This window comes from Heteronotia binoei, chromosome 1, assembly GCF_032191835.1.
Source record: "Heteronotia binoei isolate CCM8104 ecotype False Entrance Well chromosome 1, APGP_CSIRO_Hbin_v1, whole genome shotgun sequence".
Lineage (NCBI taxonomy): Eukaryota > Metazoa > Chordata > Lepidosauria > Squamata > Gekkonidae > Heteronotia > Heteronotia binoei.
Window position 1 is genome coordinate 80715863 of NC_083223.1, and position 72089 is coordinate 80787951.

Consider the following 72089-nt stretch of genomic DNA (forward strand, 5'->3'; position numbering starts at 1 on the left):
CTGTTTAATATACTCCCCAATGCGAAATATTGCTGCCATTGGCATATTTGTTGCTTTTTATTTGTTGCTTTTGAAGTTTCTCCTCTTCCAAACAAAAAAGGCCTTTAAAAATGTTTGGCAATCTTTGCCATGCAAGGTTTATTCAAGGTGTTAGGCTGGGCTCTTCCCCAACCATAGCAATAGTTAGCGTAGTTGGCTAGCATGTTTTAAGGTTTGTTATGTATTTAAATAATTTTTTTACCATTTTTAAAAAAGAACATTTGCTAAAAATATGGTGGTTTTGCTTCACGCTGTACTTCCTATCCTTTTTATTATCTAATACTATTTCCACCTTGTTTTTCTTAGCAAATCAGCACACTGATGTGATGGATAGAAGGGGAGAAGACTCTCTGGCATTATGTTGATGTCCCTTCCCTCTCCAGGGTCCACCGCCAAATCTCTAGGAGTTTCCCAACCTGGAGTTGGCAACCCTAGTTATAAAGGATCATCATCCACTTCTTGTTCTTTCAAAGTGCCACCTTCAGTAGTTACACCCTTCTAAGTTTATTGCTGTCAACCGGCTTAAAACAGTAATTCCGTTTAGGGGTAACTCAGATTCTTACTTATTTGAGAAATGATGAAAAGTTGGCAAAAACCAAGGGTCAGGACCTTGGGATTGTGTGGGAAATGGAATAGAAACTTCCTCATGACTCAGGCTCCATGCGCTGGGCAAGGCCGTCCTGCCCATTAGACAAATTAGGCCTAATTTCCCTCCACTGCCACCACCGCAGTTGCTGTTTGTCCACTGGCTTGCTGGCTTGCAGCAGCAGGCAGGCCACCTTCTGCACACCACTACCCCCCCACAGCCCAAGGGTGTGCTCAGAGGAACAATGCCAGCCTCATCCTTACCCACTTAGACAGGGCATCTCAGTATAGCCTTATCTCTTCTGAGAGCGCATGACGAGGCTTTGCTCCTCCTCCCTCAGGGAGGGGGAGTGAAGCCTCATCCTGCACTCTCTTATGAGAGAAGGCTGTACTGAAATGCATGCCCACATTGAAGCGGGTAAGGATGAGGTTGGCATCACTCCTTTGAGCACGACAGGGGAAGGGGCATAGTGTGGTGCTGCATTACAGCACAGCAGAAGAGAAGGGGGAGAGGGCAGGAGTGTATGTGCTTAGGGCCCCCCAGGCTTAGACTGATGCTCTTTGATCTGTGGACGGTGGAGTGGCACCACCACAGCGGCCACACGCCCTAGGGCTGGCCCTGGTGCTGGGAAAGGGAATCGGAGGGAAACATTATTTTTGCAATTGAACTATGGGCAAAAATGACATTCCTATGCATTCCCTACTGTGTCACATTAAACTTACTATGCCACTGCCAAGGGCCTCCAGAAACAGAAAAAAATCAGAGGCCCTTCACATGCCCTTCACATGTGGCAGAAATCTGTGCAGTGTAAATTACAGCTTGGTGGTGGCAAACTGATCAGAAGAGTGTTGGGTAACATATACTCCAGCTCAGGTTATCAACAACTCTCTCTCTTTCTCTCAAAAATCTGGCCTTAAATAATCTGGAAGGCTAAACATAGAGCAGTTTTACTGTGGGACAGGATATAAATTCATAAATGTGTGAACCACCATGCTAGTAAAAAAAAACCCCAAGTGTAAATTTACTAGTTACTGCCTGACAAGCCTATGACTTTGGGTTAAAAATTTGTGGGTCTAATCCTGAGTAAGTCATCTGAGAATTATAGATATTGTCTAATAAAATATGTTTTAAATATCATGCTGATATAGCAGACAATTTATTCTTTAGGAGCCTTCACACATCCAGATCTGAAGGCTGCCAATTTACATCTGTGTACAGGATTAATATTATTAAAAGTTTCATATTGCCTAAATATCTTTTTCTATTCCAGGCTGTTCCAGTTAACATTCCTAAGAATGAGTTGGTGAAATAGAAATCGATCAATCAATTCTTTTGGGCTTACAAACCTCACAGAATTAATTTCATGACATTGAGACACTCATCTAATGAAGGGGGTCTGGAACTCCCTGACTTATCTTTATATTATGAGGATTCCAATCTGGTTAATGTTAGGCTCCTGTGGGGCAATTCTGTGCACTGGTCATCCATAGAGGAACAATACACTGACATATTAACAATATCAGAATATTGATGGAACACTCCATGGCACAGGTTCATACCTGAACATGTAAATGAGTTTTTACATACTACAGTTAAAATTTGGGACAAATTCAGGGTGCATTTGGCTCCAAGCTTGACTTGGCTACACTCCTTAATCAGAGTTGGTTCCCCCTGGGACAGGAGCAGTTTGCATTCCAACTCTGGTGACAAGCAGGTATTACTCATCTGACTTGCTACATAACAATATAATCCCCATTAAATCAGATCTTGAATCTTTGCTTGGAGACACCATCTCGTGGTTTAGATTCTTTCAGTTAGGTCACATGGTTAGGTATATCAAAGGACACATTTACAAGACTACTTACCCCATTTGAATTCTTACTTAAATATCATAGTGCTGAGATAAAAGGTCTCATCTCGAAACTTTACAAAATTCAAACCACAGACTGGCCAGAAATCTGGAGCTCAGCAGGCCTTGTTTCCAAAATAGTTAGTATCTGATTTAACCTTCAAAATATTACAAAGGTGGCATTTACCTCCAGCAAGACTCCACTGCATATATCCTATTGTTAGCAAGGTGTATTGGAAGAACTGCAGCCAAATTGGTGATTTCATGCATTGCTGATGGCACTGTTCTGTTATTCATAACTTTTGGTTACAAATCATAGATCGAATCCATTCGATTACTGGATGCAAACTACCATTGTTACCATTTGCAGTAATCAAACTACCATTTGATTACTGGATGCAAACTACCATTGTCTTATTCCATTTGCTGTCTTCACCCTGTTATGCCACACAAAAGGTCCTAATTGTGAATCTGCTTGCCATTGCTAGAATTGTTATAGCAGCTAAATGGAGGGATAAGACGGCTCTTACCCCACAAATGTGTCATAATAAACTTTGGGACCATTTGATTAATGCTAGAATTACAAGTCACTCTATTATGCCACATCTGGAGAGTTATAAAAAAATCCTTCCAATTCATTTGGTTTCTTGTTGTACAATATCTTGTAAAGAATGAGATTACGGCTGATTCCGCATTCACCTTGCTCTGTGGCAGGCTTACTGTGCAGAGCAAGCTGGCGATTTCGCACCAGTTGCTCCGTGCCACCATTTTTCGCGGGGCAAATCCATGATTTGCCACACTGCATTGTAAACCTGTATTTTCAGGTTGACACTGCGGCATGGCAAATTGCAGGTTTGCCCCGTGCAAAATGGCAGCGCAGAGCACCAGCTTGTTCCGCACCAGCTTGTTCCGCGCAGAAACGGAAGCCTGCCACGGAGTAAGATGAGTGCAGAATCAGCCTATTTCAAGTAATTCCTATTTTCACAACTTATTATATTTTTAATTATTAAACATGATCTGGCATTGTTTAAAGATGACAATTATCCTTACTGGTATGTGAAGATAGATATTATTATGTATTTTGTGTTATTCTGCTTTGTACTCTTATATTATAAATGTTGATCTATCTAACTTTTGTATTCCTGTATTTGAGAAGAAAATAATAATAAAAAGAGCTGAAGACTGCCAACTGGTGTAGGCTGAATGAGTACATACTAGGGATGGGCATGAACCAGGAAAATTGTGGTTGATTTGATTGCAAGAACCACAAACTTACATGAACTTTTTCCATTTTCCAAACTGATTTGTAGTTAGTTTGATTTGGGAGGTGATACAACAATCCCCTCAAGAGTTAGAGATGCCAAACTCACAAAAAAGTCTTCAGTAGGATCTCCTTCATCTGCCCTCCAAGTTTGGCAAAAATTGGATTTGGGATGTCCAAGTTATAGCTCCCCAAAGCAAGTGCCCACAGGAAAGCTCAGCTCTAGCTTCTGGTTCAGTCCCTGAAATCACAGTAAGGAACACCTACCCAGCTGGGAAAGGTGTTTAAAAAATTGTCCCACTGTATGCGGGGGGAGGAGTCCCACAAAGCCTCCCCTACAGGCTGTCTTTGTAGAAGAAGCCCAGCAGGAACTCATTTGCATATTAGGCCACACTCCCCTGCTGCCAAGCCACCCGGAACTGCGTTCCTGTGCGTTCCAGCTCAAAAAAAGCCCCGCTCCCCTACATCAGTCATACAGCAAACTATTCTTCTGCTCTCACAACAATTAACTTTTTCCTCTTCATGCTGCAAAGTGAAAGCAGCTGAGTCAAGGTATATAAACTGCTCTGGTATGTAATCTGCTCCCATAGAGCAAAATGAGACCTCCGTGGTTGGCTCCCAGAGCTGCCTATCAAGCTATGGACAATTGCTTTCAGTGTTTTTAGGGCTCTCCACAAGTCCACCTCCAGCATTGCCTAGGATTTGATTGAATTGGCATCTGGCTGTCTGGAGAATGAATTGCAAAAACTAACTATCTGAACTTTCATGGAGGAAAGGTGGTTCATTTTTGGGTTTGGGAATGATGCTACGAAATGAAATGGTTTGAAACAAACCATGAACCAGCTCAGTTTGTGCTCCAGCCACAGTTCATTTTTCAGTTTGTTCCCATACTTAGTACATACCATAATTGAGTTTTGCAGTTCTTAAGAAGAGGTTTGATGAATTGGAATGAGGATCCATGTAGTCTAGCATTCTCTAGATAGCAAGATGTCTCTGGGGAGTTACAAACAGACTATTATGGCAACTGTTCTCCTAATTTTCCTGTTCCCATAATTTGCTGCTCAGAGATATATATGGTTTCTGAACAAGGAGAGTGATTTAGTTATTAAATCTAATAGCCAGTGATAGGCAAACATTCTTCTGCCTCAATGACAATTTGATAGCAAAATTGTGAGCAGCATTCCTTAACAGGCCAAAAAAAGAGTTTACTGTTTGAACATGTTTGTGCATTCTATTTCAAATGGTTTGGGCATGCACATTCTTATACTTGTTTCCCATGGCTCTGCCCTCACTCATTCACCATCCACCCAAATCACCTAACAGAAAAAGAAGTAGTATAAAACTGTTCTATTGGTGGTGAGTGAGGGCAGCTGGGGTGGAACTGTATGGTTTTGTTTCCCTGGTATTCCAGCCTATCTATTTTACCTTCCTGATTTCCAAGCCAAGCTTATTTGTGTGGCAAATGGGATGGCAAATACTTTATATGCTCTTGTACTATTGCCTGAGAACTGATTTTGGTCTAGTAAGTCTGAGCATATGCCAAGATGATGAATGCCAACAAATGCACAGGTGTTAAAACAGCATATATATTTGAAATGCAGATGAAAAATAATTAATTCCCCCAGAAAACTCCAAGGCATGTGAGGTCAGAAAAGATGTGTGCAAGTTGGGGTTAATTTAGTCATTCTGGACAGATGTTGCTGCTACTGGCATTTAAATAAAACCTTCCCATCCAGGTAGTATTCACACCCAACCCTGTTTAGCTCCCATGCTCTGACAATCTCAGCTAGTCAGGGCTAGTCAGGGTCCTGTGCTGCCAACTGTGCAGGTGCAAAACCATTCGAAATACAACTTGTTTTAATTTATGAACAAATGGGATCATGTGAGGAACTGGTTGAAGAGAAGACAGGCATTGCCAACAAGGTAAGTTCTGTTTTCAAGCATTTGCAGAATTGAATTGTCACTAATAATGAGTATTTTGGAAGGTCAACAACAGTCACTCTGCCAGAGCAAGATGAGTTTGTGTTCCTCCAGAAAACTCCAGGGTATGTGAGGTCAGAAGACAGGTGTAAACCAGGGTTAAGTTAATCATTCTGTTCTGAACTTGCGTTACTGCTACTTTGTCTTAAATAAACTCTTTGTTCACTTGAGCTATTCTGATGGCTTTGCAAATGAACAGCTGCACTATTGTCCCTGAAACAGAGGAAAAGGGAGCCAGTCTAATTTAGCTTATTGGTGTTAGCTGCTGATGAGCAGCCTCCTTGGTGCTAACATTGGACTCTGAATGGGAGTGGTCTGTTCCATGAGATTATGTGACATTGGAGCTGTCAGTTCTGAGGCATTAATTGACATCATGTATCAGGTTAAGTTAATAATCTCCAGCCTGGTTCTGCCTGAGCAGACCTGCATACCTGCAGACGGAGATCAGTGATGAAAAGGTAGCCTTTGGGGCAGGATGGTTAAAAACAGCACAGCTAATGGCTTCGTGCTCCTGCCTTGGGATGGGAAGACTTAGAATCTGTTAACGATTCCACGTGGCATTGCAGAAATCACACTCACCTGGAGGCTGGAGGTGTCAGCCAATCTGACCCCCTCAAGGATGCCTGCAGCAATCAGAGCAGCTCCAGATGGCAGAGCAACAGATATGGCAAACCATGTGGAAAGGCTATTACCAGATGGGGAGAAAAACAATAAGGATGTACAGCTACCTGCTTGTTTCAACAAGATGACTCGAGAGTCTAGGAAGAATTTCTCACATACCAAACAAGTTGGCAACTACCTTGTGGGCAGAATGATCAACAAGGGCTCCTTTGCCAAAGTGATGGAGGGGCTACATATCCCCACAGGGGAGAAGGTAAATTGATAATGGTTATAACGGAGTAAGTAAAATGGTCATAGTTCTGGATCTCATAGCAATATGGGCAGGGGAAATTCAGAATCTTTCCCCTTCTACAAATCTAGATTGAGGATGTTGAATCAGTATTTTGCTAAAAAACCTGTAATTGAGCAAAAGGAGGTACGATAGCCATTCATTTGCCTGCTGAAGTGTTCTGAAATACAGACCTCTGTAAATGTTGTTAATTTTACTGTACACAGTGCATGTGCACTGTATATAATAACTGGGATTCGCCTAACCTTTATTACTCACTCCCCAAAGTCCCCACCCCCAAGATTCTAATTATGCTAATTCAGTTATGCTATAAATGCACCAAACCTTTCAAGGGGTTTTGAATTTTTCTCTTTGGGAAAGCATTACTGAATACATTGACTATTTTCTATTGGAGAACCTGCATAAAAAGACATAAAGAAACAAGAATTTGAGGGGGCATTTGGCTAATGTCCAGAGAAGCAGATATTCCACTATGTTGTATTCTAAGAGCATTTTGCCAGGACAAACTATGTAACTAAGCTAAATTAAGCCCAGTATTGTAAATGAAGTGAGCTCAAAGAATTTCTAATGCCACCTGAATTGGCAATTATGCTTTACTGAATACTGGCTAGTGGAAAGTGGGGGGAAGCTATCCTAGTGTCATCCTTGCAAAAGTTTATGAAATGGGTCTGTGCTGCTAAAATTGATGCCCTAACTATAAAAGATATATTTATAACATTTCTATGATTTAGGTAGCCATTAAAGTTATTGACAAGAAAAAAGCCAAGCAGGATTCCTATGTTTTAAAAAATATGAAGAGGGAGCCTCGGATACATCAGATGATTAAACATCCTAATATTGTTCAGCTCTATGAAACCTTGGAGACAGAGAACTCCTATTACATGGTGATGGAACTGTGTCTTGGGGGAGACCTCATGGACAGAATATGTGAGAAAAAGAGACTGGAAGAGAGGGAAGTTAAGAAATATACCAGGCAGATCATGTCTGCAGTTGAACACTTGCATCGTCATGGGATTGTCCACAGGTACAAAATATGTATTCTCTTTAAAATAGAAGGAATATAACGAAATCTTATATGAAGCAATTTTTAAAAATCCAATCATTTTTAAAAAACTGTATGTGCATGACACATCAAAACCAGTGAGACTTGTAAAATGTTTACCTAATGCATCTACTTGAGTTGAATCAGTGAAATCTTTTCCCACACATGTGGCAATTACCATTAGACTGAGATGGACCTTGGGGGTGTGGGGTTGATTAAAGCCCAGCATAGTGTCAATGATTTAGCATATGACAGTATCCTTATTGCTGGGGAAGAGTGTCCATTTGGACTTTCTATTTCAAGCAGGTACAAGTCTTAGGCAAGCCCAGTTCATGTATGCATGCAGGCATTCACACACACACACAAGCACAAACACACGCACATACACATGTGGCAAACAGGCAGAATTAGTGTTAAACAATTGTGGTTTATAAGTATAAAAGTTGGAGGGCAGAGTTTACCTGTGTGGTTTATTAAACAGGCATTTATTAGGAAAAGTAGCATAATTATAACAAGTAGTTTCCATGTGAAAGCAGAGCGTTCCCTCTTTCTGCAGGATGTGTGCGAGGGGAGTATGAAGTCATCCAGAAAGCTAAGTGGAGTGGAAAATGTCCCCGAGTTCAGCAATTTAATGTTCCCACACTATAGGTTGGATGGCAACTATTCCTGTTCCTATTCATTTGTGAAATGATTGGATGCACTCAAAAGTACCAATGGTGCAGGCAGTCAAGTTTCTTTCCAGGGTCTGTTGACAGCAGTTATTAAGCCTGCTTCTTTCTGCCTATTCCCATTTTGGGTTTTGTTTCTTGGTGTCACTAAGATTATGGGCTTTTCCATGCAGGGTTTTTGCTGCAGCTCAGCTTCTTTAACTGCACTGGCTTTTCTTCTCCTTTACACATGATCTGAAAAAAAAGGGGTGGGGGGAAACTTGGGGAGAAAACTGAGGAAGCAAGGATTTGCAAATGATAGTTTGTGAAGGGGGGGGGGGGCAAGCTGATGCAGTTAAGTAACTGAACTGTGGTAAAAAAAAAAACCCAACAACCCCGTATGGAAAAGACCTGTGACTGAATCACAAGAGCGTGGAACAGAATATAAGGGTCTGCTTTTATACAGACAGTTAAAGAACTTCCCTCTCCATTGGTACCTCTGAGTGCATTTTAAAGATAGATTGTCCTGTGACAGTGCAATTACATTGGCATATTTTCCCCTATAATCTATAGCATGCTTACTGATGTAGGATCCCACATCAGGAACAAAGATGTTCAGAGCACTCTGGCTGTATAGCATACAAATCAGAAACATGAGCGAATAGAGTGGAGCTATTACAGTCTAAATTTGTATCTAACTATCCAGTACTGGTCCAGATGTGGAAACATTTAATAAGGAAGTACTCCAGGCAGCAACGATTAGTATTCTTGGGACACACTGGCACGTGCTATAAAGACTTAATGACATTTAAGTCTTCAGAAAGACACTAGGAAGAAAAATTTGGTGGGCTCATTGGACTGCAGTGGGAGGAGGAATTGGGAAGTTCATGGATGGTTGGATGCACGCTATTGTTTTCAGTCATGTGTTCCATCTGCTAAAAGAAGAAAGGACTATTTCTTTAGGATTTCATTATTCCAAGCACAAGAATGTGAGTCACAGCAGACTGGAGGGAGCTGATCTGAACATGCTAATGAAGTAGCAGTCTGGACCTCAATTTAGGGTACAGTACTGACATTTCATTGACGCACTACTTACCATTGGGTTGCTAGTTGTGCTTCCGGTAATGCCTACACAAAGAGGGGTGAAATTCTAGCAGGAGCTCCTTTGCATATTAGGCCACACACCCCTGATGTAGCCAGTCCTCCAAGAGCTTACAAAAAAGAGCCTTGTAAGCTCTTGGAGGATTGGCTACATCAGTGGGGTGTAGCCTAATATGCAAAAGAGCTCCTGCTAGAATTCCATCCCTGCCACAACACTGATATATAAGCAGATCACTACAAATACACCATAACACTCCAATATTTCATCCTGCTAAGGAAGGTTATCCTTATCTGGGACTTCCAAGTTCCAACCACTAGCTGAAATGTTCTAAGTGTTAACACATAAAGTATGAACAATTAAAACATAACACACTAGTGGGCATATTTTCTCATTCACTGGAACTTTTTTTCAGTTCATATATGATGGGATTATCTTCTTTTGGAAAACGCAGGTCCACAATTTAGGAATGTTCTTGTAGTGTTGCTACTAGCTAGTCAGGTGGTGACCATCATCATTTCATTTCATTTATTCAATTTATACACCGCCCTACCCCAAAAATGGGCTTAGGGCAGCTGACATCATAAAACCAGCAAGATAAAACAGTAATACAATAAATAAAGCCAACAATTAATAGCAAAAAACCCCCCATGCCTCATGTCAGAATATATATATATATATATATATATATATATATATATATATATATATATATATATATATATATGTAACCCCAGAAACTCCAATATCAAAAAATACCAAAAGACAGCAAAGCACTGGGAAGGGGCTATAGACAGGGGAAGCAAAAATAATTTAGACATCCATCACCTCAGCCAAAAGTATGGCAGAACAGCTCCATTTTATAAACCCTACAGAACTGTAATACATTCTGCAGGGCCCTGATCTGAAGTGGGAGCATGTCCCATCAGATCAGGGAAGGGCCAAAAAAGCCCTTGCCCTTGTTGATGAGGTTAAGTAGATGTCCTGTGGGTCAGGGACCACCAGAAGATGTTGGTCAGAAGAATGAAGAGCTCTTCCGGGCTGATATGAGGAGAGGTGGTCTTGCAGGTATGATGGTCCCAGGTCATGCAGGGCTTTAAAGGTCAAAAGCATAACCTTGAACCAGTATTCAATTGGCAGCCAGTACAGTTGGCCCATACAGTTGCCACTGTCAGCAGGAATGCTGCTGCATTCTGCACTAGCTGAAATTTCTGGATCAGGCTCAAGACTAGCCCTGCATAGACAGGGCCAGATTAAACCCCGTGGAGGCCCCTAGGCCATCAAAATCTTGGGGGGCCCCTTGCAGATTATCTCAGAGTTGGAGCATCATTTTGAAAGCATGTTCTAATTGTGCCCTAATTGTACTTTTCCTGTCCTCAGTATGCTCTTGCCCAAACTTGCTCTGCTTCAATCTATTTCGGGAACAGCACAGTCCAAGAGTCATATTACACCAACTGTTTGGGAAAGTACACTTTTCAAAAGTTCCTTCCCTCAATGTCACCATTTTTCTGCTATTAGTCTCTTCAGGCCACCATTTTCCCTGCTATTTCATCAGATGACTTTGAGGCCTTTTTAAAACAAAAGTAATCCAGTGACAAAGCATGCAGGGGAAATGGTAACCATGAGGAAAGTGCACAGAAAACTCTAATGTGGAAGCTGCACTGGCAATGTGCATGTTTCTGCATTTGCAGTAGCAATAACAGAATAATGAAGAAACCCAAAAGAAATTCACCTCATGCAGACATTCAGAGATACAGTTGTTCTTACATTTAAATGATGGTCATTTTAAACAATGCTGTTTTCAATGGTGCTGGTTTTTAATTGTGTTGATAAGAGGAGAAACTAAGGACTGATTTTTTTGCTGTTGGTTTTGTTTTTATTGTAATCATGAGATTTTTGTTAATTTGCCTGAGAGTCTGTTTTTGGAATAGAAGAGTGGAATATAACTTTTAATGAATTAATAATTAATTAAATATTCTAGCTGGGCATTGAGCCTGAAGAAGAGTATTAGTAATTCTAAAAGTTTGTGATGTTTTGGTTGGCCATAGTAATTTACTGATGAATTGGATATTTTCCCCTATCAAGAATCTACAATTTTCAATTCCATCTGCTCTGGAAAGGTGAAAGTGGGGGAAAAGATACATAGAATGTATTTAGCCTGTATAACTTGTGGCCCAGCAAACTGAATGCAATCCATCAGCCACGCATAGTAAGCTAGCAGTTGTTTGATAACTCTGTTCTTCTGGTAGCTCAGGCAAACAGTAGGGTTGTCAGACCCCTCCGAATGAAAGCGGGGGTTCCCCACCACCAGGCTTCATCGTCCTGACACTGATTACCTGGCTGGTGGGGGGGGGGGCTTACCAAGAAACAGTGAAGCCCAACTGATGTTGCTTCCAATATAACTCAGAAGTGACAATCACTTCAGTAACATCAGGGTGATGCTCAGGTTTTGGGGCAAGAATTCTGTGGGAAAAGCCATATTTACCATAGAATTTTTGCCCAAATAACAGAACATTGCCCCAATGTCACTGAATGATGATGTTACTCCCAAGTTACATCAGAAGTGATGTAGATTTGTTGCTGCAATGCCAGTTGGACCTTCCTTCAACTCCTGGTAAGGCCCCTCATCACCCACCAGTTGCCAAAAGGGACCTGGCAACCCTAGCAAGCAGTGAAATCAGGAACTTTAATGAGTTTTGCTTACAAGGAAGACAGACTATGCCACATCACAATTTGTCGAAATCTGTCATACTTTTTATGAAACAAGACATCTTCCAAAGCTTATTCATTTTTATGTTTATCTGCTTCTAATAGTGCCCATTAAGACAGATACCAAAACGCTGTAACTAGGAACTTCAGTGCAAATCTTCATGCTGATTTTCTGTCTTGTTTGTTTAGAGATCTGAAGATCGAAAATTTTCTTCTAGATGAAAACAATAGCATCAAAATTGTTGGTAAGTGAATGCCATATGTAAAGTGGCACTGTGCTCTAAAGTGGGGGGGGGGGTCAACCTACATTTTATTGTTTGAGGGTAACGACATATGATAACCAATGGCCAAAAAAAAAAAAGTAAGTAGCTGGGGTTTATTTAATTCATTCATAGCCTGTCATTCTCCCCATTGGGGGCCCAAAGTGGCTTATATCATTCTCCTCTTCTCCATTTTATCCTCACTGCAACCTTGTGAGGTAGGTCAGGTTGAGAGAGTGTGACTGGTCAAGGTCACCCAGCAAGCTTCCATAGCATGATTGGGGATCTGAACCCAGTTCTCCCTGATACTAGTCAAACACTCTTAACCACTGTTGTGGTTGTGTGGTTAATCTTCAATATTGCTTCCCTACTTTATCTTGTTGTTTTTATGAAGTTTACTTAGTATGTGATAAAAATGTGTCTTGTTCTACACTGGGAAAATCAAAGGAAAGGAAAGAGAAGCCACCCCTCTCTCACACGCATACTATACACTCTAGAAATGATCCCAGATAAACAGATTAATTTCCTGGATTTCATTTTGGAAAATGAAACAGTAATCCTAATTCCAGATTTAGATTATATCAAGTGATGACATCATTGCTGTGCACCATAAAGGGACAGTCAAAGACCCTGCTATGGTTTTCACACCGTGAATGACACCCTTTCAACACTTTCCTACTTATGTTACTCATCTCCTGTTATTCCCAAGATGATTTCCTACCATGCACTTTTCCTGCATGTTTGATTTAATTGCATGAACTAGGCTCAAAGCCAAAAAAATATGTTTTTATTAATAAAAACCCTTTAGACAGAACCTGTCTGAATTTATAGAAACTCCATATGTGTTATGTTAGCCTTTATGTTTCACAAATGTTGGACATGCTGGGAAAATGAAACCAACAGCTAAATTTTGTTTTTTTAAAAATCCCATTCTACTTATTCTTTGCTTCCTTCTCTTCTGTTTCATGTGCACACTTAAAAAAAAGGTTGATTTTTATAACACAATACTTCCCCTCACCCCCCCCCCACATCTTTTGAACATTAAAATGCTGACATTGAATCATTTTTCAAGTGTCGTCACTATTATGATCTGAGAAGGCCAACAGCAAGAGGAGTGAGAGGGTTAGCACCTCCAGACCATTGTTCTGTGCTCCAAGACTAATGTAGCAGTTACTTGGGTGTCATGCTCTCACAGCCTACTCCTGAATCATAGTGGCCCTTAGTAAAAGGGCCACTTTTACTACCCTGAAGTCAGTGAGGTAATGCTATTAAATTAGAGTGTTGGTGTGGCTTTTTAATTGTGTTTCAGTAAAAGCTGTTATCAGGTGAGCACAACAAAGTTTATCTAATGGGTAAAACCCAAAGCTTTTTGAGAACAGAGAATAATTCATAAACCATTGATAGAACTGCCAACCTCCAGGTGCAACCAGGTGCAACCTAGAGGTCTCCCAGAAGTACAACTGATCTCTTGACTACAAAAAGGTGGACTCTGTGGCATTATACCCCACTGAGAGCCCTCCTGTCCCCAGGCTCCACCCCCAAATCTCCAGGAATTTCCCAACCTGGAGTTGGCAACCCTAAGGCCTAAAACCTGAGACCTGGCAATTTTATATATGAATCACTCCTTACCTGCAGATATACAGCACATTCAAAATGATAATTTCATCTATATATATAGTAGCAATCTGTGGCCCCCATCTGTGAATACTTAACTCTGAGGATCAGGACCACACCAATGCTAAACATATTTTTCTGGCTCAGAGTGACTCTCAGGTACCATTATTGTCACCACAGGTGGGTGGTGGAGCCTGGAGTTGTGATGGAGGGGAGAGATGGGATCCCCCCCAGTGAGTCACTTTCACTCATACATATGTATTCCTAAGAACATAAGAGAAGCCATGTTGGATCAGGCCAACGGCCCATCCAGTCCAACATTCTGTGTCACACAGTGGCAAAAAAATTTTTATATATACACACACACTGTGGCTAATAGCCACTGATGGACCTGTGCTCCATATTTTTATCTAAACCCCTCTTGAAGGTGGCTATACTTGTGGCTGCCACCACCTCCTGTGGCAGTGAATTCCACATGTTAATCACCCTTTGGGTGAAGAAGTACTTCCTTTTATCCGTTTTAACCTGTCTGCTCAGCAATTTCATCGAATGCCCATGAGTTCTTGTATTGTGAGAAAGGGAGAAAAGTACTTCTTTCTCTACTTTCTCCATCCTGACAACCATTCCATTTAGAATGTTGTTTACTGCAGTTAACTGTATAACAGTGATGTGTTTCTAGTCCTCTTTATTTAAATGGTAACAACAAGGTCATCCCAAATAGAAATGCAAATGTTTAACTTTACTTTTTTTTATATACAGATTTTGGATTAAGCAACATAATGAAATGTGATGGCCTTTCTCAAGAACTATTAAGTACACAATGTGGTAGTCCAGCCTATGCAGCCCCAGAACTCCTGGCTCATAAAAAATATGGGCCAAAAGTAGATGTCTGGTCTATGTAAGTACATAGTGAATAGCCACAATGGCACCTTTAAGGTGTATTATCCTTTCTTGCATTTATGTTCCTCTGTTAAGTAAACCTGTGAGATAAATTACGTCCATTCTCATTTTATGACGTAGCTCAGATCTAAGAAAAAAAATACTTAGGAAACTTTCTTGGCTTGTCAGCTTGCCCTTCTTTTTGTAGCTCCATTATCTCAAAGGTAGTCCTGAAAACTGGGAGACATTCCAGTGACCTTCAATACAATGCAAAGATAAACTATTAGTGTATATGTCAGATCATTTTAGCATGGATACAAAGTTCTCTGGATCCTAGCAGCAGATCCTTTAAATAAACCACCAAAAGTGGCATCTCTAAAGCAATTTACAGCCCAGGAGACTGCAGCACATCCCCTGACTCACAAACCACTGCCATAATACAGTACATAGATCCACATGGGCAGCTGTGTTGGTCTGAAGCAGTAGAACAAAGTAGGAGTCAAGTTGCACCTTTAAGACCAACAAAGTTTCATTCAGAACGTAAGCTTTCGTATGCAGGCATACTTCTTCAGATGAGGGGATAAGGTTCAGACAGAGCATCTGTCCTGGCCAATGTATCAGAGGGACTGAGAATAGATCGAGAGGAACAACGATGTCAACACAATTTTTTTTTTATTAAAAACTTTGTTTGGGAGAGAATCAGGGACAAAAAGGCTAGAAAACTCTCCCCTTCACCTCCCCCCGCAAAAAAAAATCAGAGAGCTGAAAATGTGAAAGAGTTAGTGGTATCCAGAGAATGCACATTTGTTTGGGTTCTTCTGTTGTTGTACCTGAATAGATTTTTCAGGTTGCACTACTTGCCCAAAGATGGGACGTCTACACTTGCTTCTTTCATGACACCTTCAACATATATCTGGCCAGAACTAATCTGATCAGAGATAATAGCAAGTCAAAAGAAATGAATATGCACACCACAGGCAACGTGAGCCAATGGAACCCTTGCGGAAAACCTCATCTGACACTGACTTTTGGTTTGTGAAACAGCATCACTAGAATCCTGAAGATTAAGCACGACAGGAGTCCTCTGCAGATTATCTCTTCAAGTGTATAATGAATTATGTGTAGATCAGGATCAGGGGTAAGTGCTTTAGTCCTGCCCCTGCTTAATCTCAGCCTTGTGATTGAGCTGCCAAAACACAGAGGAAGTATACATCCATAGGCACCATTCCTGGGATTAACTATGCTGCTTTTTTCATGTACTTAATCGTGGGGAGAGAGCCTACATACATAGACTACCTCCCCATGTAGGTACCATGCTCATGAGCTGAAGATCACACAGACGCAAGGGCAATTTGCCCCTCCCTGTAAATACATTAATTAAACTGATTGTCTGTAGAGGGCTTCTGTCTTCCATTGTTAGCTATGGAGAGAGGACCGTCTTTTATTGCCCAAAGCCAACAAAGAACTTGACACCCTATGAAATGCTTTCTCATTCCAGTGGCTCCCTTCTTGAGGACAAGTTTCTATGATGTGAGGAGAGGTCATAGAATTACTGACATTTTACAGGCTTGTGAAATTGCTGCAGATTTAGGAGTAGGAACTGGAGAGGATGAAGTTTGGGGAGAGGGAGGGATGTAATAGAGTTCACCCTCCAAAGCTGCCATTTCTTCCAGGGGAACTGATCTCTGTAATCTTGTGATGAGTTGCAATTCACAGAGATCTTCAGCCCCTCCCACCCCACCCCAAGGTTGGCAATCTTAGTGAGGTTCTTAAGGATTACTGAGGCAATACATGTAAAATGTTTTGAATACATTGAAGAATTATATTGATATTTTAAATTTTATTTAGGCATTTTAATGCAGCTTTTCTCCTCTATGGGACCTGAAATGGCTTATACAGATTTCAAATACAATCAAAACAATATGATTTAAATAAACCAGAGCTAGCATTTTTGCTCCTTCTCTGAGACCCCTTGTATAAGTAATCTCTGCAAAGGCACATCACTGTACCATTCTGAGGTGATGTGTTGTGCTGCCAACTTTCCTTCCTTAATGTTTTCTGCTTATTTTCACTGTCATCAAAGGCTCTTGCCTTAGAATTCTTAGTTGAACCAAAAGAAGAGGATGGCCTCATTATAACTGGTAGAATGACAGAACAGTGTGGGGAGGAGGCACTGAGATAAAAGAATTTTTTTTATTTTAGATAAAACAGTTGTTTCTTTTAACACAAACAGTTTGTTTATAAGTAAAACAGAGTAATGGTTTCTGTATGGAACAAGTTTCATGATTTCAATTAGGTACACAAGCACATAGTGATTTAAGACAGGTAAACAGTCAGTCAGTCACCTTTATTGGCATGTACAAATACTACAAACAATGGTTTAACAAGAAGGGATACAAAGCCAATAAAATCAAGACAAAATCATACTACAAAATTTTATGATATTTAAAAGGAGGAGATTAATGCTGTAGCATTTCTTGACACACTCTTATTACTAAATATAAAAACTGAGCTACCTTCTCAGTGACTTCAGGTAGGCTATCATTCAAGAGATGATAAAACTTAATAGGATCAGGTCCAACATACTAGCCAAAATCAAGTTTAAATATTTAGCACATAGGTATGCATATAAATAGCAGTGGAGGAGAAAGTGTGACATCAGCTCAAAGCAATCAGAATTACATAGGCTGGGTACAGATGGACAGCCTCAGGTGTATGGGAAGCATCCCAAATCAGGCCAGTTCAAAATGGAGTGTCTGAATCCCAGTCAGACACTCCTGTGTGAGTTGCCTGTTTCCCGCTTAGAAGGTACTTTGGTTTTTTTTTTTTTTTTTAAAGAATATTGGTGAGTGCCTAGAGCTGATTGGTGGGTTCTCACCACCAATCCACCTTGCTTGTGCACTCCTGCGTCCGGACACCCAGAAAGGTGGACGGTGTTCAGCAGATGAATTTGCTACCACTTTCCAAGTGGTAGTTCTTTGAGTTGTCTTAGAGATGCTGAAGGAGGGGGTGAGTACAGGAGCCAGACAGGTGGTAGATGTGCACATTTGAACTTGATTTTTTAAATTCATCTGTAAGGTGTCCCTGTGTTGGCTTAAACTGCCCATCTGGACAGTCATAGACAGGTCCTATCCAAATATGCAGTCTTATTGAACCACCATATAAGACCTCTGATGGCATAGCATTAAAGCATGCAAGACAGAAGGCTCTCTGAATTTGGGAAACTTGTAAAAATGATAGATAAGATGCCATTCGACCTGTAGTAAGAGGGACTTCAAAGGTAGGAAGGAAGCAAGACTTGTTAGCTAAACTCTAGAGTTTTTGAGAAGGTAAATAGTTGTAATAGCTTTAGATAGGCTCTCTCTCTCTCTCGGCTTGACTTCGCGAACGAAGATTTAAGAAGGGTGCAGTAGTCCACGTCTGCTGCAGGCTCGCTGGTGGCTGACAAGACCAATGCGGGACAGGCACATCCGGCCACAGTGGCTGCAGGGAAAAGTCTGATTTGGGGTTGGTGCTGTAGCAGTGCGATTCTTCCTCAATCTCCTTTTGTCCTCAAGACCAGCTATGCGTGCATTCTCAAAGGAAGAGACAGCCTGGTGGATGGTGTGCCTCCATGCTTTGCGATCTGAGGCTAGGTCAGACCACTGGTGATGGTTGATGCGACAGGTGCCAAGGGATTTCTTCAAGGAGTCCTTGTACCTCTTCTTTGGTCTCTAAAGTTCCATAAATAGACCTAGCCACAAAGGCTTATATTTTAACTTGCTACTTAAGCTAATAACTTCCACACAAACTTATTTTGTTCACTTGCTGTTAGGCTCAGAACTTCACACAGTTTTGTTTTTCTTATCTGCTACTTAGTCTAATAACTTCTACAATGAACATAGATTTCTCTCATACTCTACAGCACCTCCATCACTCCATCTCCTCTCTCCACATACTCAGTTGCTGCTATCAAGCTAGCAGGCTTTTTGCAGCTTCCTCTGCCGTCAGCCTTTTCTGTCCTCAAACATTATATTTTCCCACAAAGTCTCAGAAAGAAGCATAATGCTTTGCAGGGAGATATGCTGTACCTCAGAGCTGAACAAGCAGGTTCCTTGAATTCTTCACCAAGCATAAAAATAACAGCTTTCTAGCTTCAACATCACATCAAATAAATTTTTACCATACACACTAAATCATTTGCCACTGGTGATCTGTAGGAGTGGTGGCTTTATGACAACCAATAGATCTTTTCATCACCCTCCTGGGATGTGGAGTTCTCAAAGCATGGAAATTCTGGAGGCAGAAGAAAACTCTAACCTTTGAATGCGTCTGAGAAATAACATTCAAGCCATAATAGTGAATGACAAATATGTTTAACATTTAATTGTGGCTGAGAACTGATGAGATGGAAAGCTCAAAAATGTATTGGCTGCAACCTGCTACAGTTCTTATATCCCAATAAAATTGGTGGCATTCTTGGAATAAAATGGATATTTTAGCCACTGGATGAAACCACATTACAAGTTTCCCAAGGGTCTTAAGAACTGATGAGCAAAAAATTATGCTTCAGAATCATAATGACATTGTCTTTTATCCTGATTCATTTGCTAGAATAATATTAGGACAGGAAAACTCTTGGTCAAATTCAGTCCCAGTAGTGTGTAATTAGTCACATATAATTAGTGTTGCTGGAAAGGGATGTACAACTTTATAAGCAGAACTATCTAGGAATGTGTACTAGGTATAGACCAAACCAATCAACTCCCCCCCCCCGATAAATACCTTATCAATATTCATTAAGTATTAATTCAGTCAAATACAGATCAAATTATCTGATTTGGCTACCAATATAGCTGAACCTGAATAAAAGCAGATTCCACCTCCCTCCCCCCCCCCCCAGCTTTTAATTGGGTTAGCTATACCAAGGAGAGGATCAGCTGGGAAGGCAGGAGCAGAGAGCTTCATGCCACCTCAGCTGGTGAACTCCTCATACCAGATTTGCTTCAAGCCAGGTCTCCCCACTGCACACTGATCCTGGAACCAGCTTCTCCTGCACAGTAAGTTAAATCACTGGGCAGGAGAAGGCTCCCAGCCAGGTTTGCCTGTGGTGGAGAGACCTTCCTGCCATATGCAGATCCCAGGACCAGCTTCTCCTGTCTGACAGTTTAAATCCAGTGTTGTTGGTGAGGTTTGTTGTTATTAGGACACTGTCTGTAAAAAAGGAAAGATCTGCCATCTGAGGTCTGTGTGAGAGGAATTGTTGTTTTGGTTCCAGTGATCTGTCAGTAGAAGGCAATGATTGTTCTGGATCTTCCTGGATTTCCCTCTTCTAACCCTGGGAAAGTTTATTGTTGGAGTTGTAAGACTTGTGTGGAATATTAGCCATGTGGGTCAGGAGACTGCTGTGCTGAGAAATAAGGTGAAATCACTACAACCTGCCTGTTAAGTGAGCAGAGTTCCTCCAATAGAAAAGGAATAAGGGAAGGATTTCACCTTGTTAGAGTATTTTGCACGCAGCAGAAGAGCTGAAGGAGAGGGACAGGCAAAACACAGGAATTAATAGACAAGAGAAACAGCTGTATTCAATGGTAGATATATTTACCAGGAAAGTATCCAATATTCAGAGTCGTTGCCAGGCCAAGGTCATACACAGTAATCAGTACACACTTCAGTAGATAACAGTATACAGCAGTAAGTATACACAGCACGATCCAAGCACAGTAGCCTAGGATCCAACACCAGCAGTGTCTCGCTGCCACCCAGATAGTGGGCCTCACAGAACCCACAATCCTTACAGGCAGACAGAGCAGGCTCACTGAGCTTCCCTAAGTACACGTACCAATCATCAGGGTTGCATCAGCTCTGTGAGTCAGCACAAAGCCTAATTACAGGTGAGGTCATCCCACCTTACCTCAGTAACAGGTAACAGCTGGATCATGATGCAGCATGACTCAGCATGACATTGCAGAAACAACATTACTATTACTAAGATGGAGTCAGTCAGCCATTTTAGGACTGAGTTCCAACATTCTCCTCTTAATAGTTCTGTTCGTTTCTCAATCCGAGCCTTTTACAGTGCTCATTATGCTTTTCCATAGTCTGGGGTTTGGTAAACATATCTGCTGTATTGTGGCCAGTATCACAATACCTTATGTTTATCAACCCTTCCATGATACATGATCTGACATTTTGGTACCGTATGTCAGTGTACCTATTCCTTGTCTTTACTCCTTCTGCTTTTGCAATCTCAATCACAGCTTGATTGTCTTCCAGAATTTCAACAGGCTTCTCTGCCTCTATATGCAGGTCCTTTAGTAGCTGTCTAAACCATTCTACCTCAGTACAAGCGGTAGAAAGGGCGCAGAACTCTGCTTCTGTGGTGGACAAGGCAACCACACGCTGCTTTTGTGTCTTCCAGCATACTAATACCTCTCCCAAATATATGGAAAGACCTGTTGTTGACTTTCTGGTTTCACAGTCACTTGCAAAACTTGCATCTGTATACACTTTCAGTGCTAGCTCCCCCCTAGGTTCGATATAAAGACACCAGTCAGCAGTGTTCTTTAAATATCTCAACACTCGCTTAGCAGCAATCCAGTGATTCTGCTTAGGGTTCTGGGTAGCTCTTGCCAACAGATTACAGGCTACTGATATGTCTGGCCGTGTCCAATTACTGATATAGCTCAGACTACCAATTAACGACCTGTACATTTCAACATTACATGGTGGGCTATCTGTAACATCATTTACAAAGCCAGTCACCATAGGGGTTGAAACAGTTTTGCAATCAGTCATCTTGTACTTGTCCAACAAATCTATGATCTTAGGTTTTTGTGACAGTTTAAAACCTTGTGTAGTTTTTGCAATATCTACACCCACATAGGTCTGTACAGTACCAAGATTTCTCAGTTTAAACTTCTTACTTAAGGCTGAAACAATATCATCTGTTTGTTTCTTTGTCTTGGTTAGAATCCCCAAGTCATCCACAAAAATAAGAACAATACATCTTGTTTCACCACTTCCCTTGGTAAACACACATGGATCAGCAATGCTCTGGGTAAACCCTAGCTGTTTAAGTGTACCCACTAGGCATTTTGACCATTGATGACCACTTTGCTTTAGACCATACAAGCTCTTATTTAGCAACCAGTATCCCTTTCCAGTACCAGGAATACCTTCTGGTCTCTTTAAATAAATTTGGTGCTCCAAATTAGCATTGAGGTATGCCACACAGACATCCAAATGGGTAAAATGGAGTTTTTCTCCGGCTGCCACAGTTAACGCAGTCAGAAGTGAACTGCTCTTTAACGTTGGAGCAAACACTTCGTCATAAGTCTCATTAGTCTGTCTGCAACCTTGTGCTACAAGCCTCGCCTTATACTTTTTCCCCCCCAGACTGGTCTGTTTTCACCTTGTACACCCATCTACTGCCTATGGGTTTTACACCAGCAGGTACAGTATCAGTCTCAACATAAACATTTAAACGTTTCAGGGAAGAAAGTTCATCGTCCATAGCAGCCTTCCAGTTACACTGCTCTTCCTTGGACAAAGAGAAAATGTCAGTATATTTCTCAGGCTCATGTATAGCAGACATTACAGGACTAAATCTCTCAGGAGCTCTTCTTTCACGTGTAGATCTCCTCAATGCAGGCTCATCAGTTGGCACATCCCTCCTGGATGATTCCTCACGAGTAGGCTTCTCCTCCATCTCCTCCTCGTCAGGCATCTCTTCTTTTGGGGTTAACTCAGCCGCCTCTCCCTCCTCTGGGTTGCTAGGCATCGAGCTGACTTGTAACCGGATTCCTTGGTCATCCTCAGGACAGAACGCTGGCGATTGGGTGCAGCGATCCCAGCCCTCTGATCTCTCCAGAAACGTGGCTGAAGCACTAATCACCACCTCACGACTGTCGAGCGTGCCAAAACGATAACAGCTCCCGTTTCTCTCATACCCGAGAAACCTCATACGTCTAGCCTTCAGTTGGCCTTTACGTCTGAGCTGTTGAGGAATATGAACAAAAGCTGTAACTCCAAATACATGCAAATTTGCCAAGTTAGTTACCTTGTCATGCCATAGGCTTGCTGGTATTTTGCCAGTAGATGAACACCAAACTCTGTTCAGGTTGTAGTTGGCACAGCACATAGCCTCTGCCCAAAATCTCCAGGGCATATCTGCATCACGTAACATACACTGGCACATGTCTTGCAATGTACGGCCTCTTCTCTCACAAAAAGCATTATGGGTAGGTCTGTATGGAGCAGTCAATCTGTGCTCAATCCCAAGCTCTGCAAACAAACTTTGAAAACGTTTATTAACAAACTCAGAGCCTCGGTCAGAAATAATGCATGCAGGCACATTTCCAGTTTTTCTCTTAACAAACCTTAGCCAATTCTGCATATTTTGAAAGGTTTCAGTTTTAGCTTTCAACAGGTAAACAAAACCATACCTTGAATAGTGATCTTCTATACTTAAGACATATTTGGCCCCGCCCACTGACTCCTTAAAGGGCCCTATCAGGTCTAAGAACACTAGGTCAAGAGGTTTCTTACTAGTAAATTTACTTGGAGTACGCACAGGAGCTTTTGTAGACTTTACCAGCTTGCAGATTTCACAGTCAAGAAATTCCTTGCAAGGTTTAAGACTAAGGCCTTCTGCCTGTTCCACAGTCTTCTTTAGAGCAGGAAAACCAGCATGGCCTAATTTCCTGTGTAAAAGATGACAGCAATTATCATGCACTGGTTTATTCACACAGACGTTATTACACGTTTGTACCTTGGTATGCAAGAAGTATAAATCTTCCTTCAGCATAGCCTTTACACACAAACCGTCACTGGTCCTCAGCTCACAGCACGAGGTGTCAAATTGCAGTTTGAAACCTTCCCTGCACAGAGCAGACGCAGACAGCAGATTCATCTTAAGTGAAGGAACAAAACCCATTTGAAGCTCCTTCCTTAGGCTTGGCAGGAAGACTTTCCCTCTGCCAAAAACAGTTGCTTTAACTCCATCTGCCAAAACAACAGACTGGTTATCAACAGGTGTGTAAGAAGTAAACAAACTCCTCTCTCTACAGAGGTTTTCCGACGCTCCGCTGTCAATTAGGAAAGATTGAGTATGATTAGTTGACTTACCAGTAGTAACGAGATGCACATTACCTCTCTTATCAGCAGACCTCATTTTAGACCGTCTCTCTTTCCCTTTCTGGCCTTGACAATTCCTAAACAAATGTCTAGATGAGCCACACCGGAAGCATTTCTTCCTTACAGCCATTACATTACCTGTTTGACAGTCAGGATCCTCCTTAACAGTAAATCCACTGCCCCTCTCTGGCTTACAGACAGGCTTTTTCTCCACACGTAGAGAGGAATTGGACTGTCTCTTGCCATATTCATCAAGAAGCCGTCCAGTTACGACGTTCATGGTTAACCCTGTCTCAGGCAAACCCTCCAGGCTCGTTATCACAGCGTCATATGATGCATCTAAGGAACTTAAAAGTATGCACACCTCCTGTGATTCAGAAAACATTTGGTTATGCTCTCTTAGCTCTAGAAACATCCTACGCATAGACTCTATATGAGATAACATATCTGCATTAGCTGCCAGCCTGGTATGCAGAAGCTTCCTCACCAAACGAATCTGAGAACCGACAGTTCCTCGGACGTAAATTTCCTTCAAAGCATTCCAGCAGTCATTAGCCGTCTCCAGTCCTGCTATATGCACCAGCTGGGAGTCGTCTAGAGAAAGACCTATTAAAGACAAAGCCTTGACATCCTTTTTACGCAAAAGGTCTGCAGCTTTTCCGTCTTCAGCAGCTGCCAACAACCCCCGTAAAGGAGCAGCCACCACCTCCCACAGCTCTTGGTGCTTTAATAACAGACTGACCTTCTGGGACCACGTAGCATAGTTAGTCCCGTTCAGCTTAGTAATGCTGAGCCCAGAGAAGGAAACAACATTTGCAGCTTCCATCTCTGCTACTTATCACTGGACACCTGGGCAACTTGGCAGTCTGCCTCCGTCTCTTCCAAAACAATGTGTTGCCTCCTCTGTCTTCAGAACAGCAGCACCTCTGGAAACACTGGGAGCTCTGGGCCCAGAACCAATGTTAGAGTATTTTGCACGCAGCAGAAGAGCTGAAGGAGAGGGACAGGCAAAACACAGGAATTAATAGACAAGAGAAACAGCTGTATTCAATGGTAGATATATTTACCAGGAAAGTATCCAATATTCAGAGTCGTTGCCAGGCCAAGGTCATACACAGTAATCAGTACACACTTCAGTAGATAACAGTATACAGCAGTAAGTATACACAGCACGATCCAAGCACAGTAGCCTAGGATCCAACACCAGCAGTGTCTCGCTGCCACCCAGATAGTGGGCCTCACAGAACCCACAATCCTTACAGGCAGACAGAGCAGGCTCACTGAGCTTCCCTAAGTACACGTACCAATCATCAGGGTTGCATCAGCTCTGTGAGTCAGCACAAAGCCTAATTACAGGTGAGGTCATCCCACCTTACCTCAGTAACAGGTAACAGCTGGATCATGATGCAGCATGACTCAGCATGACATTGCAGAAACAACATTACTATTACTAAGATGGAGTCAGTCAGCCATTTTAGGACTGAGTTCCAACACACCTGCTTCTCCTTCTCAAACCATCCACATGGGTCCCACAACCCCAAGAATGAACTTTCTCCAAGTGTTGCATTCAGGTCAGAGCCTGGCGCTGTTACTCAACAAGGGGTTTCTGAAATGCACAAATACAATTACAATCAATCACTGCAAATGTCGCATTGAAGACAAAGCTTGGCACTGTTACTCTACCTAGATTTTCCAGGATGCATCAATGCAATCACAGTTAATCAAGGCAAGAGATAAGAACAAGATTGACAAACCAGCACAGAGTTAGGGAGCCAAAGGTCTAGTCCAAAGATTGGGGAAACAGGAAGGTCTGGAGTCCAGGGTCTGAAGCATGGAAGCCAAGGCAGGAGACAGAGTTTCTAGCTGGAAAACAAGCACAGGTTAGCAGGACTGAACACAAGGCAGCAAGGTAGTAATATTCGCTAAATGGGTCAGCTCACAGAGCGAGTGGTGAGCATGGTTGCTTCCACATAGAGCCTTGTTGAGCATTTTCCTTTTATCAGCCTCATTAGCTGACTCATCTCCTGAAGCCCAAGTGTTATTACCTACAAGCTTGTTATTCCTGTTCCTGTAATGACACTACTCGAGGCATTAGCACTGATAGTTGTTGTGCAATTAAATGGGTGCTTCATCTCTTTTGGCTGTCAAGTGATCTGTCCATCTTCTATGTTCTGCTGGCTCAAGAGATGACTGATGCTCTGGTCTCTGTCCCATTTCTTTTGACCCCTGCCAGACTGAGCAGCTCTCGCTTATAGAGACAAAAATGAACTTATTCTGTATATGAGTAGACCAAGATGAGCCAGTCAACAGTCTGGCAGCTGCATTCTGGATCACCTGAAGTTCCTGAAATATCTTCAAGGGCAGCCCTGCATAGAGTGCATTACAGTCTGGAGGTGTCTGTGGTACAGATCACTGTGGCAAGATCAGGCCAGGTCAAATAGGGAGCCAGTTGGTGGGCTTGGCAAAAACACTGACCTCACCATTGTGGATACCTATTTGTCCAGCAAAAGTGAGGAACTGAGCCACACACTCCAGGTTCTTTAGTGCAGTCTTAGCTCAAGAAAAATGGCTCAGACCAAACTAATTTATGTAGTAACTCACAACTGTAATGCCAGTAGCTCACAAAGTAGAATTTTTGCTCACAACACTCCACAGCTTAGAGGGAGTATTGCTGACATTCCTATAGTAATAGTGCCAATACCAACTGAAATGGGACATTCTGGGTTTATAGACTTGTGTGTTTTGTGCATCAGATAGAAACTGCCTGGACATGTGCCCATATACACCTGTTTCTGTAGATGTGTGGGTAACCATAATCCTATTTAGCTTTTTCTGGTATTTGTTTGTGGGGAATCTGAGGACAGTTGATTCTAAAATGTGGTATTGGAGAGTTTCCTCTAAACATCCTGTACATAGCTGGACTTCTTCACGACTTCTGCTCTCCCTCCGTTTTCAGCTTCCTTGATAAAGGTGTCAAGATTGGGGGGGAGGGTTTGTGGGGGGGCTACATATAACATCCCGGTCTGCTTGCCTAAGTTTGTATTGCACATTTGCGATTGTTTCAACTTGGGCTTAATGCCAAAAGCATTCTATGTAAAAAAATCTAATATGGCATTATGAGCATTGGGAGGATGAACATAGAGTCCTTATTTCTGAAGCATTGGGCAGTTGGCAATTGATGGTTCATCCACTATTCATTGATGGAATAAGGTAAGCATGGCTGTTGGACAGTAATTTGTTGACTGCTGTGCTGAAAAGGTGATGTCTATCTATTTATACACTGTTTAGTAATGTAGAAATCCTTCAGATGCAGAAAGTTGAAATAGGTTTCCAGGTCACCACAGAATGGTATAATCTGTATAGCTTTAATAAGGCAGAAGAACAGTCCTCAAGAAAGAACAAGTTCTGCCAAGCTGAGTATAGATCCAGGTTGGTAGCTGTATTTGTCTTAAAGGTGCCTCAAACTTTGTTGGTCTTAAAGGTGCCACTGGACTCTAACTTTATTCTCAGACTGAGTATGTGAGAGATTTTAATCTGCTAAAAGCATTCCCATGATTCTACATACGAACTCACTGCCCACTTATATTAAGAACTGCTGCTTGCCATTCCAATTTTGTCTGATGAAGTCTGCTTAGAGCATACAAAGCTTACATTCTGAATAAAACTTAGTTGGTCTTAAAGGTGCACTTGTCTACTGCTTTGTTCTACTGCTTCAGACCAACATGACTGCCCACTTAGATCTATCTATGTGAGAGACTGACAATATTGCTGACTGAGTTTGTAGCAGTGGGGTTAGGGCCCACCACATCATGCAGGAGATTAGAAAGGTTATTGTTTTTCTTTTTCTATAGAGTGGTATAGAATTTGTTGTAGGTGGTTTGCCTTCTTTTAGGAAAATCCTGCAAAAAGTAATGTTATGCACAAGGTTGCTTCTTTATAGAAGAGTGCAATCTGGAGAGACTTTCCTTAATCTTCTGTTCATGTTGCAAGATGCTGACCAGACAATTCAGTCCTTTTCTAAGAGTATGTGACACAGTCTTTCACTGTAGTTCAGAACTGGACTGTAGCAGCTTCTTCAGTCTCATATTCCCTAAGGTATAATGCTCATTAGAGAGAAGTATTTATACTCAGCACTACAGATAACAGAAAAGTAGTGATGAGGAAGTTGCTACAAAGAGAGGCCAGCTTAAAATTGCTGTGGGTCATAATTCCCAGTTCCTAAATTGTATCTAGTTAGATATAATAATCAATCCACTCAGAGTGGGTAAGGGCCACTCCCATCTGCTACTGTGTGAATTCATTATTGTGTTTCTGACTTGGCATGCCGCTCTCATTTTATGTTGGATGAGGGGCAAACTCATTTTGTCAAACCCAAAGGATTGATATTGTAACTTAGACATTGTGTTAATGATTTCCCCCTGCAGGAAATAGCTGTCAGTTTGCTGGATGTTCGTGAGAGCCAGAGTGGTTAAGAGCATGGACTGTAATCCGGGAGAATTGGGTTTGATTCCCCACCCCTTCACATACACTTGCTGAGTGATGTTGGGTCACAGTAATTCTGTCAAAAGCAGTTCTGAATCAGAGATCTCTGAGTCCCCCCTACCTCACAGGGTGTTGTAAGCCAAAATGCCCTCAAAAGAGGTTGGGGAATTGCGGTTACAGTGAGACGAAGCGGTCGCGTTTCAAGCCATCAGGGCAGGAACGGATCGAACCGTGCGGCTTGGGGGGTTTTAGGACCCAGCAAGCTCCCGTCGGAGGAGCATTGCTAGCAGAAGGGGTCTTGGGGAGAGGCACGGGGGAACTTTTAGGTTCCTGGCTTTTCTACCCTCCCTTTGCCCTAACCGCATCGTGCGCCATTAGGTGAGAGAGTCTCAGCTACCGGAGACAGAGGTGAAGGTGGAGGGCGTTTGGTGAAAGTAAATGAAACTAACCCAAAAACAGAAGACTAAGAGGAGACGAAAAGGGAAAAAAAAGGACAGTATATATCTGAAGTAAGGCGCTTTTTGTTATGGCTGCAAATTGGGCTTGCCTCGGTCGTGTATGTGGGTGTGGCTGAGAGAACTACTTTGAGACAACTACTTTGTGGCTGGCAAGAGGAGCAGAGGAACAAAGTCGGAGGAAGGAGGAAAGGAGGTGGGCGGTGGCAGCAGCAGTGGATTTGGCACCTAAGGAACAAACTGATTTTTTCTTTCCCTGTCTCACCTCCTCTCCGTGGCTAACAAACACCATAACTGTTGAAGGGCGTGGAAAAGAGAGGAGGCAGAAAGTGACAACCCTGTGCTACAAGAGTGGAAAGACTTCGAGTTAGAAAGTAAACTTCTTGAAACTTGCCTAAAACTAAAGACTCATTTAAAACACTGTGTGTAAAGATTGCTACGTGTTGTGGAGATCGGATGGGAGAAAATATACAATGTTATAGAAGATCTGATTTATATTAAGGATTAGGTGGACTATTTTTTTTGGTCTAAGAGCTGTAGAATAGTGAATAGTTCATTAAAAGACTGAGTTTGATCAATATAATATAAGTAACTTGGAAGAAGAAATTTAAAGACTAGAAAGACCAGAAAGACAAAAAGGGGGAAAACGGACAAAGAAGAAGAGGAAGAAAGGGGAAACAGAAGGACTGAAGGAAGAAAGAAGAAAGAGAGGGAAAGCAAGGAATTAAATGCTGTTAGTCTATCACTGTATGATTTACAAAAGTGTGTGAATGTGTGTGGGTCTAAGTAAAAGTGTATGGTTAATGAGAAAGGATTAGGATGGAGAATGAATGAAGAAGTGAGTGTATGTAGTCTGCAAGAGATAGTGAGGTGTCTTCATTCTATATTATTATATGATAATTTGAATTTCTCCTGCTTAACTCAATGATAGAGGGAATCATGTTGTCGCAGGATGCTCTCAAAATATTTCAGTCATCTTTTGAAGACTTTTTTATGGGGGCATTAAATCAGATGCAGAACAATTTAATGGAACAGATAGGGGGATTAAAATTTAAGCTTGATGGATTAGAAAATGGATTGAAGGACATAAAAACGGATATGACAAAGTTGACACAAACCAAAAATTCTATTGACACAAAACAAATACTAAAGGAGCAAGGTACAGGCGACTTGGAAATTAAACAGGAAGAATCAGAGAACAGGATTACTAGATCAGACATGTATAAGGTAAAATATACTTCAAGATTTTTAAGCATATCAGAAGAAATAAATGAGGATTTATTTTGTTCAGTAGTAGAAACATTGACCCCCACGCTGGAAAAAGAACAAAAAAAACCTGAGAGGGAAATTAAATATATATATAGGTTAAACTCTCTAAAGCTAAAAAAGAATGGCTCACTTAGAGAAATACATTCAAGAGACATAAGGAAACAGATCAAAGATGTAGTTTGGAGAAGGGAAAGGGAGAAACTTATTAGATCTAGAGGTCAGAAAAATAAAAAAAAATGAAAGAGATATTATGGATAATTAGGCATTTAACTCCAAAACCAAGAGAGGTTTTAAATAACCAAGAGAGAAATTGGCGTAAACGGAAGAAATACCAAAAATGGAGGATTTAATAGGAAAGAAATACCAAAAATGGAGGATTCATAATTGGATGGTGCTGCTGAATGGAATGCCAAAGCAAATAGTTAAACTAGGGGGGCAGGTCATACAGATGGTTAAAGGTGTATGGAAGTAAAGTATTATGCAAGGTGTCAAGCGTCATCGATAAAATATCTTTAATGAGTTTTCCTTGAGTGCAAGTGAAAAGGATAAATGGGTTTAATTTGTAATGTAATAGTGAAGGTGAATGTAGTAAATGGTGAATAGAGATAATGGAATTTGAATGTATATATAATTAGTGAAAACACTGCCTTCGACTTCTGTTTTAATAATATTTTCTTTTGTATGGTAACAGGCTTGTACACAATATATTAATTCAATAAACTATAAAAATATTTAAAAAAAAAAGAGGTTGGGGAATTGACAGGTGGGCACCTTTGGCTTAAAAAGGATCTAGAATCTATGGGCATTTTCGCACTGACCTTCAAGTTGTGCGACCACCCTCCTCACGCCGGCGGATCTGCAGGGATTTCGCACCAGAAGCGCCGGCGCACCCAAAAGAGCCGGCGACTTCCGTCGCGAAACCAGCTCAAACGTTTTCCTGCTTCTTGGCGGTTTCCGTTTGAGCTGGTTTCGCGACGGAAGTCGCCGGCTCTTTTGGGTGCGCCGGCGCTTCTGGTGCGAAATCCCTGCAGATCCGCCGGCGTGAGGAGGGTGGTCGCACCACTTGAAGGTCAGTGCGAAAACGCCCATTGTATACAGGATTCCACTTCCAGAAATTATTGCTAAATTTACCAAGGACACTAATTAAGTAAAACAATCATGAATTTAGAAAAATATAGAACACACATACAAGGTAATGAATACATACAATATACATACAGTCCTAATAAAAATAGAGAGAAATGCATAGAGGCAACATAAGGATGGACAAACAGGGTGATAATTACCGATCGTAGTCTTCAAGGAAGGCTCCAATGGCGACAAACAAGGACTAGGGGGAAGGGACCCTCAACTGATCAGGAATCGGGGATATATCTAAACAGCAGGAATGGGGTACTGCTAGATGCACACCTGTGGGGAGCTGGGTCACAGGTTATAAGGACTACTTTGAGTCCTTAGGGGATGGGAGGTGGAGGGGCAGATGACAGGTGGTCAGCTGATACATGACCTCAGAAAAAGCGGAGGCTCCGCAATGACCATAAGGGCTGGACTTATGCGGTAGCCAATAGACAGTTTATTGGGGGCACCTGATTGGATGCCCATACCTGGCCAATGAGCAGACTTGGCCTTGGTTACTTGATTGGACTTCCAAGTAACAATGGGCCAAAGGGGGAGGCTCCAGGATGACCATTAAGGGAAAGAGTGGGTGAAATTATTGGGGTGGAGGTGATTAAAAGGCTATCAAAACTTATCTAAAAGGTGACAATAGATGGCCAGATTGCTACCTAAGGTAAGGCTACCCGATTTATACAAAGAAACTTGCCTCTGGGTGAAGATGTTCTTCCTCTTCTTCATTCCTCTACTGGCACCATCCTTCATCTTGGCTTCCGTTGGACAAAGGTTTTAGGCAGTCTGACAGGATCCACGCCTAAGATAAGCTTGATTGCCTTATGCATAGGTGACATCTGTTGAGTACGTGAGCCTCCCGCTTCGCTGTCATGGAGTCTGACACTGCAGGAAGATAGTTGCTGGTGATGTTAGCCTACCAATATGGATTCTATGGTCAAGGCTGGAATCCGCTTGCCCGGAAAGTTCCTGGCGGCGCACCTTCTTCTGCTGCAACGGCCGAGATGGTGCACGCACGGAGCAGCTGGAAACCCAACTGTTCTCCTGGTTAGCACTCTTCCAGAGACACAAAGTGCTGCTGCAACATTGTGGCTGTTAGTACTCACATTAGTCCGGTAGACAAAACCCATGTTCTCCTGGCAGATGTGTGTGAGTTGAGTCTCCAGGCACCCTGGCAACCAAACGGGTGACTACGATGTTCTGAAATTAGGGGTCTTTTTCTCACAGTGTCTGTTGTGCGACTGGGGAAGGGAAGGGAAAGGAGATTGTAAACTGCTCTGAGCCTCCCAGTGAGAAGCAAGGTATAAATCCAATCTCTTTTCTTCTTCATCATCATCATGACCAGGGCTTTTTTTGAGCAGGAACACACAGGACTGCAGTTCTGGCTGGCTTGGTGTCAAGGGGTGTGGCCTAATATGCAAATAAGTTCCTGCTGGCTTTTCTACAAAAAGTCCTATGTAAAACAATGGTGACATCAGGGGGTGTGGCCTAATATGCAAATGAGTTTCTGCTGGGCTTTTCCTACAAAAAATGATTATGATCATGGTATGAGAGCAATGTATTGCCCTGTATTCAGAGCTGTGATATATCATCTATTTTTCCTGACAGAGGAGTTAGCATGTTTGCCATGTTAACTGGCACACTGCCCTTCACCGTGGAACCATTCAACATCAAACAACTTAACCTGAAGATGGTTAATGGTGAAATTAATCCCATCCCATTTGATATTTCCACAGGTAACCCATTTCAGGTGTTATATTGTAAGCATGGTGTATAATCCAGCCAAAATTAAGTGCTTTAAAGCCTTCTTGAAAACCATTGTGATTAGTAGTTAGCTGCTAATCTGTGATCAGGGACACTCAGGTTCATATATCTGGAACTCAATGTGTGATTCTGGGCCAGTCATTCTCTGTCAGCATAACCTACCTCACAGGGTTGTTCTGACATGGAGAAGTGGAGAATGATATATTCCCCTTCCTCCTTGAGTTCTTTGGGAGGAAAGTGGGATAACCCCTAACAATAAACATTTCCAGGGCTTTTTTTTGTAGCAAGAATGCCTTGGCATATTAGGCCACACACCCCTGGTGTAGCCAATCCTCCAAGAGCTTACAGGGCTCTTATTACAGGGCCTACTGTAAATTCTTGGAGGATTGGTTACATCAGATATGTATGGCCTAATATGCAAAGGAGTTCCTGCTACAAAAAAAGCCCTGAACATTTCATAGAAAAAGGTTTAGGTATCATTTTCACTGACAACAAGACTTAATCATGTTGAATGTAGGCTAGTTTCATGTGCATAGAAAGTTAAGCACTATAACCCATATAATGGGATATTAACTGTGTCTTTTCACAGTAAGAAAGCATGCTTTCAAACTTCTTTTATAAATAATGGCTTTTGTTCACTCCAAGATACTCTTAGGACTCCAGGACTTCCCTTTGGCAGAGTGTACACCACAAATGCCATCATGAAACTTCCTGGATGATCCTGCCACTGCAAATGCTACCATGGTAAATGAAATCAGTATTCCCAAATGAAAGCAGCATTCAGATGACCAAAGGCAGCTACTGAAAAACAGCAGTGCTTCATCCAACAAGTAGAACTATTAAATATTATTTGCAGTGGATAAAAACCATCTAGTGATATGCATATTTATAATGCCCACATCACCATTCCACAATGATCCCTTGGCCCTCCATTTTTAATCACCTGGCAATGTTTAATTGCTTTCCTTCCATCCTTTTCATTTTCTTCTCCCAAAGAGTTGCATAGACATTCCCTTCAGTGGAACAAAGTTTGAGTCCACTGGCACCTTTAAGACAAACAAAGTTTAATTCTAGGTATAAACTTTCATGTGCACATGAAAGCTAAGTCCCAGAATTAAACTTTTTTTGTCTTAAAGGTGCCAGTGGACTCAAACTTTGTTCTATTGCTTCATACCAATATGGCTACCTGCATGAATCTATCCCTGCCAGTGCTCAAGCACATGCCCACCACAATGGTTTTTAAATTGTTTTGAAACTGTAATTGCCAATATATCTTTTTAATTGCTTGAAACTGAGGAATAGACTGTTTTTATGCCTTTGCTAGTTAATACTGCCACTGTTTTGTTGTTTATTCCTTTAGTAGCTTTGTCAACGTCACCCCAGAGTCGGAAACGACTGGTGCTTGCACAGGGGACCTTTCCTTTTCCAGTTCCCATGAATGCATGAAACAAATGCTTTTCAGATATTGTCCTCATTGTCTGAAAAGTGACACGTATGTTTTGCATGTGCATATAAACTTGGTGCAAACCGACTACTACATTTTACAGGGCTCTGGTTCTCATATACCCATATGGTACATGCATACAAAACATACACATCACTCAAGTTCACACAACACGGGAACCATGCTTATTGGGAACTATGTGGATAGTCAGTATTGTCTCCTCTAATTAATAGTGGATCTCCAGGGCTTCAAGGAGAGATCTTTCATATCACCAGCTACCTGGTTCTTTTAACTGGAGGTAGTAGTGTCTGTGCTTGAGATTTTCTGCATGCAAAACAGATGCTCTTCCACTAACTCCTACAGCAACACAAAGGAATGAATGCACATGTGGGGGAAAAGCTAGTGTCTGCCTGGAAAGACTCTTAAACTGACTAGATTACAGGCCTCAAATTCAGCAGGAGCTCACAGGAGTGCAGCTCCTGAACCTTTCTGATGGTTCCCCCTCTTCCTCCCCACCTATCTTGTCCATTGAATAGTAGGTGCAGTTGCATAACAATCCCTGGATTAGGGGAGCGGGCAGCCAGCCAGCTAGGGTTGCCAAGTCCAATTCAAGAAATATCTGGGGACTTTGGGGGTGGAGCCAGGAGACTTTGGGGGCGGAGCCAGGAGATGTTAGGGGTGGAGCCAAGATCAAGGCTGTGACAAGCATAATTGAACTCCAAAGAGAGTTCTGGCCATCACATTTAAAGGGACAGCACACCTTTATCAATTCCTTCCTTCCATAGGAAATCATGAAGGATAGGGGCACCTTCTTTTGGGGCTCATAGAATTGGACTCCCTGGTCCAATCCTTTTGAAACTTGGGGGGTATTTTGGGGAGAGGCACTAGATGCTATACTGAAAATATGGTGCCTCTTCTCCAAAAACCAGCCCCCCCAGATACCCACAGATCAATTCTCCATGATTTTCTATGGGAATAAATCTCTATAGGAAATAACAGAGTTCCCAGCAGATATATCCCTCCTCTCCCCCCTCTTTCTGACAACCCTGAAGCGGGGGGAGGGCCTCCAAACCAGGGGATCCCCTGCCCCCACCTGGGGATTGGCAACCCTACAGCCAGCCAACAGGGTTTTGCCACGCCCCCAACAGCTCTCATTAACCCCTGGAGAAGCCCATGCCACCCTTTCTCCATTTCTTATGTGATTTTGGGCAGTGGGTGGTTTACTGGCCTTTTGACTGGGGGGGAGGCAGCCCAGGGGAGCCCTAGGCGAGTGAGGCCTGCTTGGGCTGGCTGAATCTCTAGCCAGACCAAGCAAACCTCGCTCACCCAGGGCTCTCGTTTCTTGCATCAGGTTGCTTTTGGCAGGGGGTGGGGTGGCATATGCTAATGAATTATGCTAATGAGCCCTGTCACCTATTTTTTTTTTTTTACAAAATGACCCCTTCTAGATTATATCTGGCTATAACCACTAAAGCATACAGCCCATAAATGAGCATTTGGAGACGGCAGCAGTCCTTGCTTGACTCAGTGAGTCTGATGTGATTGTATCACTTGCTTTAGTCCCTCCAGCATGCATGCGCCCAAGGAAGCAAATAGGGAAATGGATACCTACCGGTGTACCATTGCGCAGTTCCATCTCAAGGGGACTTTTGGACTTTTTTCTGATCATTGGATAGGCTTCCCAATCTCCAGGTCCCAGAGGGGGATCCCCCGGTTTTACAGGCTTCCCCTCTCTCCCAGCCAGCTGGCCGGTGGGGGAAGCCCCGCCCCCAGAGCCATCATGCACCTCCATGAACGATTCCCATAGGGAATGATGGGGAATTGATCCGCGGGTATTGGGGGCTCTGGGGGGGGCTGTTTTTTGAGATAGAGGCACCAAATTTTCAGTATAGCATCTAGTGCCTCTCCCCAAAATACCTCCCAAGTTTCAAAAAGATTGGACCAGGGGGTCCAATTCTATGAGCCCCAAAAAAGGTGCCCCTATCCTTCATTATTTCCTATGGAAGGAGGCATTTAAAAATTTGTGCAGTCCCTTTAAATGTGATGGCCAGAACTCCCTTGAAGTTCAATTATGCTTGTCACACCCTTGCTCTTGGCTCTGCCCCCAATGTCTCCTGGCTCCACCCCCAAAGTCCCCAGATATTTCTTAAATTGGACTTGGCAACCCTATCATTGGAGCTCTACAGAGCCCTCAAAATTTGTATGAAAATCTGTGTCTACAAGAACAACATTGAATGGAGTTGGTGCTCCCTGTAAATTGTTTAAAGGTTGCTTGTGTTGTTTTGTGTGAGTCAGCATGCGTGATTAAATGTACAAATTGGTTTATCATATCTTGAACAAGTTTTTGCAGCATTTTTGTGCTGTGTGCCTTAGTGGTTTTCGCCAGATACTTCCTTGCACAGCCCCCTCCTTTTTTTCTTCCCTGCTAGATTATAACATCACACTCAGTTTGATCTTACAATTAAATAGAGAGAGAAATATTACTTACACTTTTAAAAACTTATATGATTTTATAACTACTGTGTTTACCATAACTTTAAATTAGATATATGTTGAAGAATAGTTCACACACCTTAGTTGTTCTCTGCTGCAAGCAATCGTGTAACCCAGGCACCGGAAGCAAGTACAAGGCTTAAGGCCTCCTTTCTTAAATCCCACCTCCCACTCACACACCTTGACTTAAGCAAAGTAACTATTTATTATAAGAGTAAACACAGTTTTGTACACAGGGTATGGTGCTCCCCACCCCCAAAGTACTTTCCCTTCCCAAACCAGAGATCCAGCAGTCAGTGTCCCAGGAGTGCTGCCTTCTTGATGAAGTTGGTCCAGTCACAGTCCCTCAGAAGCAGCAGGCCTCCAGTGGAAAGGAAAGTCCTCAGGGCCTCTCTCCTCACCATCCTACAGAAGTCAGCTTCAGTTCATAGGCAGGTGGTCTGGGGACTAACCTCCTCCAGAAAAACAGTCAGTTCCAAAAACCAGAGGACCCACACCAGACAAAAATCTCTTCAGCTGAGGCCTCAGCACTTCAGTCCTTGGAGAGCCCAAACAACTAGGTCTCTGCTCTTCCCACTACCCAGTTGCCTTTTCTTCTAGTCATTCCTACATACACTCCTCCCAATATGCAAATGAAGTGCTTTCACTTCTCTCCCCAACAATATATATCCCCAAAAATCTACATTTCTCCGCCCAGCCATAATTTGGCTATCCTGGCAAAACTATATTATAGGAACACAATGCTACATGTCTACACTGCATCAACCCATGCCCAAACTCTAGTAACAAATGTTTTCAGAGGGTGAACAGGTACATAACTTGAAACACCGGGTTTATCATAAGTTAATATTCTTACAGACCATATTTCTCTGCTGGATCTCCTAATAGTGGGTGGGGCTGTTACTTCCTCATTGACTGGACTTTGGGTCAGTGAAGAAGAGGGGCTTTCATCAGATGTCTCACCGCTGAATGTAGGGCTGTTCTGCGTATCTACATTCTCTTCTTCAACATTTACCATGACTGGAGGGTGATTTGTATCAGCATTTACATTTTGAATTCTGCAGTACTGCTTGTGACAAAAAGGGCTCAGCTTCTGCATATAGAGGGCAGGGCACACTGCTCCCTTGGGTTGCATCACATGGGGGCATCCTGTCCAGCAGATCTACTTGCTTAGGCCACATTTCATCCCCCAAGGCAGGTCCCTGTAACCAATCATCCTCCAGAACTATTGCTGTTAGCCGCCCTGAGCCTGCCTAGGCGGGGAGGGCGGGATACAAATAAAATTTTAAATTTTACTTTTTACTTATTTAGAAGTATCACCGTTCTCTCCAAACTGTAAATGCTGAGCAGACAGGTTTCTCTCTCTTCTCATTTTCCTGCTAGTGTTCACTGTTCTTTCAGCCTGAAGCTGGACTCTTGATAGTTCTGCCTCAGGTATACCTTGCAGCTGTCCAACTGGAAGCAAGTGATTTCTGTGAAGAGTTTTCACAGGCCCATCGCTATCTTCAGGCTTAACCCTATAGACTGGCAAAGTTCCCAGCTTATCGACTACAACTTATGGCAGTGCCTTCCATATATCAGCCAACTTGTGCTTTCCAGGAAGACCTAGATTTTTGATCAGTACTCGGTCCCCTTGTAGAAGTTCATGAGCCTGCACTCGGGCATCATAGCAATGTTTGTTGCAATCGGTGTTTTTCCAGGCAGCTGCTGTGGCTAGCTGATAGGCCTCCTGCAATTGTTGCTTCACCTTTCCACATATTGAAGATGAGTCCGAGTATCATCTCTGTCCCCAAACACACCAAAACACAGATCATTGGGAGTCTAGGCTTTCTCCCAAACATCAGGAAGTATGGTGCAAATCCTGTGGAATCATTGCGGGTGGCATTGTAGGCATGCACCAGGAAGGCTATATACTGGCTCCATTTGGTTTTCTGGTCAGCCCGGAGGGTGCCCAACATATTTAGCAAAGTGCGGTTGAATCTTTCTGGTTGGGGATCACCCTGAGGATGATATGGGGTAGTCCTTGACTTCTTGACTCCTGCCAGGTTCAGTACTTCTTTCAACAGGCGGCTCTCAAAATCTGGCCCTTGATCAGAATGAATCCTTGACAGCAATCCATAGACAGAAAAAAATTTCTCCCAAAGAACTTTTGCAACAGTCCTTGCTTTCTGGTCTCTCGTTGGATAAGCTTGGGCATAGCCTGTAAAATGATCTTTCACAACCAGAATATTTCCATAATTCTGCCTATCAGATTCTACAGATAAGAAGTCAATGCACACCATTGGGTCAGAAGTGCTAATAATCTCTAGAGAAGCTGCCTTAATGGGCAGGGTTTTCCGTTGAACACAGCATGCACAGGTCTGGCACTTCTTGGCTACATCTTTTGCCATCTGAGGCCAACAGAACCTGCCCCTAAGTAGCTCTAGTGTCTTCTCAATTCCCAAATGTTCTAAATCATCATGTAAAGCACGCATTGCAGTCCATACTTTATGTTGTGTCCTAGGTTCAAATGGAGAACTGTTACTTTTGGAGGGAACTGTTACTTTTGGAGGGAAGCTGAACAAGCCAAGCTTGTACTCCACACCAGGGTTCCAGAGAAGGCCTAAGCGTGCCCAATCAGGGGAAGGATTGAAACATAAGTAGCCAATCAACATCTAGGCTCATACTGTACCCTGATAGGCCCTTAGGCCTCTGTAAATAGCCAATCCATGTACATAGTTAGGGTCCAATCAGAAGGGGGCAAGAATTGTATAAAGGAGCGGGAGGTTTGAATAGAGCTCAGTCTGTGTTGGTGTTCCTGAAGTAAAGCTTGCTGAAATCACTCTCTGCCTCTGGTCTCTTACTGCGTCGACCCCAGTACTTTACACTGGCGACGAGGATGGGATGCCAGTAAGAACCAGCAACAGAACCAGGAACACGGAAAGGTGGCTAAATCCAAGCCATCTGGGTCCGCACCTCCACTCTGCGCACACCCCAGCTCACAAGCCGCCCAGACACGCTGCCAAGAATGGAGGCTCCAGCCAACCTCCTACAGCCCTTTAGCATCGATCGCCCCGAGCTGTGGGACTCATGGGTCGAAGGCTTCCAGTCATACCTGACCTTCCGGAAGATTACAGAGACTACCATGCAGAGAGCTCTGCTTATCAGTACGTGTGGCACGGAGACCGTGGACTTAGCCAGGGCTCTTCTCCAACCCAGGAAGCTCTCAGAGACGCCGGTGGACGACATCATCAGCGCTCTGGAGAAGTATTTCCAGCCCCAGCCAACCAAGCTCACCCGGCACTGGGACTTCCGACAAAGGACACAGAAGGCAGGCGAAACCACGATGGCGTTCTTGACAAGCCTGCGCCGGGTGGCAAGCCGATGCAGTTTCGCAGACCTCAACGAAGCCCTTCTCGACCAGTTTGTATGGGGCTTGAGGGACGAAAAACTAGTACAGAAACTCCTGTCCCTCTCCGAGTGCGACCTAACAAAGGCAATCGATGTGGCCACCAGCTGGGAGAAGGGCAGATCAGCAGAGCCATGGCTGACAAGACAGGCTGCGGCACACCAGATCAACCCTGAACCATCTACAGAGGATTCAGACGAGGACAAAGCTCTACAAACCGGCTATCGTTCAGCAGGAAGGAAGACCACCCATGCCCCACAGGGCATGAGACACAAGACACCACCTGCATGTGCAAGCTGCGGGGGCCAGCACGAGCGAAAGACCTGCCGATTCCGGAATGCCACCTGTCGACTCTGCAACAAGGAAGGCCACATCGCCTGTGCCTGCAGATCCACATCCCGAGCACGCGTCCCGCAAAGATCTGCGCACTCCGAAGGCCAGCCAGACTTCGAGACCGACGCTCTCCACGCCCACCCATACCCGGTACAGTACCTACCCTCGCCAGTCAGGCCCTCCAAAATCCGGGTCAATGTAGGGATCGGGGGGGTGCCCTGCCAAATGGAGGTGGACTCTGGGTCAGCATCATCTATTATAGCGGCAGAGACATTTTTTTAAAATTCCCACCAGGCTGAGGCCTCGTCTCAGGGACCCGGGGTTTACCTTAGTGGACTTCCAGAAGAATAAGGTGCCTATCTTGGGAGTGGGCCTGGTCCCAGTCCAATACAAGGGGTTCAAAAGCCAGCTACAAGTGCTAGTGGTCAAGAACCACCTTACAAACCTTTTGGGTCTCGACTGGTTCAAGCCCCTGGGAATAGAGATCAGGGGGGTCAATAAGACTGTCGGAGTGGACTTTAACAAGGTTTGCGAAGAGTTCCCGGCCGTTTTCGATGGCACCTTGGGCTGCTACATGGGTCCCCCGGTTACACCACACCTCGACCCCACAGTGCGGCCTATTAGGCTTAAAGCGCGGCGAGTTCCATTCACGCTCAAGCCTAAAATTGAGGAGGAACTGGATAAACTGATTGCACAGGGAATACTAGAGCCTGTCACCCATGCAACCTGGGAAACTCCCATCGTGACTCCAGTCAAGCCCAGTGGGGAAGTGCGGATTTGTGCAGACTATAAGTGCACCCTCAACAAGGCTCTTCAGGCCCACGCATACCCTGTGCCCATCGTCAGCCACGTTTTAGCCACCCTAGCCGGCGCAAAATTTTTTGGCAAGTTGGACTTGGCCCAAGCTTACCAACAGCTGCCGGTGGATGAGGCCACGGCCAACGCCCAAACAATTGTGACCCACCGGGGGGCCTTTAGAGTAAAGCGGTTGCAATTTGGCGTGAGTGTGGCTCCGGGGTTGTTCCAGGAACTCATGGACTCTCTTTTAAAAGGACTTCCCGGAGTCACTCCATTCTTCGATGATGTGCTGATCACAGCAGCCTCGCCTGAAGAATTCGCCGCCTGCCTTAGAGGAGTCCTACAACGTTTTGAAACAGCCGGCCTCAAGGTCAAACGGGAGAAGTGCCTCCTGGGCGTGGATCGGGTGGAATTCCTGAGGTTCTCCATCGATGCCCAGGGGGTCCACCCCTCCGACGCCAAGCTGCGTGCCATCAGAGATGCTCCAGCGCCCACCAACAAGCAAGAACTCCAGGCCTTCCTCGGCCTCCTAAACTTTTATCATGCTTTTCTCCCCCACAAGGCAGCGGAGGCCGAACCCCTGCACCGGCTTCTAGACAAGAACCGACCCTGGTCGTGGGGCCGCCAGCACGCTAAAGCCTTCCAGGATATCAAAGGCCTCCTGATGTCCAACTCCGTCCTTGCCCATTTCGACGAGACCCTGCCCTTGGTCCTTGCATGCGACGCACCCCTTATGGCGTGGGGGCTGTTCTGGGCCACCAACTCCCTGATGGGACCGAAGTCCCTATCGCGTACTACTCGCGGACCCTCTCATCGGCGGAACGGAACTACGCCCAAATCGACAAAGAAGGGTTGGCAGTCGTGGCCGGCGTCAAAAAATTTCATGATTACATCTACGGCCGGCCCTTTACCCTCTATACGGACCACAAACCCCTCTTGGGCCTCTTTGCATCAGACCGGCAGACCCCTCAGGTGTTGTCCCCACGGGTCCTCCGTTGGTCCATTTTTCTAGCCGGCTACACTTACACCCTAGTGCATCGCCCGGGCAAGGCAATGGGCCATGCTGACGCCCTGAGCCGCTTGCCCTTGCCTGATGTGGATCCCGATCCAGCCCCGGCTCATCAAATCCTACTGATGGACATGCTTCCGGACAGGCCATTGCTCGCCCACGACGTTGCTGACCGCTCCGCTTGTGATCCAGTCCTCTCCCGTGTCTTGGGCTGGGTGGGGAGGGGGTGGCCCAAGGGCTCGACTGGGCCGGAATTTACTCCGTTTGCAGCCCGGAAAGACGAACTATCCACCCACAAAGGCTGCCTACTATGGGGCAACAGAGTCGTCATCCCCAAACCCTTGCAAGACCAAGTGCTTAGAGCCCTGCACGAGGCACACCCGGGCATAGTCCGCATGAAGGCTCTCGCACGGAGCTATGTCTGGTGGCCCGGCCTCGATGCAGAAATTGAGGCTTGGGTTAAAAGGTGCCCGCCATGCCAGGTGTCAAGGCCTGACCCCCCACGTGGCCCAGTGCAACCATGGGAATCCACCAAAACCCCCTGGTCAAGACTGCATATGGACTTCGCTGGCCCCTTCCATGGGCGGACTCTACTCATACTAGTGGATTCATACTCCAAGTGGTTGGAGGTGGTCCAGGTGCCCTCGCCATCATCGCAGGCGACCATCACGGCTCTGAGGGCCATCTTTGCAACCCACGGGTTGCCGGAGACCATCGTCACCGACAACGGCATAGCATTCACGTCCGCAGTGTTCCAGGACTTCTTAGCCAGGAACCTCATCAGGCACATTCGCTCTGCCCCGTTTCATCCAGCCACCAACGGCCAGGCAGAGCGGATGGTGCGCATGGCAAAGGAGGCCTTGAACCGTCTGGGCCCCTCAGACTGGCCAAAAGACTTGGCGTGTTTCCTAATGGCCTACCGGACCACACCCACCGCCTCCACAGGTCGCAGTCCAGCTGAACTCCTCATGGGCCGCCGCATCACCACCCTGCTGGACAAGCTGCACCCTGACCAAGCCCCAGACAGGCGACCGGCGCCGGAACACCTTAAAGCCCCCAGAGGGTTCTACCCAGGTGAGACAGTGTGGGCATGGAACTATGCCACCACTGGCCCCGCCTGGCTCCCTGGAAAGGTGGACCACGTCACCGGACCGGTCTCCTATGCAGTGACCTTGGAGGGTGGACATCTCCTGAGGCGACACATCGACCAACTCCGTGGTCGCCTGCCTGCCGGGGAGCCAAGGTCAGAGGCTCCAGATCCGGACAACGTAAGTCCCCGTGAGCCTGACACAGAACAGGGTTCCGTAGAGCCCGCTTCGGCCCAGCAGGAGGAGACCCCCGACCGCGCAGCTGAACCCAGGTCTCCCGGGGCCGCCGTCCCAGATGTCTCCAGCTCTGCAGCTGCGGAACCACCAACCGAGTCGGAACGCCCAGTCCCCTCGGAGCTCCGACGCTCGACACGAGACCGCCGCCCTCCGGCATATCTCCAGGACTATGTCACCTGATAGCTGGAACTATGGGGGGAGGGGTGTTGTGTCCTAGGTTCAAATGGAGAACTGTTACTTTTGGAGGGAACTGTTACTTTTGGAGGGAAGCTGAACAAGCCAAGCTTGTACTCCACACCAGGGTTCCAGAGAAGGCCTAAGCGTGCCCAATCAGGGGAAGGATTGAAACATAAGTAGCCAATCAACATCTAGGCTCATACTGTACCCTGATAGGCCCTTAGGCCTCTGTAAATAGCCAATCCATGTACATAGTTAAGGTCCAATCAGAAGGGGGCAAGAATTGTATAAAGGAGCGGGAGGTTTGAATAGAGCTAAGTCTGTGTTGGTGTTCCTGAAGTAAAGCTTGCTGAAATCACTCTCCGCCTCTGGTCTCTTACTGCGTCGACCCCAGTACTTTACACTTTATATAAATTTTGTGAACCAGAACCAGTTCCCAAAATATATACAGCATCACGTATTTATATATAGGGGATCTTAGGAAGAAAATGTGAGGCCTGATCTTTTCCCCTTGTGAAGGATTTGGCTTGTGAATGATTCGGGGTCCTTTTTGTAGGCCCAAAGTATAATTTACATACCAGTCGCATTATGAATCTGTGCTTTGTTGTTAGGCCTTGGCTCAATCTGATCACAGCATAAAGCTGAGTCACAGTTTGGACACACAGGCACAGCATCAAGCTGAGAAGCCTGGGCGTTATGTAGTAAGGAAGCAATCTTGAGCTTTTCTGAGTCCGTTTGGAAGCTGTGCAGAATGGACCCTTAAAGCTGGCTTTATTTTTAAAAATCATCACATCATTATTGTGAGCACACTGTTGGGATTTTTTTTCAGATACACCTTCAGAAATGTGAGGCAGTTGCTATGCAACATGGCAAGAGAATTGGGCACCATTATACAAAGTCTCCCCATAGTTCAGTTTTTACTGGAAACAGTTGACGCATTTGTTCTAGGTTGGCTTACATCCACAGAATTCTCAATCTGCCTAGCTAAACATACAGTTAGGTCACCCATTTCTAGTGAAAGCAGCGCAGTGATGTGCCAAGGCAGCTCCATGTCACTGCTCCCCTGTACCTATCATATTACAGTACAGCCCAGGTCAAATTGAGTAACACAGAGATCATGAGTGCTGTCACCCAGCAACTCTACAGCTGTCCATGCTGGGCAAGGGCTATGGGTGGATGTATTAAAATATAGGCAGGGGGCACTTTTCCAGCACAGGGCCATAGAGGTCAGATAGAATTAGAACTAGAGCAGCAGACTTGAGCAGGAGTTTGACGTACAGCAGACAGAAGGTGTTGCTGTACTGACCTGGTCAGGGCAAAAGGCCAAGCTCACTCAGATGTGTTACAACAAACCTGGCTAACCTGGAAATTTCATACTGCCTGCCAGTTGCAAGGGTTGATGCTTTAACACCCCTACTTCCTTCTGTCTTCAAAGGTGACTCAGAGGACTGAGCTTTGGCTGTCCTAAGTTATTTCACTTGACTAGATCTCAAAGCTAGTTTACAGAGGTCTTGGGTTGAGCTTTGGCAGAACTTAGGTTAGTTGGATGGGCTACAAAAGCTCCTCATGATTTATGGATGAAACTTCCACATTGGATCCACTCTGGTCCAGCTTTTGGCCAGGTCACAGGACAGAGACTGTTTTGGTTGCCCTCATGGATGACCTCATGCAACATCTGGACCAGGGCAACTCAGCGGTACTGCTACTATTAGATCTGTCAGCTGCATTTGACACGGTTGACCATCAGTTACTGTCTAGCCACCTCGCCGACGTGGGGATTCAGGGGTCTGCCTTGCAATGGCTGACCTCCTTCCTCGAAGGTCGGGGACAAAGGGTGGTGATGGGTAAGAATCATCCCAAAGGCACCCACTTATATATGGTGTGCCACAGGGTGCAGTTCTGTCTTAGATGTTATTTAACATCTACATGTGCCCCCTTGCCCAGATTGTCAGGAGGTATGGGCTGGGTTGTCACCAATATGCAGATGACACCCAGCTCTATCTATTGATGGGTAGCCATTCTGACTATACCCCAGAAAATATAGACCTGGCACTTCAAGCCGTAGCATCTTGGCTCAGGCTGAGTCGGTTGAAGCTGAATCTGACGAAGACGAGATCCTCCATCTGAGTCAGGGTGGCCCGGGAAAGGTGTCCCCCTTGCTGGCTCTTGATGGTATGCCACTAATACCGGCCCCTAAGGTCAAGAGCTTGGGAGTGCTCCTGGAGTCCTTTCTGACAATGGTGGCCCAGGTAGCAGCCACTACCAAATCCGCCTTTTTTCATCTTCGGCGGGTATGGCAGCTGGCCCCTTTTCTGGAGCATGACAACTTAGCTATGGTGATCCATGCTACGGTCACCTTGAGAATAGATCACTGTAATGCTCTCTACATGGGGCTACCCTTGACCATAACTCGGAGACTTCAGCTAGTGCAGAACACTGCAGCGCGGCTGTTGATGGGGCTCCCTAGATGGGAACAGATTCAGCCAGTGCTGAAAGAGCTGCACTGGCTGCCTATTGTGTTCTGAGTCTGTTTCAAGGTGTTGGTTATGACCTTTAAAGCCCTTTATGGTTGGGGGCCTGCCTATCTACGGGACCACCTTTCTCCGCATGTTTCCCAGAGAGCACTTCGTTCAGGGACACAAAATCTATTGTCCATCCCTAGACCAAAGGAAGCCAGGCTATGCTCCACTCGGGCTAGGGCTTTTTCAGTGGCAGCACCAGAAATGTGGAATGCCCTCCCAGAGGCCATAAGGGCCCTGCAGGATCTTTCACAATTCCACAGGGCCTGTAAAACTGAACTGTTTCGACAGGACTTCAACACCCGAATCTGGGAGAGAACCACAACCTCTCACCACTGAGGAGGGATCATCAACAGAAAAACAAAGATCTCGCCATATCAAAATGTATAGCACCACAAAATGTTTTAAATGTATTTTATTGGTTTTACATTGTTTTTCATAATTGATTGTTAGCCGCCCTGAGTCCGCTTGCCGAGAGGGCAGGATATAAAATTAAAGTATCAATCAATAAATTATTATTCTTATACCAGAGGATCAGTTTTGAGACTTGTTTCTCACCTCCCTCCTCACCAGCAATAAAGATAAACAAATATAAACAAAGACTTAAACTTCAGATACAAATCAGGTCAAGTAAAATACTTTAATCCTGGTGATACTAAAAAGAGTTGTCCATAAAGAATAAACCATCCAGTTTAGCTTCTTCCTGGCTAAAACTTGATGTGTAGTATGGTTGCCATCTGATTTCTGGCACCTGGTGAGAATCTGGGGGCAAGGGCATGGGGTGGGATGCCATCAGCATGAGAGTATGATGTTATTTCTGGGGGGGAAACCTGGAAATGATGCTGCACCTCCCTAGGAATCTCAAGAAGCTCTATGGCAAAATCATATGATCTCTAGCTGTCCCTAGAAGAATGTGATGCCAATTCTGGGGGTTTCCCAGAAACAACATCATATTGTCATACTAACAGTGATTTTTTCATTTTTTTTCTCCTGTGGGCTGACTGAGTGTCAGCAAGAAGTGGGGGTTGCCAGCAGGAGATCTGGAACTCTTAGGTATAGTCCGCACATTTGGTAAGGTTTCAGTTTACTATCTCCTTGAAATAATATTAAGTGAGTTGATGGATATTACGTAAGCATTCTAGCAGAATGTACCCTGACTGTCAAGAACAGGAATTCAATTAATTACTTTTGATAACAAGATTTTGTTGGAATTTCTGCACAGATGCTGTTCGTTTCATATACTCCTTCCTTGAACCTGATCCAGCTAAACGACCTGCAATTAAAGAGGCAATGAAAGACAAATGGCTGAATGATGGTACTATCAAGAAACCACTGAATTCACTTACATATAAAAATAGGTAATCTGTTTCAAACATTATCTCCACTTCGTTTCATCTTGAGTATAATTGTTCCTAAGCTTCAGGTAAATTTAATTAATTCAGTTTTGTATTATTATTCAACACATCAACAAACCATAACAGAGAAAAAACAAGAAGGAAAATACAAATGAAATAATAAAAACAATACAAAGAAGATAATAAAATCTAATGGCTGCAAATATTATTATACAATTTGGCTTGGATACAAAGACTGGCAATTAAAGAGATAAACAGATTTAGTGCAGTTCTGCTTGCACAAGTCTTAGCACTGCTAGCCAGAAGGGGGCCAATGGGGCTCTGCCCCATTTCAATTTTACAGCAACCACCCCAACAGCGATCTGCCTGCTTTTGAGGCTCAATTAATTAATTAATGCACCCCTAGCACCCTGGTCCTCCCTCCTGCAAAAATTCCTAGCTATGTGCTTTCTTTCCTATTTTTGTACAGTTCTTGTGCAAGCATAAACACAAAAGGGGTACAATAAGCTTGACTTAGCACAAGTGGCTAGTTCAGCTTTTTTCGGTTGTGTAAGTAGTCTAGCACAAGTGAAAAATCTAAACTACATCCAACCCATTGCCTTATAACTTTATCAAGATGCTTTTGCATCTTTGCCAACTATATATGGATTACTTATTAAATCATATCTTTCCATACGTTTCTACCATTAAATAGAGACTAAAGAGTTGCTGAGTATAGATTGACAAAGGATATATTTTGCAAACCCTCGTGCCATATATCTATTGTAATACTTATTGTAGATTGCCAGTGTTAAAATATGAAGTATCTTGCAGCTAATAAGAATAATGTTATTAGAGATTTATGTGACAATTTTTAAATTTGCTTTCAAAATAATTTCAATTTTATTATCTATAAGCTTCAAAAAAAAAGGCATGTGCTTGGGGGGTGTTGCAGCTCCACCACATATGATATGTGCTTATATTGTTATAGTTAATTCTAGTTGCTTAATTGTAGGGATGCACAAAGCTGCAAACTTTCAGTTTTGGGGGCGGTTCACTCTTGTGCAAAAGAGTCCAAATTTTTCCTAGCTTAATTATTCTAAAACATCTGTAAAGCTATTTTGCCAAACAATTGAAGAATCATATGACCAATCAAAGTTATCAATATAAGGAAATACTAGATAGTCAGCAAAGCTATACCTTAATCTTAAAAACCTTACTTTTTAATATGAACAGTAGGTGCCATGCTCACTGACTGTTCAGAAAATTCTATGAAGACAATAAGGCCCAAATTCCCCTTATCAAGAGTACTTAAGAAAACTTAGCCATTCTGGGATGACAGATAAGACCTGTTATAGATTGGAAGTTGATTAGAAATCCATAAGCAGAGCAGAACAATGATGGTAATTTTAACTGCTGAGACAAGTAATTAAAGGAGGTTTCAAGTATTAGCACTGAGAGAAGTGCTAGTTACTTCTTTTGTAAATGGTCTGGAGACAATGAGGAAACAACATTTGTTGCAGACAGCAACAAATTATCAGGAAGACAAAAAATCCTAAACAGGCTGAATAGTGTTTTTTAAACCAAACATTTTAAAATATTAAGTTTTCTTACTGAACTTTCCAAAACAAGCATAAAACTTTACCTCAGTGACCAGGAAATCATGACCTATTTCCCACACACCCTAAGCCACTCTGACGTTCCTCTTTTCAGCACGATGTCCTTCCGATTTCCCACTCTCTTCCCCGGGGCTTCAGCTTGCATCAGCATTTTTCCATGACAACAAAAAAATGGTTTTTAGTGGTTTCTGTTTACCATGCAAAAACGCCAATGCAAGCTGAAGCGCTGGGGCAGATAGTGGGAAATCGGAATGATGCCGTGCTGAAAAGAGGAACGTCAGAGTGGCACAGGGTGAGTGGGAAATCCGGCCATGTCTCCTAACAAGCAACATCAGTTGAGAAACATCAGTCAAATATTCTGAGTTATTAACATAAAAGAATGTATAGACAGCAGAACTATACATTAGGGGGGAAAGGTTTGTATAAAACCACAGCCAGAACAACCAGCACAAATACTGAAAACTATTTTGAATGATTGAATGATTTCTTGTTGACCCACAAGCTAAAAAGAACCTATACATGTCATCTATGTTTGAGCCCAAACAGCAAATCTTTGGAATTTTTTGCATCCCTCTTCAGTGGTAGTGATATAAACCTAGACCAGATTCATAAAGTTACTCCATAGTTAGTCTTTAATGGAGAGATAAGGATGGGGGAAAATCTCAGCATCACATAACTTTACTGAAGGGCATTTTCCACCATGATTAGAAAAATCAAAAGTTTACCTAGGGTTGACATGTTTTACTTGACTCCAGTTTGGGTTAAAAACTCTATGGTGCTATAGTTTTTATCCAAATTGCTTGAGTGTCCCTGCATGACATGCTCAGCATGTCATGCATGAAGGAGCTCTTTGGAGGTGGAGGATCCACCCACTGACCAACTCTGTGCCAGCAGGTTGGGGGCCCTAATTTAGGGGAAAACCCTGCCCCCAGCAGGAGGTTGGGAACCCTAATTTTACCCCCCCCCCAGCTTTGAACTAGAATTCCTTTTTTAAAATGACACACAGACCTAATTGCCTGCACTTTATTGCATCAGACTGTTGATCTCAAATGACTGAATAGTGAGACAAAACCAAACAAAATCCCCCAACAAAGGACACTGGATGCAAGAGAGAATGGTTGTAGCATAGTCTTTTGCTTAACATCTAGTTTTCTATGAAAAAAGGCTTTTAATAAGGAAACATTCAGTCATGTGAGCTTCCATCTTCAGTAACTGGAGCAGCCAAATCACGTTGAGTGAGAATTAGAGAACAGAAATGGAGAGGTGAGCAAGGAAATCCTTCAGTTGAATCTACTACCTGAAATAGCTGTTCACTTTGCTTAGTTGTGAGGCCAGCCTTATGAGCTTCATGTGCACAGAGGTTTTTCTCTGGTCTCTCTTGATGAGATATGTTTTGTGTACCCAGTGGAAGAACCCCCACTGATTGCATAGAAGATTCCACCACTTAAAGGAGAGAAGTTTGTTCATATACGAGCACCAAACCTGATCTTCCAGATGTGCATAAGGAGTAAAGTGGTGATATGCAATAGTATTAGCATACATATATCTTCTTTTTCAGACTTCGCCCTGATGACCTGAATCCTGTTGTTCTGAGTTACATGACAGAATCAATGGAGCTCAACCGTTCAGATGTAGTAAATGTACTGATAAATAACAAGCCATCTTCTATAATGGCTACGTACTACTTACTTCTGAAGAAATTTGTTAAGTATCAGAAGGAACACAGGACAATGAAGGTGAGACAATGAATTAAAAGAGCTATGGTCCATAGATCAAACCGTTTAGTGTGTCTTCATTCTAGGGAATGGAGAAAACTCTTGGTTTTCTGGGATTCTGTTCATAGATTTCCACATGGGTCGTGAGCACACCTTTTCTGAAGCTGCATGAGCAAATTTAGGCATATACTAGGTATATAACAGTATAATGTTTAAATGTATATAACAGTAATAATGCCAGTACTGAAAAACCAGGGCTTTTTTTAGCAGGAACACGCAGGAATGCAGTTCCAGCTGGCTTGGCATCAGGAGGTGTGTGTCCTAATAGGCAAATGAGTTCCTGCTGGGCACTTTTTACAAAAAAAACCATATGTAGAACAATGGTGATGTCAGGGTGTGTGGCCAAATATGCAAATGAGTTCATGCTCGGATTTTTCAAAAAAACCTGTGAAAAGCCATGTCACAAAAGTAACATACATGAGCATTCTCAAGAAACAATAATATCCATAGTTAAAAAGCATAATTATAGTAAGGAATTAACTTCACCTCTTTGAATGAAAGTTTAATACGGTCAAAGACCAATCAATTAAATACAAATAACTTAATAAGATACAGTCAGGCAATAGTATAATGGGAATAAAACATACACAGGAATTAACTTCACCTCTTTCCCAAGTGAGATTTTTAACATGTTTTACACCTATATTCATATTTGGAAGGAAACTATAGTGTATGCATAAATTGTCATTCTTACTAAACAAAGAAGTTTTTTATTTGGTAAATAAAGTTTTGTGTCAGTTTATCCAGATTGTGTTTGCTAGTCACCAGATAGGATCCCCAGCTTGGTGTAATTATTAAGAATGACAGACTCTGATCTAGCGAACCAGATATGATTCCCTGCCCACTCCTCCACATGAAACCAGCTGGGTGACCTTGGGTCAATAACAGTTTTATCTGAGCGCTCTCAGGCCCACCTACCTCATAGGGTATCTGCTGTGGGGAGAGGAAGGGAAGGTTATTGTAAGGTGCTATAAGACTCCTTCAGGTAGTGAAGAGCAGGATACAAAACCAACTCTTCTTTTCCTTCCCCCACATCACACCACAGAGGTTTTCTCAGTGCAGAAAAAATGCTATGTGTGTACGGGAGGGGGAATCTTACAGTAGGAAATTAAATACTGTCCTTTTTGTGTGTTACATGAAATTTCAAGATGCGTATTTCATATTATTTGTGTGTATTATGTGCTGTCACTTCTGATTTATGACCCTATGCATTGAGTTATTCCAGCTCATGCTGGGTCTTCCACTTTTCCTACTACCTTCAAGTTTTCCTAGCACTGTTGTCTTTTTCAGTGAGTCTTGTCTTCTCATGATGTGACCAAAATGTGACAGCTTCAGTTTAGTCATATTATTTGCACACCATACTTTCTAACATTTATTAATGTTTATTGATAACTATGGTTTTATCTGTTTTTATCTGTTTTAAATGCTGATCCCTTTATATGTTTAAATATTGTAATGTTGCTGGATCTACTACTGGAAGCCGCCCTGAGCCACTCGTGGGAAGGGCGGGATATAAATCTTAAATAAATAAATAAATAACACAGAGAAATGGTGCAAATTTTTAAAAGTCTTGGATTATAACAGAACTTTCCTATGATCTATTTATCACCCATCCATCTGGTAGTAACCAGATTACTATGGGGTTAATGACTCAGTGATAAATTGTTTCCTTTAAGCAGATAGGAAGTAAAATTCTAACTTTTAAAACATAAATAGAGCTGGATTAGAATATGTTTTATGGCAAAGAATGTAATGTGAAAAAGAGTTCCTACTCTCTAAAGAACTTGGCCTTGATTTTACATATTAAGTATTAACACACTGGCACAGTGGTTCAAGCAGGACTTATAATGGATCTAGTGAACGTTTATAGTTGATACATTCCCATGTACTAGATCAGGGATGGCCGAACTGTGGCTCGGGAGCCACATGTGGCTCTTTCACACATATTGTGTGGCTCTTGAAGCCTCTTCCACCATTTCCAAGTCAAGCCAGTGGCCTCCCCATCTATTTGCCTCCTTCCTTCCTTCCTTCCTTCCTTCCTTCCTTCCTTCCTTCCTTCCTTCCTTCCTTCCTTCCTTCCTTCCTTCCTTCCTTCCTTCCTTCCTTCCTTCCTTCATCTTGTGGCTCTCAAGCACCTGACATTTATTTTATGTGGCTCTTATGTTAAGCAAGTTTGGCCACTCCTGTACTAGATGAAGCTTTCAGTCAAATAATGATGATACATGTTCTATTGCATTTCTTGTTAATTGTTTGTTCAATAGAACCAGCAGCTGATATAGTGACACAACATGGGCTGAGGATTTCTGCTTTTAGTTCTGAGCATCAAGCAGCAGATTTATTGCAGAAAATCCACCTGTTGGATCTCGGGCCATTCAGTTTGTACTGCTATAGCTTCATTATTCTCAGTTATTCATTATAAGGTCCTGGAAGTTTGCAATGTATAGTTTAGATTGACATAGAATGTTTCATAGAGTTTGTATTATTATGGGATTTGATGAGATTGTGGGATTTAATTAAAAAACTAGCACTTGGTAGAAAATGCAGTTTGTTTGTTACCACTATGAGAGCACCTAATGCTCAGCTATTTAAACAAGACTATAATAAAAACATCTTCATCTAGCACATACTTTGAAAGCATGGTAGAAAGTAGGGGTGTGCACAGCAAAATTTCCAAGTCAAAGGTAACACAAAATCACTTGTTCAGGTCATTATTGAGATTTTTCAGAATAGTAACAAACATCTGAGATTCTTTGGTTAAAAATAAAAGCACCCTACCCTCCTGGAATAATCTGTTTTGTTTTGTCTTTAATCTCTGAGAGCTGCAAACCCACTACAGCATATGTACTTGTGTGTCCTTTGATTGTACTGATTTCCCGAGCATTCTCCCTTCCAACTGGATCCTTGCAAGAAGGAAGCACAGATTGCTTTTAGCCAATCACCTTTGGAGACAAGTTGCAGAAAGCTGTAGTTCTCTTTCCCTCCCTCCTTGGTGTTGGTGGAGCCCTCTTGTTCTTCAAAAGTACTATGGCTGGGAAAATACAGAGCAGGGGAATGCTGGTGTCATTCGTTCAACAAACAACCACTCCAGTTTCCCAGAAATATACCCTATAGGCAATAATGGCAGACTTATGGAAAGGGATTGAAGGGGTTTATGCAAAGGAAGCCACTTCCACTGTGTGGAAAAGAACAAACAGATCATAACAAGTCGTTATCATAAGAGTAGGAAAATGCAGGCAGGGTGTTTTTTGTTTTTTGTTTTTTGTTTTTTAAATGCCATGGTCTGCCAGAGATCTCCTGTTAGGCTGCTGCTTGACCACTGTTTTAGGAATCAGTAGAAAAGTGTAGCTGTGCAGAGAGTCTTTTACTTGGGGGCGGGAGAGACCTGTAAAATTGAACCCCTTTATTCAAACTGCTAGGAATTCTTTAGAGTAGAGGGAGGACTGTGTTCTGTGCAGATCAATGCCATTGTCTTTATAAAACAGCTTTCTCAGACCCTCGTATATGTTCCCCACTAAAAATAATGATCCCAAACTCCAGAACCCCATGAATATGAAGCCCAAACTGGTAATATCGTACCTGAAAGTAAACAGTCACAGTGCCTGCCCCCCCCCCCCAAGCCTGGATACAAAATTATAACACATTTTTCTCAGTGCACAGCCCAATATTGCCACTACAACAATTTTTGGAGCAGATTTTAGAAGTTCAGGTTCAAGAAAATTTTAGCAACAGGTTAGGGTTACAGCTCATTTCATCTCATATTCTGTATATCTTGTATTCTGAGGTACAATTTAAACCCTTGCTACTTTAGAGATGCTCAGATAAATATGTGACATTTCAATGAAGTGCTATTGAATGAATAACTGAAAGTCTCAAGCTGAAGAGTCTTTCCAGAAAATTCTCCTACCAAGGTCATATATTTGCTTCTAGACTGGATTTCATATATTCTTGGCTAGAAATTATATGTCCTTTTAAAAAAGAAAATAAATGTTTTTTAAATATTCTTTGCAATTTATTTTCTTATACAGAAAAGAGAAACCCATATACTTTCACTGGTTCCCTCTTCAGCTTGTAAAATAAAATGCAATATGAATTTAAACAAGGCGCATCTTAATACTCCAGTGGGAACAATACAGAACAACTTCGGTATCCATTGACTTGCATTTGTATCAGATATAAAAAACAGAAGTTTAAGATTGGTTGAAATCCCATATTATCCTCATTTTGTCTGTATTGTGGGTACTGCAGATATATTCTCTGTGGTCCCTTAACTAGTGCTTAGCAAAACCTAAAATATTTTAAAATCATGACTGTTTTAAATTCCATTTGTGCATTAAAAAGCCAGAAGTTCTCTCCTCTGTAGATTCTTTTGATATTAACTCTAAAAAAAAATCCCCTTATGAATTTCTTCCATCACTCCAAGGTTTGCTCCTTTATTTAAAAAAAAAAGGTAAAGGTGCTTGCACAGGGTAAAGTCACCTGTGCCAGCACCAGTCATTTCCGACTCTGAGGTGATGTTGTGTTCACAACATTTTCACGGCAGACTTTTTACAGGGTGGTTTGGCATTGCATTTGCCCAGTCATCTACACTTTCCCCCCAGCAAGCTGGGTACTCATTTTACCAACCTCGGAAGGATGGAAGGCTGAGTCAACCTCAAGCCGGCTACCTGAACTCAGCTTCCACTGGGATCAAACTCAGGTCATGAGCAGAGCTTAGGACTGCAATACTGCAGCTTTACCACTCTGTGCCACAGAGCTCCCTCCTTTATAGAGTCATTGATATTTCTTACATCTCTTTGACTTTTAGAATCAAGACAAGCAAACTTATTTTTCCCCTAGTCTTTTGTTTTTGCAGTCTATTCTTATAGCAACTTGTGATAATAAGAGTAACTTTGCACACACAGGGTGCATTCACACGCACTAAATAATCCACTTTGCAATTGGATTTTACTGTGTAAGAATAGCAGAACCCACTTGCAAACTGTTGCCATGTGAAAGCACTACTCAATGAATGCAAAATCTAAAGACATTTTGGATGCCTCTCTCTCTAGAAGTGGGTTCTAGATCAAATCAAGCCTGAATTCTTCTTTGAAGCAAAAATGACTACATTGAGGCTATCATATTTGGATCACATCACGCTCAGACAATACAAGAAAATACAACGATGCTAGAAAGTGATGAAGGCAGTAGGGAGGGAAAAGAAAGATGGATTAACTCAATATAGGAAGCCACAGCCTTCCGTTTGCAAGACCTGAGTAAGGCAGTTAATAATAGGACATTTTGGAGGTCATTAAACTATAGCATAATCATAAGTCAGAAGTGACTTGACAGCACATACATGCTAGGAATTATTAGGAAAGGCATTATATGGAATAGCTTTGGGAGGAGTGCAGGGGTGGCAACTCGTCTGAGAAATCTGCAGAAACCACAGAAGCCCTCCCTCTCATATGGATAGAAGTACCCTACTTTGGAAACACATCTTCATGAATGTAGCTAGAAGCTATTTGCAGTGCAACCCTAAACAGATTTAACATCCTCTTTAAACCCATTAATTCCAGTGGAATTAGAAAGTCATAATGCTGCTCAGGATTGCACTGTAAATCTGCATGATTATTTTATGAGAGAATTTACATCTGAATCAGCACAACAAAGTTGCTAAATTGTTTCTTTCAGCATGCAGAACGTTCTCAAAATTTGTTCTACTGAGCTTTTTGTAAATTTAAGGGTTAGATTTTTAAAAAATTGAAAAAAAGTTTTACTAGGAAAACAAAAACAAAAAACAAGCATATCACAGAATATTAGGAAGATAAACAGATGCAAGACTCCCCTGGCATACGAGCCAGGTACATTTATTCTTTGTTGGAGGGATGACTCGGGTTTTCTGATTTCAAAATCAGAAATATGCTGTTATCAGATTTTAACCTCCAATTCACAATTAATTGTGCCAAATTTATGGCGGCAGCTAGGAGAATTCGTGAGGATTATGTAAAGAAGGGGTCCTGAACTGACTGTTTTTTGAATATTTCCAAGCTTGTATTTTATCTTTTCTTAAATGCCTGAGTACTCTGTATACCATCACAAATGCTACTGAAACTGATATAAATACAGAGACCATGCATAAAGTTGCCAAATTTTGTTCCCATGCAATCAAATTGCATTTTATGGTTCTTACAAGTTAATGTCGAGGTAACAGATTGTAATTTTAACCAGTGTATTCTAGTTAATATTTTTTCTGGAGCTGTATAATTTTTAATTTTTTTTATTATATGTACTATATTTATTAAGCTAGAAGATGTTTGACCACTACTGAATTATTTGTCATATCTCATTATTCATACTAATGTCCTATATTTTATTTTCACAATTATTTTTTGAATATCTTACGTTTTACCTATTTAGGTCCATCTTGATTTTTACAATTTTTATGTGGTTGTTGTTGGCCTGCATTGTGCTGTGTATTGGGTCATGGACCGTAATAAAGCAAACTAAAACTGATGCAAGCCGCCCTGAGCCACCTAGTGGGAAGGGCGGGATATAAATCTCAGATAAATAAATAAAAATAAATTTAAAAAAAGACTGGATAAAGACTATACATGTCTTGCAGATTTTGGGGTGGGTGGGGAGATTGCTAGGTCTTGTCCAGTTGAGATGTGTCATTACCTACCTTTAAAGCCATCAGTCTAATATTCATAATTTTTTTCTTGCATGTTGTGATCCATTCTGCTATGATAGGAGTAACGTTTTCCCCAATACTGTGCATATTCTATTTTAGCCACTGTTATTCAGGCAGAATTATGTTACATTGCTTTTTTCTAAACATAGGCACATAGTTTAACAAAATAACTTCTGTGGTATAAGGGAGTTTTAGCTCTGGACCCTTTTTCTTATATTCCAGCACAATGACCAGTATTTTTGCCCTTGAACAAGACCATCACATGTGCATGTAGTCAACACAAAACCAGAAATCCTCATAAAGATCCCACCCCCAGTTTTGTGTGGAGTTAAATGCATAGCATTTTCAACAGATTTTCTCTAAATGATTGTGAAATTGAAAATGTAAAACCACAGGCAAGCATGAAAATTCCATACATCTCCTGGAATTGTGTATTTCAAATCTTTTCTCATCTGAATTGGAAACAGTATTTTGTAGAATTGAAACACTGAATAATTCCATAAACTATTGAAAACATATGGCCATTCCCCTGTGTTACAGTTTCTTCAACTTTTGTTAGTTTTCTAGTGCCAGATCCATTGGGTATACATCTACCCCCAAAACTTTGAAGCTGTATATATTTGACTCAATTTACACTACTATTTTTAATTTGTTCTACAGCTTCAAAGCCCAATATTTTATTATTGCCTAGGGTTAAATATAAGTTTATGTTTTAGCTGAAGATGTCCATCATCCTGAATGTAGACTTGAAACAAATGAACAAAAAAGAGGTTCCGTTGAGGCTACAGGATATTTTAAGTCAGGTTAATGTGTATGCGGAGGAGTCACATGTGATACTGGGGCAAAAAGGCAGTATATAATTTTTATAAACTAAAATAAATATAATAATTAAAGCTACACATACAAGTTAGGTCTGGCTACACTGGACCTAACTCAGGTTTCCTATAGGCACACAGCAGCTGCCAGGAATGGGTTTTTAAAAAAAAAAAAAATCAGGAACTTAAACAATCTTGAGAAATTGCTGCAAGGAAAGAAAGGGCTTCTGCCTCCCTTCCCTCCAAGCCATTTTCCCACATGGAAACAGCACTGCTTTTGCTGCTTCACATCCAATATTCTCGCTCCTAGCACTGATTCCGTTGGGGGGAAATGGCTTTTTAATGCTGAATTGTAATGAATGTTTTTTTTAATGTTTTGTTTTTATTATTTTTATTTTGTAAGCAATCTCAGCTTCCTGGGGAGCTGGCATTAAAATGTTCTAAATAAATAAATACTTCCCTCCATTGCTTTCAGCATTTTTCCTCCAGCCCAGCACTGATAGTGAAAGTAAGAAGGTGGGCATATAGCTTTTCTCAGCTGCTTCTATTTAAAAACAGACTCACCATGCCCTTCTTGATTATCCCCAGAAAGAGGAGAAAAGCTCATACAGCCACCAAATCACATCCTCTAGGCCTTCTCTATAATGAAGGAGACACCCCTGAATAATTAATGAATAACCCTATAAAATAATAAATAAAAATATGCTCTTGTCTTTAGAAGCAAAAAGGGTGTCTGATGTAATGCTGAAGAAGCTGCAATATGATAAAACCAGACAGGCCTCCAATGGGTGTGAGTCACCAATGTGTATAGATAACAGGCAGGCTTCTTTAAGGAAACTCCTTGCTGATGCTAGGTGACTTCTACCACCATTATTTTTATGAACAGAATTAGCACCTGAAATGTTTTTGTTTTAAATTGGAATGTTTTAAGATTAATGTGATTTTAAACCCTTGTATAATTATATGGACATGTTGTTAGCCGCCCTGAGCCTGCTTCGGCGGGGAGGGCGGGATATAAATAAAATTTATTATTATTATTGAATTGATAAGCAGACTCAGTGGAAAACTACTGAAAGAAAGGGGGTGGCGGGAGTTGAATCTGATAATTTTGTAAGGGCCTGCTTGTTGAGCTGGCTTTGTGCTTAAAAGGGATGGTCTGTGGACTGGAAAGGGGGTTTCAATATTTTTGGGAGCCTTGCTGCTCAATTGGACCCTGCTATTGGTGCCAATAGTAAACCTCATTTCAATCAGTAAGTGCGCAGCCTCGTTATTCCACTGCTACAATAACTGATATTGACAGTGCCCTCCTATGCAGTTGTTTCAGTCTGGAATAACTCTGAATGGTTGCCTGTAAAATGGCTACTCTTTCTCCTTTCTGCATGAAATTTAGAAGGGAGAATCTCTTGGATGAGGGGAGTTATACCCAGACAATGTGTCCCTATTGAAACCTACAGAAATGACTAGTGAGTTTATTTTCTGATAAAACTGGCTTTATTTCTGATAGTCAAAAATCTGATTGAGGATTGTTTTTGTACACCCCCTTGTAGAGGGCCCTGGCATTTGCATAGCATACAAAGCCCAGATGCTGTAGTAGATGTGCAGTGGGAGTTGAATATTTCAGTTTCCCAGTGCTATTTGAGCAGTGTGTAAAATATGATTTCCCATAACACACATGAAGGAGGAGGTCATCTTATTCTTTCACATCAATAAAAAATTTAATTGTGCTTAGGTTGTCCAATAAAACACTTATCTGGAATGATCCTAAAAGGTTCAATTTATTAAAGTTTAATTTCTCACTTTCTAAAATCCTGACTTCAAACACTTCGTCACACAAAATTTAATTTTAGCCATGATAGTGATTTGATTTCATATGGAAGCATACTGGAAATTCAGCTTTTAAATTTACTACAGGCAACCTAAATGCCCTTCCTCCCAGCCTTTGTGGTCAGATTCAAGTTGTAAATTATTGGAGAAACATAAAACATGGCCTGTACTTTTATACACTGTGAATTCTTCAAGCAATCTACATGCATTTTATGTGTTCTGTTGCAGAAGAGAGCCTAATTATTACAATTTGCCATCCAAAACTTTATAGTTAAGCCTTGCAGAAATAGTGTTCCTGCCAAAAGCTTCCTGCCCAGGTGCTTAACCAATTAGCTCTTAAGAGGCCTGGTTATAAAATGAACCACAGCAAGTTTGCTGTATATAAGGTGATGGTCTGCAAACTCCAAGATGAAAATTTCTTTTCTTAACCAGAACTATGTAAATCCTGAGAGATACTTTGATTGCATATGGCTACATTTCTAATGCCATCTCATATTCCTCATTGACATATTATATGATGTTAGCAGTACTTCTTTTTTTAAAAAAAAAATCCCGTAAAACAAATTGAATGCTCTTTACAGAAGTTCCTTTAAAATAATTTATAGGATTTTTGCAACTGTTTGGTTGCAACTTATAATATGCATAAGCATAGGGAGAGCCAGTGAGCCTATACATTGTATTTATTTTGAAGAAACATTTCACTGTATTTGCCCAACAAGGAATATCTTTGCTAAAAACAACAACAAAAAGCCATCAAGGGTTGGTACTGTATCTCATTGGCTTCAGGGCTCAAAGTAGGGTTAATTGTTAGGACATAGCTGCATTAATGATTTAAACAGGCTGAACAGCCATTCTCTCTTCTCTCGTCTATATTTCTATGAGCAGGAGTAGCATGGATAGTTCACAGCATTCAAATAAAACTATAAGTCCTGGGATATTGGAGAGGAAGCCATGAGAGTTAAGCTGGAATAAAACCAACATAATCATGTACTTTAAATACACCCGTAGTGAATTTTCTCCGTAGACTGTATTTTTCAGATATTCCTCTTTGAGACTGCAATAAACTTCTTTAAAAGGCTGTCAAAGGTGTTTTAAAGCCAGTCTTCCAAAGCTTTCAGAGGATTGTGGATTACATTTTTAACAATGCTATCCTAACCAGTGTTACACCCATCCTGAGTCCATTGGACTTCAAAGGATGTAACTCTGATTAGGATGGCATTCTAATTCCTAAAGTAACATACCTAACATTAATTGGATGACCTGAACAACACAATGTTATGTGCATGCTACAAATACAATCACATGTTAGTGAATTTCAAATACAAGATTTGTATTAATTCTTACCCTGCAAAGGCAGCTCAGGCTGCAATTCTGTAAGGTTCCTTACCTGCATAGGTCAGTATGTCCATGGCTACTAGCCATAACAGCTAAGGGCAATGAGTTTCTCAGAAGCATCTCACTGGCTGTTGTTGAAAACCATAGTGCTAGACTAGATGGGTCCTGATGCAGAAAATATATATGACCAGGCTTTCTGATTTGTTTAAACTGTGAAATGTTTTAAATAAAAAATGGAGATATCATTCCATGAAAATCAGTATACGCTAAGTACATTTGGGGAACAAGAGTTTAATATAATGACTTCAGTTTTTATATTGCTAGCTTTTTGCATATAGATTATTTATTGTAAAAACATGAATAACCAATTCCACACACTGCAATCACAATGCCAATATTTGCAGGGCTAAAACCAGCTGCCTAAAATGCCCAGATTTCATTTATTTTTCTGACCTTCCTTTTTATTTATGGTTATTAAACCTGTGTGTGTTTACAGAAGGAAAGTACACCTGAAAAGTTTGATGGCAAACCGCTTGGAAACCTAAGTCAAGGTGTTGATATTCCAGTTTCTCAAAAGGTAGAACAAGTTGCTGCAGAAAATCTGAAAACTTACAACATTGAAACATTTCCTTCTGCGCCGAACACAGAAATGCCATATACAATCCAGGAAGATGAAATTGCCATTACCTTGGAAAACCAAGAAATCTTACCTGAAGGTAATACTTACAGCCTGTCTTGCTAATTGTGGAATGTTATACATTTATACTACTTCAGAGAAAGGGACTGTGATGAAAATGAAATACAAATAGGCTCAGCACTTATTCCTACATTATTACATTTTTGCTTAATCATGCACTCACCAATTAGTGAAAAACATAGGTGAATGATATAAAGGGGGAGGGAAAATTATCAGCTACAACAGTTAACATATATATGATGTGAATTAACTCAGAACTGAGGACACTGGGAGATACCTCACTGGCAGTGCAATCCTAAGAAAAGTTCCCTGAGTGAAAACCCGACTTTATAGACCTTTATAGGATTCCTCTTTGGATCATCCCAGCACTATTTTGCAAACTGTGACCAGGATCTCACTGTTGCAGCCTCTTAAAGTAAACAGATGGTCAAAAAACAGGTATTCATTGTTGCTTCTTCAGAAGGTTGATAAGAATGCCAGTCCCCAGGTTTCAGCCAGAAAAATGGAACAACATAGCAACAGTACAAATTAGGGTCCAGCACAGCTTTTACTGTCTGGGACGGGAGATGGTAAGCCCTTAGAGGCAATCCTTGCTTTACATATATACTTCGGTTTGAATATCTAAATACAACATATGTGAAGCTCTTGAAAAATGTGTAGTATGGATATATGTGAAATTCAGTTCTTGTGACTTTAAACATGAGGAAGTGGGAGTCGGAACTTTTTTCAGACACCATTTCTGTGTTTTCAGAGGACACACTTCACATTTTTTGGGTATAGTTCACACTAGTCAAGAAGACTTGAACTATTAGCATTGCTAAAGTTTTTATAAAGTGTAAAGAAGACAAAAACATTTGCAATAAATGCCCTTAAACTATAGTAGTTTTAGATTAGGGTGTTTTGTTATTATTGTAGTTTTGTTATTATTGTAGCTGTTTTTCAACCATGAACAGGAGACTAGACCTTTGGACCTTTCTGAATTTCATTTCCTTCCAAATCAGACTATTTTGCTTGAAGGTTGATCCTGTGTATAGCCATCCTTCCTAACTAAAGTGTGCGTTTGTGTATAATTAGCACCAGTTTTTTTAGAATGAACATAATTGATACCTGATATATGACATAATGCCAGTGCAGGTAGCCCTGATGACAGCAACATCTTGGAAGTTCTTGAACCAGCATTACTATCAACACATTGTTATAGACTGTGCCAGTATTTACTTGGAATTCTCCTTTTGGAAGCACACCTTCCAAGACCTTATGGTCATATTGAATTCTAGTCACCAAACAGAAGTGGAACACACGTTTTATATTTTTGTTCTTGACTGCAGTTATAATTTCTGAATGAACTGATATATATTCTGTTCCTTTTAGTTTCCAAATTTGCAGACAGAGAATTGGTTCATTTTGAGCCTCCTAAATCGCCAAATAATTTTTCTTCACATGAGCCACTAAATCACACATTGCTGGATCCGCAGGAAAATGTGGATTTTGCAGAAGCCAGAAAATCTGAGAAACCACCTTCAGCTTTGGGAAATAACACAGCATATTCCATGAATGACCATGTTCAGAAGTCCTCAATGACATGTATAACACTACCACCAAGATCAGCAGCTGAAAACAGAATTGTCAACCAAAGTCCTTTGGCTTTTCAAGACACAAGAGTCAAACATCTTTTGAAAACAATGGATGAGAATCTTCCAGTTCCAACATGGCAGTACCAAGAAAAAGACAGCAATACGCTCTTGGGGATAGAAACACCACAGCTCTTACCAAGGCTAAGACAAGTTACCCTGAGAGACACGTTAACTAAAAAGATCTCATGGATGGGACTGTCACAGCAACAGCCCATTGGCTCCTTCCCCTTTTGCACCAGTGGGTCAAGACCACCAGTGTTCCCCTTGACCCAACAGCAAACACTTACAGTGAGAAGCCTGAAGCAATCAAAAGAAAAGACCAAAGAATTTTTCAACAATGGAAATGTTAGAAGGAACTTTGCCCCACTCAAGCATACAGCTAAAGATATGGACCTGAATCTTCCAGTATTGTCTCTACCATTTCAGACAAAGTCAGTTAAAAAGTCTGAAATCCTAAAACTAGATATCACATAATCTATCCCTTGGGAAGAGAAACGTTAAATGGCAAGTGGTGATGGTGCATGAGTATGTGTGTATACGTGCAAGACAACAAAAGAAACAAAGAGTCTGACGTTACGAACAAGAAAAAATAGGGGTTACAGAAGGAAATGGGGAAGAAGTAAAGTGTGAACATGAAGATTGTAGAAATGCATCTGAAGACTGGTTTTCAAGTTGGTGATCCAAGAGAGAAAAAACATGACACATTAAATATTGGAACAGATAGTGGGAAAAAATAATGGTCATTAGCTTTTTTCCTATTTATTTATTTCAACTTTAGGATGCTTTCAGCCAAAATTGGCTTCCAAATCAGCTCAGATCAGATACAACCAATACAAGTAACAATTAAAATATAATATTAAAAGGTGCTTGTGGAAGAGGTTCTCATTAAGGTCTGGGCTGAGGAGACTCACACTGAACCCAGGTACACTATATATCCTGTTTCCACACACCCACAAATTTCTGAAATTGGTGCCAAATAGTTAATGTTGGGTTAACTTTTTAAAAAAGTTCTAGTACCTGAAATGCTTTTTATATGTTTCTTAGGTGTAAAAATGACAGTCTGGATTCATGAGGGTAAGCTATTACTCTCCAAGTCAATTGTTATGAGTGAAAACTCATTAATTAGTCTATTAATTAGCTTTATTAATTAATTAAAGCTATTAATTAGCTTTAAAACAGGGAACCTGTTGCTGTTTTCCTTAGACAGGTTGCACTTGTTACTGCATATTGCACTACAGTATCATTCCCCTCCTGGATTTTGCCTGGTGAATAAGAAAATCAAGGAAGTGATGATTACAGACTGCAGTCTCCAGCAATATATGTATCCATCTTCAGAGTCAGGCTGTAATCCACTGCTCATCATGTCTCTCTTCTGCCATACAAACATAATGCCAGTATGCACTAAGACCTGAGATATATATGTATATGTATACAGAATATTGGACAGACAAACTCACTGGGCGTTTTCACACTGACCTTACTCGGAAGCGACGTCCCTCTTCACCGCGCAGTGTCTGTGCGGATTTCGCACTAATTGCTCCGCAGAACCCGGAAGAGCCGGGTTCTGCGGCCAGTTTACATTTGCGACGCAAAAGCCGCGGGACTTTGCGGCTCTTCCGGGTTCTGCGGAGCAATTAGTGCGAAATCCGCGCAGACGCTGCGTGGTGAAGAGGGACATCACTCCCGAGTGCGAAAACGCTCACTGATTCATTTCCACCAGGTTGGTGGTTCATTAATAGCGTTACATAGAGGAGATACCCTCCCTGAAGGAAAGACTTTTATGGCAGTCTAGCCATAATCTTGCTCTTTTCCCATATAAATGAGGCAGGGAACAGGACTGGCAGTACTGGAAACATGCCAGCAAATTGGGTCAAGAGTTACAGACGGCTATATAGAGAACTCTAACCCATATACAGTCCCTGTCTTTCAGTTTCTGTTCCATTGGGGGATGGAGGAGAAAGCCCTGTGTGTTTATGTATGCACTAATTTTAGTAAGTCATGTTCCTTGATTTTTCAGTCAAGATTCTTAGGCACATGTAAGCACTTGCTTTTCAGACACACTGGAAATCTCCCCCAACACCAACTGGAATTACTTGTACTAGGGTTGCCAGGACCCCAGTCCAGCCAGAGGATCCCCCAGTCTGCGGGGGTCCAATACACCACCAAAAAGCTGGCCAGCAGAGGAAACCCCACCCCTGAACAGGGACATTATTGCATGTCATCCCTAATGTAATGATGTCACTTGACATCATTGCATCAAGGATATTGTGCAATGACACTCTGGTTGAGAGTAAAAAAAGTTGGAAAGTAAGATCTGTGCTGTTTAAACTTTAAACAATTATGCCTTTACTTGTATGCATGTCTCAATGAATATTATTATTCCTTGTCTATTTTCGTTGTAGGGCAATAATCAAACTGAGTAGGATGGGCTTATCAGCTTAGGGAAGAAATGAAGTATTGACAGGATCTTTTTAAAAGTCTATCCTTGATTTTATACTAAATTTAGATGTTTATAGCTTTAAATGGCATTTTCTTATATAATGTAATTGTATTGCCTCCTACTTCCTATTATCTGGATTCTTATCAACAAATGCCTAATAAAGATTTCAGTATCAGTATCAGAAACTCTGGTTTTGGGGCAAACTCTATGGTTCTATAGCTAAAAACCCATAGAGATTTGCCCAAAACCTAGAACATCTCATGAAACATTGGCAATGTGATAATGTCACTTCCAGTGATGTCATATCCCCCCTCCCCACCAGAAGCAATGTGGGACCTGTGGGACTTGTACTACATTTCAGCTTTCTTCCTAATTGAACCTTAATTTGGGAAGTGGCATGTTGGGTGACACAAAGCTAACTTTCAAACCAGAGCCCTAAATGCTGTGCAGTGTGAGGAATTTTGGTGATTCTTTGCTCTACCCATCAGAAAAGAGTTCAATGTACTATTCATGGAAGTCATAGGAGTGAAATAGTTCTGGTGTCATTCATATTGCTCTATTTATCACATTTGTTTCACATGTGCTTTGATTCATTATAATTAGAGCAACTATTATTGAAATGCAAGAATAATTAGTCCAGCTTGTAGGAGTATGAAAGGATGCTTATGCTGTACTGATGCAAAAACATAATTAAAGAGAAAGAACTTTATTTAAAGACATGCTTAATCTTTAATGGAATCTTTAAAATAATACTTTTGAAGTCATTAAGCATTTTAGTATAATGGTGCAACGTTTGTTTCATTAAGAGAATTATATCATTTAGCTAGTGCAGAGGTCAGCAACCTGTGAGCACCTTTGAAATTCTACACAAGGTGATGGGCATCGCCACAAAATGGCTTCTACAAGTAGCAGTGGCTACCATAAATGGCCACCATAGCTGACCTTCAGTCACACAGTGAAGATTCTTGAGCTAGGGTGGCAACTGCTCCCAAAGTAACATTCTTTTAAAATCTGTACAACCAATCAGATCTCCAATGGCCAGTCAGAAGTCCTTCTGGGCAAAAGCCTCACATGGTTCCAGGAAAGGTGCTTGCTGGCACCATGGCACTCACAGGCACAACAGTGGAGAGCCCTGAGCTAGTCCATTTTTTTTTTTTTTTACAAATATAGACTTGGGAATAACAGTGACTCTTTTGCAGGTTTGGTGTGAATGCAAACAAGGTTATAAGTCTGGTCCTCGTTGTATTATCTCCAGACCAGACGAGACCTGAGATTTCTGAATGTAAGGAAGACCTGGTGCATTCAGAGCTGCCCCCAGTGTTAGAACATAAGAAGAGCCCAGCTGGATCAGACCAGAGGGACATCTAGTCCAGCAACCTGCTTCATACACCAACTAACAGGGAATAGAGGCCAAAGACTTCATCTGATGTTGCACCGCAGCACTAGTATGCAGAGGTTTGCTGCCTCTGAGTATGAAATTTCCTTTAGTTACCATATTATCCTCCATAAATTCATCTAGCTGAATGGAGAAGCCTATGATCACCAGGATTTCTCTAAGCAAACTAAAGCATCAGGGTTTGAGGCAAAAGATACTATCACCAGGCACACATAAGATACCTATTGCTGGTGTGACCAGGAATTCAGGAGCACCTTTAAAACTTACAAAATATTTTCAAAATATATGCTTTTATGGCTACCCCTCTGGAACTGTTCTTTGGTTGTATCACATCAGATGGCAGTGGAGATTCAAATGTTTAACTGTGGAAAAATTCATTGCCTATTCAAAACTAGTATGTTAAAGGAAAGGTGGGGCTAGGACTTGTGGATTTTTATATGCTCAGGGAGCTTTTGTGAAGGATCTAAGGACATACAAACATTTAGCTACCCCTTTTTAGTCAGAAGTGATATAATACATCACCAAATGGTGCATTGTTTCAGTATGTTGATAGTGTATTAGACTGTTCCACCTTCATCATTAGTATAACATGGTTATATGCAAGCTCAGTCTTAAACTGTGAAATGCAGCTGGTTTATTATTGGATAAAATTACTTGCTATATCCATCATCCACAATGTAAATCATTCACTAAACAGGTAAAGTGGAACAAGTCAGGCTGAATAATGTGTATGACAAACTCTGCCTTAAGGCTGGTTTACATGTTATATACAACCCCATGGAGTCTGCTTTAAATCACTCCACAATGCCATTGTGTGGTACAGTGGCTATATACGACATTTTTCTCAATAAAGTACTCAAGGCAATTCACAAACAGTAATTTAAAATAAAACCAATCTTGTCAAATATTGCATAGACAAAGGTCAATGCATAACAGATAAAAATACTTGGTAAAAATTAAGAATTTCACAAACAAGTTACGCTCATTACAGTACTCATGTATATATAGACATATTAGTTAAAGGCATCACTTACCATAAAATAAAACTGCATTTTTATAATTTTGTTTCCTCACAAATCTCACGTGAATTTTCCTTGATGCAACTGTAAATAAAGCAAAACAAGATATACTGTTATATTTGATATATAGCAGGTATTATTATTATTAAATTTTATTTGAATCCCACCCTACCCGCCTAGGCAGGCTCAGGGTGGCTAACAACATTCAATAAAACATTATACAGAATACAATAATTAAAAAATGACATTAAAATTATACATAGTTAAATACATATCTTAAAATTAATCCAGTTTATATAATTTAGAACTTATAACTTAACAGCAGCAGAGATGTTCCGGGCACTATTTATCTATTTACATATTTATATAATGGCAAGGATCACTAAGAGTTATTTTGTTGGATCATCCATTCGGCCATCCTTTGTCAGCAGTCTAGGAAGGCCTGCCTAAAGAGGATGGTCTTGCAGGCCCTGCAGAATTGGTCTAGGCTCCGCAGGGCCTGCACCTCCTCCAGCAGCTGATTCCACAGGCACGGGGCTGCCACGAAGAAGGCCTGTGCCCAAGTGCTCTGTAATTTCGCCTCCCTTGGCCCAGGGACAGTCAGCTTCTTCTTCCCTGCTGACCTCAGTGCTCTTTGGGGCTCGTATGGGGAGAGACGGTCCTTCAGGTAGGCAGGTCCTTGGCCATATAGGGCTTTAAAGGTAATAACCAGCACTTTGTAGCGAATCCAGTATATAACTGGCAGCCAGTGCAGTTCGCGCAGCCTTGGCTGTATATGCTCCCATTTCAGGAGTCCTAATAACAGCCTGACCGCTGCGTTCTGCACTAGCTGCAGCTTCCAGGTTTGACACAAAGGCAGCCCCATGTAGAGGGCATTACAGTAGTCCAATCTTGAGGTGACCGTCGCATGGATCACTGTTGCTAGGTCCCGGCGCTCCAGGAAAGGGGCCAACTGCCTTGCCCGCTTCAGATGAAAAAACGCCGACTTGGCAGTGGCAGCTACCTGGGCCTCCATCGATACTGAAGGCTCCAGTAGAACTCCCAGGCTCCTGACCTGGCACGCCGCTTTCAGCGGCGCACCATCAAAACCTGGGAGAGGTATTTCCCCTCGCAGAGCACCGCGGCCCACGCAAAGGACCTCTGTCTTCGTCGGGTTCAGCTTCAGCCCACTCAGCCTAAGCCAGGTTGCCACAGCCTGCAATGCCCGGTCCAAATTCCCTGGGACGCAGTCAGGCCATCCATCCATTAGCAGATAGAGCTGGGTGTCATCTGCATATTGATGACAACCCAGCCCAAACCTCCAGGCAATCTGGGCAAGGGGGTGCATGTAGATGTTAAATAACATCGGAGAGAGAACCGCTCCCTGAGGCACCCCACAATCTAGTGTGCACCTCCGGGAGAGCTCACCCCCGATTGCCACCCTTTGTCCCCGTCCTTTGAGGAAGGAGGAAAGCCATTGTAAGGCCAGCCCCCTAACCTCTATGTCGGCGAGTCAGTAGCCGATGGTCGACCGTGTCAAACGCAGCCGACAGATCCAACAGCATCAGCTCCACCACGCCGCCTCGATCCAGTTGTTGTTGGAGGTCATCCGCCAAGGCGACCAGCACTGTCTCCGTCCCATGGCCCGGGCGAAAGCTGAACTGGGAAGGGTCTAGGAGGGAAGCGTCATCCAGAAACTTCTGCAGTTGCAACGCCACTGCCCTCTCAATAATTTTACCTAAAAACAGTAAATTAGAGACTGGTTGGTAATTTGCCAATTCGGCCGGGTCTGCTGTACATTTTTTCAGGAGGGGACGGACCAAAGCCTCTTTCAGAGGTGATGGTAAACGCCCCTCTAAGAGGGATCTATTTATTATGTCCCGTAAAGGACATCTACGCTCCCTCTGGCAAGATTTAATCAGTCAAGAGGGGCAAGGGTCCAAATCACAAGTTGTTCGTCGTGCAACAGAGAGAATTCCGTCGACTTCCTCCGGGCTGAGTGGGTCGAACCGATCCAACACTAAACCTGAAGACAGGCACGGAGCCTCAAGTTCCTGTACTGTTTCAAATGTGGTAGGCAGGTCTTGGCGAAGCAACGTGATTTTATCTGCAAAACGTTTCGCAAAAGCCTCACAGCCTATCTCTAATTCTCTAACATTTGGTTTGCCTTGGGGCAATGTGGTAAGATCTCTAATTATACTAAACAATTGTGCTGGGCGCGAATTTGCAGGTGCAATCTTGGCTGCAAAGTAGTCTTTCTTTGCAGCCTTGACTGCCATCTCATAAGACTTCATAAACATTCTATAGGATGTTCTCGTTGCTTCATCCCGAGTATGCCGCCACTGCCTCTCTAGTCGTCTGAGCCCTTGTTTCAGTTGACGTAGCTCCAAGGTATACCATGGAGCCAGCCTCCTGCGAGGGCGCAGAGGACGTTGGGGTGCGATCTCGTCGATAGCCCTGGATAGTCGGCCTTGCTAGGCCTCTACCAGGTCATTGAGGGAATCGCCAGGGGGCCAGGGACCCCTCAGTGCCATTTGGAACCGTTCCGGGTCCATCAGGCTCCGGGGGCGAGCCAGAATAGGCTCTCCGCCCATACAGGGTTGGGGTGGTATCTCCATACGGGCCTTGAGGGCTAGGTGATCCGACCATGGTACCACTTCAACCGCGATATTGTTCACCAGAATCCTGGATGCAAAGATCAGGTCTAACATGTGTCCGGCCTGGTGCGTGGGGGTCGTAACAAATTGAGAGAGTCCCAGTGTTGCCATGGAAGGTAAACAATTATGTACTGTAGCAATCAACTACTGAGAAAGATAGACAAAAAGTTCCCTCTTGGGGAATCATACAGTAGTCCATACAACTAAATCTGTAGCACAACCACTTTAACGTGTAAGCAGTCTATCTTTAATAGGTATGCTATGATAAGTGACCTTCATTTATGTTGTAGGACATTTCGTTTCTTAAAAGCAAACTATTGAA

At 42.4% G+C, this 72089-nt stretch overlaps 2 protein-coding genes across 2 annotated transcripts; both read left to right on the forward strand.

The window, feature by feature from the left end:
- The first annotated feature begins 6282 nt into the window (after positions 1-6282).
- LOC132567775 (hormonally up-regulated neu tumor-associated kinase homolog A-like) lies at positions 6283-51423 on the forward strand. The gene is made up of 8 exons (XM_060233493.1): positions 6283-6589; positions 7357-7649; positions 12312-12367; positions 14756-14894; positions 32932-33059; positions 47796-47931; positions 51085-51262; positions 51370-51423. The coding sequence occupies exons 1-8, from the start codon at positions 6335-6337 to the stop codon at positions 51421-51423; spliced, it is 1239 nt and encodes a 412-aa protein (XP_060089476.1). The 5' UTR covers positions 6283-6334.
- A 10976-nt stretch (positions 51424-62399) lies between these two features.
- On the forward strand, positions 62400-64773 carry LOC132586390 (uncharacterized). Its single transcript, XM_060258443.1, has 2 exons — positions 62400-62661; positions 64014-64773. The coding sequence occupies exons 1-2, from the start codon at positions 62595-62597 to the stop codon at positions 64748-64750; spliced, it is 804 nt and encodes a 267-aa protein (XP_060114426.1). The 5' UTR covers positions 62400-62594; the 3' UTR covers positions 64751-64773.
- Positions 64774-72089: the final 7316 nt, after the last annotated feature.

Excerpts from the sequence above, each read along its gene's own strand:
- LOC132567775 (XM_060233493.1), top strand. The coding sequence starts at position 6,335 with ATGCCTGCAGCAATCAGAGCAGCTCCAGATGGCAGAGCAACAGATATG. Across the intron at positions 6,590-7,356 it reads ATATCCCCACAGGGGAGAAG|GTAGCCATTAAAGTTATTGA; the intron begins GTAAATTGATAA and ends TCTATGATTTAG. Across the intron at positions 14,895-32,931 it reads AAAGTAGATGTCTGGTCTAT|AGGAGTTAGCATGTTTGCCA; the intron begins GTAAGTACATAG and ends TTTTCCTGACAG.
- LOC132586390 (XM_060258443.1), top strand. The coding sequence starts at position 62,595 with ATGCCATATACAATCCAGGAAGATGAAATTGCCATTACCTTGGAAAAC. Across the intron at positions 62,662-64,013 it reads CCAAGAAATCTTACCTGAAG|TTTCCAAATTTGCAGACAGA; the intron begins GTAATACTTACA and ends TGTTCCTTTTAG.